The sequence below is a fragment of the Nicotiana tomentosiformis genome, chromosome 10 (assembly GCF_000390325.3).
Source record: "Nicotiana tomentosiformis chromosome 10, ASM39032v3, whole genome shotgun sequence".
NCBI lineage: Eukaryota > Viridiplantae > Streptophyta > Magnoliopsida > Solanales > Solanaceae > Nicotiana > Nicotiana tomentosiformis.
In genome coordinates this window covers 69833218-69905306 of record NC_090821.1, presented here as the reverse complement: position 1 = coordinate 69905306, position 72089 = coordinate 69833218, and the positions used below count along the sequence as shown (strand labels likewise).

General features: G+C 36.2%; 2 protein-coding genes and 1 long non-coding RNA gene across 3 annotated transcripts; 1 reads left to right on the top strand and 2 right to left on the bottom strand.

Moving 5' to 3' along the window:
* Nucleotides 1–21276: 21276 nt before the first annotated feature.
* On the bottom strand, nucleotides 21277–21466 carry LOC138900618 (uncharacterized). Its single transcript, XR_011411734.1, has 2 exons — nucleotides 21386–21466; nucleotides 21277–21307 (listed from the first exon to the last, which is right to left on the bottom strand). It is a non-coding gene; the product is annotated as an uncharacterized lncRNA (long non-coding RNA).
* Nucleotides 21467–43343: 21877 nt separating this feature from the next.
* On the top strand, nucleotides 43344–45760 carry LOC104087084 (pectinesterase 4-like). Its single transcript, XM_009591478.4, has 2 exons — nucleotides 43344–44475; nucleotides 44862–45760. Exons 1-2 carry the CDS (start codon nucleotides 43488–43490, stop codon nucleotides 45563–45565), a joined length of 1692 nt encoding a protein of 563 aa, XP_009589773.1. The 5' UTR covers nucleotides 43344–43487; the 3' UTR covers nucleotides 45566–45760.
* A 1187-nt stretch (nucleotides 45761–46947) lies between these two features.
* LOC104087085 (acetylajmalan esterase-like) lies at nucleotides 46948–48406 on the bottom strand. Its single transcript, XM_033653635.2, has one exon. The coding sequence runs from the start codon at nucleotides 48370–48372 to the stop codon at nucleotides 47230–47232; it is 1143 nt and encodes a 380-aa protein (XP_033509526.1). The 5' UTR covers nucleotides 48373–48406; the 3' UTR covers nucleotides 46948–47229.
* Nucleotides 48407–72089: the final 23683 nt, after the last annotated feature.

Genomic DNA, 72089 nt, shown 5'->3' with positions numbered 1-72089 from the left:
GATTCCTTACTTTTGAATACCTTCGTTTGCTCCAATACAATGGGTTCAACTCACCAAATAAATCTATACATAGTTAATTTAAAAATCAATACGAGAAGTTCCAAAATTTTCAAAATATAGAAACCTAGATTTGATTCTTCTCTCCTTCTAGGGTTCATCGTTAATCTACGTTTTGTTGTAGTTTTTAGGAGAAAATATCAACCATAAACCTCTCTAACAATTATTGTTGAAAGTGGTTACGAAACTTACCTTGAATCGTGAAACCCTAGGTTAGTGGAGAGACTTTTTCTTGAGTTCTTGTTGAGAATCTAGCGATTTTGAGATGAAATATTGTTAGAATTGATGTTTGGAAGTAGTATTCTAATACTAATCGCATTGAAAACTCACCTTAGGTAGTATGAGAACCCTCGGATGACTTGAGGATGGGGGGAGGGGTGTTAATCTTTAAAGAAGAGGCTATTTTCTCTCTTCCCGTTCCTTTTATTTCAATTTCATGCTTTCGGTGTCACAGTCCGCGCCCAGCGCCACCTAAAACACCCCAAAAATTTTACTTTTGACTTTACCGTTTTGATTCGCTCCTGGCGCCTCCCTGGGCACCCAAAACGCGGCCCATTTGTTTGACATGATAGTCGTCATTAAAACGCCTATAACTTTTTATAGAAATATCGAAATGATAAATATTTTGAAGTGTTAGAAACTAGACTTCAAGGGCTTTCTTTTAATATATAGCTCAAAGCTCAAATTCATTATATATTGATAGATATGATCATTTAAACTTCGGTCATGTGCGGCTAAGGTCATTTTCATCCCTTAAACAACTCCAAATGGATTCCAATTTACTGTTCACCTCTTATAACCATCCATTCAACCTTCTAAATATAAGATTTATGTATTTTATGCCTTCATAACTTTCCTCACATCTTTGTGTCCCACTTAGAGCTTGAGCGAGAACATAATACTTAGCAAAAGTTTTTTTTTGGGGGGGGGGGGGGGAGGGGGGCTTTACAATATCATATCCACCTCAAGTAAATTAATGCCATATCATTATTTGTTACAAAATATTATTATTTTTAGAAAAATTCCAAATCCATCCCCTTTTTTCCAAAAAATAAAATCCCAAACAATCCTCTCTCTTCCACTATTACATTTCTCAATATTCTACCCACCATCACCGGACATCACTACCCCTTTCTCCTTTGTCTGCAAATACATAGCCAAACCTACGTTTGATTACAATTTTCAATCAGTCTCGTTATCCCCACTGTGTCACTGTTACCGGTGAATCTCTCCAAAACCATCAGTACACTCCTCTTCATTTCACATTTACTACCACTTCTCAAAATCCAAGTTGTCCCTTTGTCTACCCCCTGTTTAGTAGAATACTACAAAAAGTACAATGCTTAGCCACCACAATTTAAAATATCTCATAAAGAATTGGAAAAGTCAAAGAAAAATAAAGAAAAGCAAATGAAAATTATTAGATTCTTTTACCAGCAGTAGCACTTTCTCTGACATCATTGTCGAAATCAAAATTTAGAAGGAGAACTAAAACTGAAGCAACATGTTTCATGATTTAAGACATAAATTTTAATTGATTATTTTGAGTTCACTTATCAGCAAAAAGTAAACATGGAAGTGATTATTCATTCTAACCTAGGAAATCCATGAGTTCAAGCCTTCTCATTAGAAATTGAAAAAAAGAAAAAACTCAAAATTAAATCAAATCATAGGGAAAAAGGTTTTTGATAGCAGAAACAACCTCTTTTAGTAATAGATTTCTTTGTTTTTTTTTGTTGTGGGGGAGGTTGGAGGTTGGGGTTTGGGGAGAAGAAACGAACAGGGAGAAAAGAGAAGGCAACAAGATGGGGTGGAGTGCTGGGAAGAACGATAAGTCTCCTGTTTTGCTTTTGTTCATTATTTTTTTTTCTTTTACTTTTTTGACTTTATTTTTTTATTTGTTTTTTCTTCTTATTTTAATAATTTATTGTTCAAAATGTTCATATTCACGCTCATTGCCCGTTGTGAATTACACCCATTCAAAATGTTCATATTCACGCTCATTGCCCCGCGTGAATTATACCTATTTTGTCCAGCTCAATATTTTGTTACCACATGTGCTCGGTCAATGGTCAGAGGTATTTAAAAATTATGTTTTGCATGAGTTTAAGTGTACGGTTAAAACTTTATTGAGTAAAGGGACCGGAATGAAAAAACCATACTAGTACAAATGTCTACTAGGTTATTCTGTCAAATAAATATAGTAAAAATCTGCTTCATTTTTTAAATCAACATATACATGATTAGGATCAAAATAGGCAATCTTCACGGTACCTTTTAGAGGAACATGGCTATTGAAATATTTTCTCACCTCATCCATGGTGGGTTTTCCTTTCAAGAATTTCCAACAATAGTAAGACGACAATCCTCAACAAGGTTGACGAAATAGTCCTGAGAAGAAAAATACACAGCTGGCTTACCCATATAAGTTCTGTGAGTCATATCCACGGGTTGTTTTTCTTTTAGGCTGAGGGCGAGATTTGTTGAAACTGTGGAGGCAAATGAAGGTTTGGAAATGCTGTTAGGAGGTCCATTGGAAGCTTTAGAACTATTAATTGGATTGGTACCTGGGAAATTGGGAGGTTGGGGCTGGGATTGAGAGATATTTTTTTCCATTTGCAGCTGGTTCTGGGTTGAGCTAGTTGTGGCAACAGGAGCTCCATTATTTTCCTTCGTTTCTCGATTTGATCGATTGTATCTATCAAAGTTAGAGGAGACTTTCGAAAATTGGGGATTAAGGCTGGGAGTATCGTTATACAAAAGAGATGGTTGCATGGGATGTACGGGTAGTGTTGTATTTTGTTGATTTAGAGTTATTAGTGATGTAGACGATGGTTGATTTTGGGTGGAGGCATCAATTTAAGTGGTGGCATTAGTAGAAGGTGGTGGTTGAGCGATGGAGTGTTGTGTAACGGTAATATTTTGGCTGCTTGAGAGATTTTGATTGGTTAGATTGTTTTGTGGGTCAGGTGGGGCTGGTAGGGGAAGAGGTGGGGGATGATGGTCCAAAAAGTTCAACTAGCAACATTTAGTGAGAAGGCAGAGAAAAATGAGTGAGTGTTGAGAGAGATAGTTTTCAACGTTGGGAGAATGGACCTCTAAGGTGTTAAAGCAAATTAGAAGTGGGCGTTCGGTATTTCGGTACAGTATTTATGAATTACGGTTCGGTACCTCGATATTCGGTATATCAATTGTATATACCCGATACCGTACCAAAGTAGTTCGGTATTTTCTTATTTGGTTTAGTACGATTTCGGTATTACACCGTCCCTATCTAACGTGACAAGCAGTGACCAGCGGTGATTCAGTGAAGGAATGGAGTAAATCAAACCAACAAGTAAAAGATCTTTTTAAAAAGAATGAAGTGTACCAGGAAGCAACAGATTGTAGTTCAACCAAGACATAACAATATATAATAAAGATAATTTATGTTACTTGCATTAAGATACATATTATTATGTTAAAACTATGCCCGTCAAACGGACCGGCCCGGACCGGTAGTTAGGGGGCCGGGTGGGCTGAGTCTGGGGGTTAGGGTGGTTGCTCCGTTTATAAAATAAAATCTGGGTAACCGGATCGGTCAAATCCGGTCAACGAAAATTACTGTTGAACCGGTTAACCGGCCCGGACCGGACCAGTTCAACGACTATAATTCTGTTTTTTTTTTAAAAAAAAAAAATGAAATGACCGTTGACAACGGTCAACTTCAATTTGGTCGTTGCCCAATAGTTGGATTGCAAAAATAGCCTTTTTTGGGGCAATTTTATTAAAAAACACTTCTAGTAATTACTAATTTAGCCCCTTTTTGCATTCTTTTATTCAAACACTCTTTTTATAAGATTATTTTTTTGTTTTATATTTTTACTTTATATTAATATAAATTACGCTAGTTATACAAAATACAAAAAAAAATAAAAAAATAACACTAACCCGGCCCAGCCCCTTGGACCCGTAACCCTTCCGGTTCATTTTTTTACCCGGATGAACCCGGACCCGTTAAGCCCGATATTGAAAAACCCATAACCGGCCCGAATTAGAAACCTGCCAGTCACCTTTTTTTCAACCCGGCCCGGCCCGCCCCACCCGTTAAACACCCTTAGTTAAAACTAGCATAGCTAAAGGGCAATTTGCATACATGCCTCTTCAAAATAAGTACAGCATCTACCTGACTATAAGCTGATAAAATTTATACAAGAACTTCAAAATATCTAGAAAATTTCAGAAGAAAATTAAGAAATCAAAAAAATTTCAGCAGAAACTAAATTAGAGAAAGGAGAAAGAACTAAGGGAAAAGGGAATTAGGGAAGGAGAACAATCGTTTGGGGCTTGGGTGTTGGGTAGTGGGTGTTGAGCTTACTTTATTGGGCTGGAAAATATAATTATAGAGATGAGCTGCCGGCTGGTCAGTGTTGGACTAGGTCTAGGTCTAGGACCGGAAAACTATAGGAAATATTTCGGTATTTCGGTATATCGAAAATTCAATATCGAGTGCCGTATCAAAATATCGAAATATCAAAAAATACCGAAATACCGAATAAACAGATACCGAAATACCAAACTACTTCGGTCTGGTTCAGAATTCGATTTTTTCGGATTTTATGCCCACCCGAAGGCAAATGGGATTATATCATGATTTAGAGGTAAAGAGGTGGAGATTAATTGAAATATTGGGGCTTGCGGAAGATGGTAAGATTATTGGTATCTATAGTTATGAGGATTGCTTCTATTAATTAGGACAAAATTGGTATTTACTTTCTTAAATTTTCTATTAAATTGGAGGAGAATGGAAACAAGGACAATGGGAATTAAACTCACTAGTACAACATGACTACAAGTGTACGAAGCTTGAACTGTTGTACAACAATAGTAGTGGGAAAATAAAATATGAGCATACACACGAATTGGTTTGATGATTCGTGTGCTAGACACTAAACTAAGAATATATTTTTACAATGTGAAATATTTTTTCAAAATTAAACAAGCTTTCTAAAATTAAATAGGACTTTTTACACAAATAGCCGGTGAAATTTAATGTTTACTTTTCTTAATTGTTATACATGAATTATACATGATTATATACATATTATATATTGATTATATGTATATTATACATATGTAGGCTATTTTTAGTTTAAATGGTTGGATGAGCCAGCGGCTATTTGGCTTAATTCTTCAATTAAACAATAAACAAGGAAGTCTGGAAATAGAAGATATAATATCAGTAAAAGAAGGTGACAAGTAAAAGAAAATTTGAACGAAAGAGGGATGCAGAAGAAAGCAAAGAGATGTGTTAGGTTTCGAACCAAATAAGAAGATGTACAAGATTTTGATGATTACAAAGTCACAGTCTCAGTATGTACGCACACGGCACACGATCCTGGGTTTTCAGTCTAGGCACAAGGAAATGATGGAGAGAGATTGAAAGTGTACCCTATTCGTTAATTCTGTTGTCAATTAATGGTTAATCATATGTCATGTAAATTTCCTGAAGCATATAAAACAGTAAAGAAGCGAACCTTAATTAATTATGTTAACGTTTTTATTGTTAGTTGAAACATATCACCAAAAGAATACACGCTCACGTGGTAGAAGAAGAGACTTGCTAGATTCTTAGGGGTGATGGATAGAAGTAAAATTCATTGGCCACTTTTTGGAGGCGGAGCCAGGGATTTAAGTGTGTGGGTTCTAAATTTTAAAATAAAACATTGCTTCCAAGGGGAATCAAACCCTCATCTTTTCCAGCGAACCCACAACCCTTATCATTGAACCAAGACCCCTTTTGTTACTGGGTTCGACAGTATATATTTATATAGATTTAGTAAATATTTCAATACAAATACAGGGTTCCGGAAAAAGTCATTGGGTTCGCCCGAATCCGCACCCACTACTGTAGCTCCGCCCTCGGGGATATATACATATTTGCCTTTGAGATATGCTCATTCTGGCCTTGAGATCATAGCACCTACTACCTCCTGGTGAGAGCGTTGGAGGTGCTGTGAGATGATCTCATGTCGTGGGCATATGGATGTCACAGGGGCGGAGCTAGTATAGAGTTTGCGGGTTCGGCCGAACCTAATAACTTTGGTCCAAACCATGTATTTGTCTTAAAACTTCATTGAATATGTATAAATTATTAATTTAGAACTCAGTAACATAAATAAATTAGAATCTCGAACCCACAAGTTTTAAATTCTAGCTCCGCCTTCGATGTTGCCATCAATGTTCTTCTTCTTGAATTAGTTTTTGACTTTATTTTAATTTATGATTGCCAAATTTGATTTGATGGTATGAAGTAACGACATTATATTTTGTTTTATTTTATAAAGCCACTATAGATACTTAGCCTAGTGGTCTTTGCTTAAAAAAAGATTTCACAAGTAAAACTCCGTGCCATAATTATTTTTCAATTATAGGGGCTGGGAAGTGGCTATTTGTGAATTTTACTCGATCAATTGAAATCCTGGGGCTTGCGGAAAATGCTAAGACTAGTGGTATCTATAGTTATAAGGATTACATTATATTCATTAGGAGAAAATTTTCAATTATATTGGGAGATCAAATAAGGGACAAAGGAATAGGAGACAATGAAAATTGAACTCACATCTATCTGATTAGAATCACATAAGCTAGAGTGAGAGGCTTTGATCTCTCTCTAAAACCCAAACTTCTCAATGTTTTACTTTAAACAAAATATAAAATAACAATAAAATTAACATAAAAGACAAACATGTCCATTTTAATGTTACAAAATAATTTTTCTAATCCAAATATTAAAGAAGGAAAGATTTTGCAATATTTTAAATCAGAAAAAAGGTATGCGTTAGAAGCTAAAACCTGAAGGATGACATGTGAAAATTTCCGAGTTCGTGTAGGAAAAGGTTATCCCAATAGCTACGTCATTAACCCTAATCTATATGCTTCAGACGCTTTCCTCATGTAGAAGAAGAAGATGAAGACTGCTCAAAGAAATTCTTCAATACCTGACGAAATTTTCTTTCATATATTCTCTTGGCTTCCTGTCAAGTCCTTAACACGTTTTAGATGCGTGTCCAAATTTTGTAACTCTCTTTTCTCGGATTCACACTTTATAAATATTTGTTGCGTAAGATCGTGGGTTAATTAGCACACAATCACACACAAAACAAATAGAGAAGAAAAATCAACACAAGGATTTAACGAGGTTCGGCTAAGCCTAATTCTCGGGATAAAAGCAGAGAGAGTTTTTTATTATGAATGAGAAGAAAATCACAGTACAATCTATAGAATCCCCAACTACAACCTCTATATATAGATCCCAAAAGGTCTCAAACCTATAAGAGAAAGATTTTTCAATTTGACAAGGACAATAGCTTTTCCTTTTCCAAATCTATTAGGACAATGGATTTTCCTAAACTTATAGGGATTATGGGTTTCCTAAAAATACAAAGAAATAATTCAAGCCACAAAATAAAAAAATCTTCCCCTTGGCTTGAATTCTCTTTATCAACAGAAACAACGTCTCTCTACCTTGCCCTCAGCCCTCGCAAGGGCTCTACCCATTGCCGTACACATCAACCAAGTCTAGGCAACGCTTAAACTTGTTAAGAGACTCAATCTCTTCAGCCATAGCACTAATCCGTCGATTTGGTTCTGTACCCGGAATAGCTTTTGGATAGCTATAACACTGAAATGCATCAACGGTCTCTGCAATTGCCAAAGTAAATCCCATAGGATTCGTATGTCCAAGAAGATTCCCATCAACTACGTTTGCAAACCTTTGCGGTCGGTTGATCACTCTCTTCTCTCTGCCTTTTGCAATGTTATATGGTTATTGTTGCGAAGGTGCATCAACATTATCATCTGGATCAATATTTTGCACCTCCTCCACTTCCTCTACTCTAGAACTACTGGACTGAGCTAGTGGAGATTCAATTTCTAGCTCTATGCGGTCACTGACACCACAATCTGTTTCTGCTATTGCCTTCTCCCTCTGACTGTCCAGTGAGGCAGATTCATTGAATGTTACATCCCTACTGATAATTAGCCCTGGAGTCTTTTGATCTGTGCACCACAACATATAACCTTTCACTCCAGTTGCATACCCTATAAATATAAACTTCTTTTCCCTCGGCTTAAGTTTTTCATCCCTCACATGAGCATAAGCAGGACAACCAAATATCCTTAAATTTAAATAATCAGCAGGCGAAGCAGACCATACCTCAAAAGGAGTTTTGAACTCAATAGTTGTGGATGGAGATATGTTGATCAAATAACAAGCTGTATTGATTGCTTTAGCCCAAAAATCCTTGCTAACACATAAGTGTGAAAGCATGCTTCGTGCCGTATCACAAAGCATTCTGTTCATACGTTCTGCAACACCATTTTATTGTGGTGTTCTGACACAAGTGCGGTGTCTCATTATGTCCTCTCTGCTGTAGAAACTATCGAACTCGGAATTGCAAAATTCAAACCCATTGTCAGTTCGAAGATGCTTAACTTTTCTTTACGTCTGCCTCTCAACCATCGTCTTCCATTTAATAAATGACGGAAATGCCTCATCTTTTGTTTTCAGAAAATACACCCACACCATCCTTGAGTAATCATCAATCAAAGTCATAAAATACCTAGCACCACTCTTGGAGGGAACTCTATTTGGACCCCACAAGTCTGAATGTATATAATCTAACTTGTCTCTAGTTTTGTGCTCGGCCTTCTTGCTGAACTTTACCCTTGTCTGTTTACCAAACACACAATGCTCTCAAAAATTCAAAACTTGATTTTTGTACCCATTCAGCAAATTCTGCTTACTCAACAAAGACAATCCATTATCACTCAAATGGCCAAGTCGCAAGTGCCACAACTGAGACTGATTCAGATCACTTTTCCCAGAAGCTACAGCAGTTTCCCCTTCAACTACATTGGCCTGAAGATGATACAATTTAGAATGCAGTTTTCCCTTCATGAGTACTATGGAGCCTTTACACACCTTAAGTATTCCATTCTCGGAGTGAAATTTATACCCTTGATCATCCAAAGTCGAAAGAGAAATCAAATTTCTCTTTATCCGAGGAACATGCCAACACTCAATGTTTCTGATAATTCCATCGAACATTCTCAATTTGATGTTACCAATCCCCTCTACTGGTAATGGATTATCATCTCCCATATAGACAGTCCCACTCATTTGCTTGTAAGTTGCAAACCAATTCTTGTATGGACACATGAAAGTAGCACCAAAATCAAGAACCCAAGAATTCTGCCCATGACTAGAACTAACAGCACAGACTTTTCCTACATAGTCACTATCATCAGAATTATTGCTAGTGTCAACAATATTTACCGAATTATATATTTTCTGCTTCCCTCTTTTCTCCTTCACCTTAGGAAAATCTCCCTTGTAGTGACCTTGCTCCCCGCACTCATAACAGTTTTGTTTCCTTGCTCTAGACTTTGATTTGGCGGTTGACTTTTTCCTGTTAAAGTCCTTTTGTTATGCTCTTCCTCTAATCACAAGACCTTCGCCCTCAATTCTGCTGTCTGGAAAGCTCTTTTTCAACTCTTTAGATTTTAGTGCATTACTAATATCTTCCAGTGAAATGTTGTCTTTCCCATACAATAGTGTATCGGCAAAAGTATCATAAGACGGTAGTAAAGAACGTAACACAATCAAGGCTTGATCCTCACTCTCAATTTTGATATCCACATTCTTCAGGTCTATTATAATTGAATTAAACTCATCAATGTGAGTTTTAACAGGTGTACCTTTGTTCATACGGAGATTGTATAACCTCTTTTTCAGGTAGAGGCGGTTTGTCAGCGATTTCTTAGAATACAGATCTTCCAGCTTCTTCCATGCCATTGCTCCAAAAGTTTCTTCAGCAATTTCCCGAAGAACGCTATCTGTAACGCTCATGAAATTCGTACTCAAAGCTCTCTCCTTCAGGTCTGCCTTCTATGTCTCTTTCATCTCTTCAGGAAAATCCTCATCAATTGCCTTCCATAACCCTTGTAACACCAGGGACGATTTCATCCTAACCTTCCGTAGACTGAAACTAGAACCCCCGTCAAATTTCTCTACTTCGTACTTTGTTGAAGATGATGAAGACATCTTAACCCTAGATTATATGTAGAAACCCGAACCTTACTCTGATACCAATTATTGCGGAAGATTGTTGGTTAACTAGAACACAATCACATACAAAGCAAATAGAGAAGAAAAATCAACACAAGGATTTAACGAGGTTTGACTAAACCTAATCCTCAGGGCAAAAGCAGAGAGAGTTTTCCACTATGGATGAAAAGAAAAATACAGTACAATTTATAGAATCCCTAACTATTACCCCTATATATAGACCTCAAAAGGACCCAAACCTATAAGAGAAAGGTTTCCCAATTTGACAAGGAAGATTTTTGTTTCCCAAATCTATTAGGACAATGGGTTTTCCTAAACCTATAGAGATTATGAGCTTCCTAAAAATACCTTAAATAATTCAAGCCACAAAATAACAATATCTATCAACGCCGCTCTATATATCGTCCTCACAAAACCAAATTCCTCGCACGCTTAAGAGATCAAGAATATTTTTACACAATAGACCTGAAGGCGAAGCAGGGAAAAGCCTACGTTTTTGGTATTGAAGAATTGGATAGCTTTATAAATTATCCTAGATTTGATTATGTTAAAGGTTTGTTGTGTTTATGGAGTAGAAGTGTGCATCCCCCTGTTATTTATAATCCAAGTACACGAAATGTAAGGTCTCTTCCTTGCCTAAATTTCCTTGACAATGAAACCTTTTATTACTATTCATTAGGTTTCGAACCAGATAAGAAAAAGTATAAAATTTTGATGATTACGTATTCTGTTTGTATACCTTTAAGATATTGGGTTTTCACTCTAGGAACTGAAAGTAGTGAAGAATGGGTGAAGAATACTATTGCCTTTTCCCATACCCATTATTCTTGCTTAAAGACTTATTTTGTGTCATGTTTGGAATATTTGAGGACTTGGTTTTGTAGTAGATCGTATTGATCACTAACTCCAAGCTCAAGCCAAATTGGATTGCCTTCTATGATTTGAAGAAGAAGAGTTGGAGAGAAATTGAAATTACTGAACTTGCAAAAAAAGTTGAGATTGTTGGTATCTGTGGTTATGTAGATAGCCTCTTATCCTTAGGATAATATGATGTTAGTTTTGTACTTTGAGATTCTGAGGCATTTGGAATTGATTATTTTTGGAGTATAACTATATAGGACTCGTTTGGTACGAGGGATAAAGGATAAATAATTCCGGGATTAAATTTGAGATGAGTTTATACCATGTTTGGTTGGGATAAAATTACGGTATAACTAATCCCAAGATTAGTTATTCCGGGATTGTAGTATTTTTTATCCCTATGAAAGGGTGAAATAACTAATTCCGGAATAATTAGTCTTGAGATAACCTATTTCCAACCAAACGAGCACATACTATTCTGTTTTATTTGGAACCTAATATATAGTTGGACTCATCTCGGTTTTGTTTATTTCAATTCAACCATAACCTGCATATTTAAAGATTTTATTAATTTGATCAGACAACTTGACTTCAACCTCTAATTCTTCAACCATATCAATCCATTGAGTAGGTTGCTCCTTATTCATAACCAACAGGTTTGATGAAAATTGGATTAGACTATTTTGCGAAAAAATAGTCTACTTCTTCCTAACCTTGTCATTGGGCTGGATCAGCCCGAGACCAGATCGAAGTTAAAATAGCACGGGCTAGTTAGTTTTCAGACTGGTCATTCAAAAATAGCCGGCGTTTGCCAAGTCATTGAAAAATAGTCACTATTTTGCTGTAATAGAGACCGGTCCAGCATAATATACTAGAGTTCGGTGCACCTATGTATGAACTTCCAGTATATTATGTTGGACCGGTATACTTTGCTGGCTCCAGTATAATATACTGGAGTTCCAGTATACTTTGCTGGAACTCCAGTATATTATACTAGAGTTCCAGTATATTATGCTGGAGTATTTTCCAGATTTTGAACAGTGTTTTCGTTCAGATTTATCTTTACATGAAAAGTGGCTAAATTTCGATGATTTTTGAAATTGTGATTATTTTTGAATGACCACTTGTAAATCTGGCTATTTTTGAATTTCTTACCGGATCGAACCAGATTGGCCCGGTAAAAAACTTGACCGGATTGGCCCAATAAAACCACCCCATCTTCCCAAAAGCAAAATTAAAAGGAAGCTCAATATACCCTTCAAGATTTATACTACATAACAATATATTAAAGAATATTGAGCGCCATAAACATTATAAATAAACACTAATTATCTTGTTAAATTATAGATAAAAACAAACTAACCAAGAGAATATCACAAATTAATAACACTTAATAAAATTCTTAACATAAAGATAATAAATATTAAAAGTAATTAGCTGAAGTGAAAATGGTAAATGAATTGCAACGCAAGACCTGGAGGTACGGAAGTTACAGTCAATTAATTTGGTACAAGAAATTTGATCGACTATCTTCTTCATATGACAATAAAGGAAAATTAATACACTAAACAACAAATAATTAAAAGAGTTCTGACTTCAACGTTACTTTCTGTCTTTTTATTTTCTTTTTCTCACTAATTTGGTAGGAACATTTGATCCTTAAGGAACAACTATGATTTTTGGTCTAAGAAACATGAATCTTGGGATTGTAGTTGTAAGCACGTAATTTTTGATCCGGCACGTTTTTGAGCTATTTTAGTGTTTAAAATATTTATTTAACTTAACTTTAATTTTTATAGAGTTTCAATCAGTTTTTACTTCAAATTACAATTTTAAAATAAAAAAAAAAAAACCCAAAAATATTTTCATTTTTAGTTTAAGGTCAGTTAGTATATTTATGTTTATAGTATTTTAATTTTACCATGACTTTAGCCTATTTTCTCTATTTTTACTTTATTATAACATTTAAAAATATAAAAATATAGTTTTACTTTTAATATTTAATTTTATTTTAGTAGTTTATTAGGAGTGATTTTTATAAATACATTATATTATTTTAGTCTTCTTAGCCCAAAATTAAAACCCAAAAAGACATGGACCCAACCCAATTTCCTAAATCCAAGCCCAATCCCTTAACCCTAAGCCCCTTCTCCCTACCTAAAGATAAATACACACCTCACCCAAAATAAAAACAAGAAAAAAAGCGGCCGCTCTTCTCCTCTCTAAAATTTACTCTTTGCCTATTAGTTATCTCCTAAAGAAAAAGCTTTAACTTCAACACCTCTACTGTTTCTATTTGGTATTTACCATGGCAGAAATTTAGTTATCCTTTATTATCTTAGTGGAGTCTGCTTTTGTCCGAGGGAAAATAGTAGAGTCGAGGTCGAAGTTCGATAGCGCATCTAAGACCCGCCTCAGCTCGCTGCCCTACAAAAGCTCTTTGAGTTTCGGTTTTCTCTGGGTCGAGTAGAGTTCGAGTTCGTCCGCGAGATTCGAGTGTTTTCCGGCATGGTCTTTGGTTAACGGGTCTGGTATTATCGGCTCGATCTTCTTTGTAAACCAGCTGAGAAGTATGTTTTTTTTTATATTTCGAAAGTTATAAAAAGGTCCGTTTTCGGCATTTCCTTAGTTCTGCTCGTTTTCTTTTGCTTATTATAGTTTGGTGTTTATTTTTGATTAGCTTATGCCTATTTCGTGTCAGCATTGTTTTAGTTGTTGCTTTGTTTGGTCTTGTTCATTTTCATAATATTCTGTTGGTTTATTCCTTTGAGTTGTGAGGGTTAAAATCGTTGGTGAAATCTATTAAGCAGTTTGGTGGATGTTTAAGTCGTTCTTGCGTGATAACATACATTTATCTTGTTAATTTGACTAGTTTGTTCATTTTTTTCTTAATATTAATTGTCTTGTTCTCTGAATTATGATAATAGATTTGATATAATGGAATTTGGATTTAGTATGTTGGGTCATTAATCTGTTGGGGCTATAGAGTATTGGTACATGTTGGCCTATTTATTCCGTTAACTAATTTACTTCATTCTTCCACAAATAATTTCATAATTCTTGACCTTACAATAATCTAAAATTAGCTTTAGGAAATTAATTAATGAACATCGTAGTTTTCTTTAAGCACGATTAATAATGAATCATCGTGGTCATGGGTACGGTTTCCGTGGCATGGTCACGATACGTAAATTCCAATTCGGGTGTGCATTTCATGTGACTCAACCATAACTTCAAACAATAATAAAATAAGCATGTCGTAAATCGCGGGTGCGTTTTACGTGACGCGATTTGCAATATGTACAAAAACAAACGAGTGCACGACATCGCGACTTGTTCAAATAAATTCCATAAATATTAAAAGCGGTCAAAAAGATAAAATACGCAATAGGCTTCAAACATGTAATAAATCAGATAATTAGGCCAATTAATAATAGTTGAGCGACCGTGCTAAAACCACGGAATCCGGGAGTGCCTTACACCTTCTCTCGGGTTAACAAAATTCCTTACCCGGTCTTCTGTGTTCGCAGACCATAAATAGAGTCAAATTTTCTCGATTTGGAATTTAAAATAAACCGGTGACTTGGGACACCATAAATTATTCCAAGTGGCGACTCTGATCAAATAAATAATCCCATTTCGAATATTGTCACTTTAATTGGAAAAACTCCCTTATCCCCTGTCCCCGCGGGAAAAAGGAGGTGTGACAGCTCTGGCGACTCTGCTGGGGAACGAACCCAGAATCTCTGGTTCAGGGTTCAGAATTCGAGCTTAGATGACTGTTATACTTGGCTTTTACTTATTATCCTGATTTTTTTACGTGTTTGAGCCTAATGTGCTAAATGCCTATTTTTACTGCTTTGATATTGTTTTGACTGTATATAAACTGTCACGAAACCATTCTCCTCTCTGAGTCTTCTAAATCTTCTGGGAAGTGCATGCTGGCGTGACTTCTTTCCTGTTAGTGTCATATCCTAATTTAGAACGAGGATCGGATCAGTTACAAAGTCGGATGGCCTTTTGGTTACCGGTACGTTGCCCCCCCCCTCCCCGGCTCGAGTTGTCCGCTCGGGTAAGCCAGGTCTAGAACAATGCACCCAGGATTTAAACTTAGAATAACATAGCCTCATGCCGGATCCCTAGTAGGTACGTTTGCTTGCATCACGTGCGTTTGACTTAGGGGACTCAACACAGGGGTTGGGTCCGTCTAGGACAGGTGTACTCAAAATTAAAGGACCATCCTGATGCATTCTTTACGTGCTACTTGCGCATTAATTTGCTTGGCTTGTATGTTGACCGGCTTCGTGACTAAAAATAAAAAAAAGGAAAAAAAAAATCCAAAAAAAAAAAGAAGAAGAGAAAAACCAAGAGTGAGGTAAGATAGAAAAACACCTGGTTTTGATAATTTCGGTATTCAAAAATCCCGTTACTCTGTCGAAATTTCAAAAACAAAGAGAGAATTATTCCAAAACAAATCATATTTTTCTGTGCATCAAAATGACAGAACTACGCGGGTCTGATTTTCACCGGATGTGGGATACGTAGGCAAACCTCATCGGTTCCGGCCCACAATTTTCAAAAAATTCAAAAATATTTTCTTTACCTCCTCTTTAGGAAGTCTTTCTTTTAGACCACAATTTTTAAAAAATCTAAAAATATTTTCCTTTATTTCCTTGTTTAGAAAGTCTTTCTTTGAGACCCCATTTTTAAAAATCCAAAAATATTTTCTTTAATTCCTTCTTTTAGGAGTCTTTTTTTTTAAGAAAATCCCAAACAAATAAAAGATTAAAAAATAACTTTAGACCAAAAAAAAAAAAAATTATTTGTAGGAGTCTTTCATTAGAAAAAGAAAACAAATGAAATTAAAATCCAAAAAATATTTTCTACCTTTTTTTTAGAAAGTCTTTCTCCCAAATAATCCAAAAAAAAACAAAAACATCAAAAGCCAAAAAATATTTGTATTTCTTATATAGAAGTCCTATCGGAAAAAAATTAGAAAAAATAATCAAATTTCAAAAATATTTTTTTTTTTATATATAAGTCTTTCTTTCGGAAATTAAAAAGAAAAAAAAATCAAAATCCAAAAAGAGTTAGTTTATTTACCTTATTTCTGATCCTCTCGAACTACGCACGATCTGATTCATGTTCCCACATGATACGTAGACAACCCACATCAGGTCCGATCGACCAAAAAAAATAAATAAATGAAAAAATAAAATAAAAATGATGATGATAATAAGGACCGACTGAGTCCATTCTAATGTGTCTCTTATTTTGAATCATAGAAAAAGTTTGAGGTGGTCGGTTTGTGGTAAGTTGGCAACACAATATTCAAGAAAAAAATGCCATTGACAACTGGCATCAAAGCTGTTACAAGTGCTCAAGAGACTCAGGGTCAGAGGGTTCTACATGAGTCTACTGTGGTTGAGAAAAATAGAGTACTGAAGCAACAAATGACTGAAATGTGTCAAGCATGGGCCAATGGCCAAGGACCGCCTTTTTCTATTCATGGTTTCCCAGAGTTCACATCCATTTCGACTACTACCATTCCGGTCTCATTGCCCGATCAATCCTATCCACCTGGGTTCAGTCTTTTTCCTAACTGTATGACTACAACTGAAACTTCTGTTGCGCGCTCCCAAAGTGTGCCATTGACAACCAATCAGACAACCACTACTGTTATACCCGTCTTCACCATCCCACAACTGACGGTGGTGCAAAAGAAAACTCACGAGTCACAATTTGCTACCCAACAAGAACAATACCATTCTCCTGAGTACCACTCGTACCTATTCGATCTTCCTGCAAAGATTGAGAATCCTGCCCGTAAGATGGCACAGGAAGAAATGACCCAAAGAATGAAAAGCTTAGAACAGCAGTTGAAAAATATGCAATGGTTGGCAGGTAAGAAGAGTGTTGCCTTCAAGGATCTATGTATGTTCCCCGATGTTCGTTTGCCACTTGGTTTCAAGATCCCCAAATTTGAAAAGTATGATGGACACGGCGACCCCATAGCTCACTTGAAAAGGTATTGCAATCAGCTAAGAGGTGCGGGAAGAAATGAAGAATTGCTACTGGCTTATTTTGGGGAAAGCTTGACAGGGGTGGCCTCTGAATGGTTTATTGATCAAGACACCTCTCACTGGCATGTCTGGGATGACATGGCCCGGGCCTTCGTCAGACAATTCCAGTACAATATCGACATCGCCCCAGACCGCAATTCCCTTTCTAACTTGAAGAAGAAATCGACTGAAAGCTTCAGGAAATATGCCATTAAATGGAGAGAGCAAGCAGCTAGAGTTAAGCCACCCATGGATGACCACGAGCTAATCACTGTCTTCCTTCAGGCTCAAGAGCCAGATTATTTTCAAAACATGATGTCCGCAGTTGGCAAATCCTTCTTGGAAGCAATCAAAATTGGGAAAATGGTTGAGAATGGCCTTAAGACAGGCAAAATTATAAGTCAAGCAGTTCTCAAAGCTGCAACTCAGGCTGTAAAGATTGAATCTGATAATTTTAGTGACACGAATGAGAAGGATGAAGAAACCATGATGACAATAAGGTCGAGAAGAGGTCCTATGAGAACATCTCGAAGGTATGAGCAGCCTCATCAGGTTTCCGATGATTCCCCTGAGCACTACTATCCACCTCAGAACCCACAATACTCTATTGCTCCACTTCAGTATGTTGTCCAGCCACCAAGACACCCCAGAAGGCGAGCACCAGCACCACAAAATTTCCACCAGCTTCCACAAAATTTTCAAGTACCCTATAACCCACATCCAAGCTAGGGGTATAAAGGGGAACAAAGGTTGAAAGATAATTTCACACCAATAGGAGATTCCTATGCAAGTATGTTTGAGAAATTAAAGCATTATGACATGATTGCTCCTATTCCTCCAAATCATATGGACCCACGTGCAAGAAACTTTAACCCTTCTAAAAGGTGTGAATACCATTCCAATGCTCAGGGGCACAATGTTGAAAGTTGTCGGGATTTGAAAAGAGAAATAGAAAGGATGATCCAGGAAAAACTAATAGTGATCCAAGATAATGACACCCAGAATATCATGCAGAATCCTTTATATGCACATGATGATGCACACTTTGTGGGGATGATGTGTGGTGACATGGAGTATGAGAATCCTCTCGGGAACTTGCCGACTGAAATTGGAGAAGACCATGGTGATTCTGATGAGCAAATTTGTGGCTAAATGTCAAGCTTAGCAATTGAAAATTCATTCCCTCCTCACTAGGAAGGAATCTTGGTAGCTTTTTTTTTGATGTTTTTTCTATTATTTGGGTTATTCCAGGGTGTGATCCAGATTTTATTTGTTTTATTGAGTCAAACCCTTCTATCCCTCTATTTTGTTTGTGTGAGTCTTGTCTGTTCGTTTTGTTGCTATTTTCATTAGCCGGGTTATTTTAGGGTTGTAACTCGGATTTCAGTTTGTTTGTCTTATTGTCAAATCCTTCTATCCGTTATTCAATGAAATACAGTTTGTCTTTGTTTCATTCTATGCTTAGTTCTTTCGCCGTTAGTTCTAGTGACATGACATGCATACGGAACTTTTGGCCAGATCTTAGAATATTGATTTAATCTTGAATTGGATAACCGAAAAAAAGAAAGAGACACTTTTGAAGATGAATAGAGACATGAAACATTTGAAAAATAAGCATGAACCAAGTTTACATGGAACAAAAGCAGTCATGCTCATAATAGTTAAGGATCTCTATCTTTTGAATTATTGAGGAGATCGGGCTTAAGGATTATCGGACGGGTTGAAGTTTGTTTAGCACTAAGAGATAGAAAGTATTTTTCAAAATAAGGTGTATCCCAGTCAACTTGAAATGGATCAGTTTATTGGCAAAATGCATCTTCTACAAAGAAAAGTCACCCAAATGGTCATTAACTACGCGGAATGTATTGCTCATACAGCTTTACACTGAAAAAGACCCAAAAAGCAACATGTTCATCAATGAGGTGATCACAAAAGGATACTATGTTTGGCGTTCTCGAGGCTGGGAGGCCCTTTTTCTGCTATCCAAACACTTTATGCCCTTCGTTACCCCTTTCGAGCCTGTGTTATTTTCTTTGACCACCCTCTTTTGGAATCAAGTTTAGAGTCAAAAGTCTAAGAAAATAAAAAGAAAAAAAAAGAGAAAAAATGAAAAAAAAAGTCTGTGTCCCAAGAGTACAAATTAGGGCGACTCTTAGAAAGTTCAAGTGAAAAAAAAGAATAAGAAAAGAACAGTCAAAATCCATGCCCCCAGAAAAAAAAAGTTGGGACAACTTGTTTTGAAAAAAAAAAGATGAAAAAAAATAATATCAGGTCAGGTGTTTGAACTACGTTAGACCTGATTCCTTTTTTTTTTTAAAAAGGATACGTAGGCAACCTTACACGGTTCGGTCCAACCAAATAAGAATTCAAAAAAAAAATCCAAAAATCCCAGTATCAGAAACTAGGAAAAATTTTATTCCACTTCTGAAAGAGTCGATTCCAAGAGTTGTAAGTCTATAACCCCTCATTTTGAGTGTACTTTGAGCCTTATGCCGTCATTTCTTTCTAACCCTATCCAAAAACCTTCCGAATAAAGACCTCCCAATATGTTTTCAAGAATGCCAAGAGAAGCATGCAATGAGCAAAAGTTGTCATGCGACATAGAACATTGTCAAGTTGCTCACACAAGAAAGCAAAATAAAAAAAATAAAAGAAAAATGAGAGAGTCTTACTAGTAAAAACCCTCACGGGCACTGTAAGACGACGATAAGCAGAGATGAATAAATGAGAGAGACTTGTTGGTGAAAAACCCCTCGGGGCACCATTAGTCGATAGTGAGTCGTGAAGCTGATGCAAAGGATTGGCACGAACAAGCCCGACTTCAAAGGTCATAAGAATGGTAAAAGGGAAGATTGGATCAGTTTGATAGATCAGGCCGTTAAGTCCAAAATGCATGTCATGATCATTAAGGCTAGTTACCGCAAAATAAAAAAAATAAAAAATAAAAAAACTCTTCCTTTTGTCCTTCCTACAGGGGCATTTCTTGTTAATACTTGTTTCTTTGCATCATTGTGTCCTTCACTCTAAGTTAGTCCTTGTCAAAACAAGCAAGAAAAGATTTCAAAATCTGCTACTAGCTTTTCAGTTGCACAAAGTTAATTTGGCCAGCACAATCAGGTGTCATAGTCAACATGCTTTGAGGATTTATGCAAAGGCTCCCCCCCAAAATACCCTTGTCAGCCTACTTGGCTAAAGCAAGCAAAGATAACCTCGAGTTTAATCAGGGGCTCGGGCTCTCTGTAGTACTGAACAAGAACTATGAAGTGTGCACATCATGCAAAAGACACTTACCAGTTGTGATTCTCTCTGACAGACAAATTGCTCAAAAAGCAGAAAGACATTCAAGACATAGAAAAGGTCACCTAAGCAAAGATCTCCAGTTGGGATAAGGCTGATTGAGCCACAAATACAAAGGGTACTGGGTGTGAAACGATCAGGATTGATGCAGAGCAAAAAGTCTCTTGAAAATGACTCAAGCTGATTGAGTGAAAGCCAAGCCGCCTAAGACTCAAGGCCACAAACCGACCACCACTTTTAAAACTGACAAAATTTTCTTTGTTTGAAACAGGAACAAAGCAGTGCAAGGAAGTTGGTTCAAAAACAAAAAGAAAAAAAGAAAAGAAAGAACAAAAAGAAGAAGAGAAGAGCCAACAAAGGGAAGTTTCTCAAATCTTTGCCTTTATCTGTCTTGCTAGTGTGCATAAAATGTTGCCATTTCTCTTCTCATCTTTCTCCTAAGATAGAAAACCTAGTCTGATGAAGTTTCTCCTAGGATAAACGTCTTAGTCTGATGAATCTTTCTCCTAAGATAATAAAAAAAGACCTAGTCTGATGAATTTTCTCCTAGGATCGAAATCTTAGTCTGATGAATCTTTCTCCTAAGATAGAAAATCTTAGTCTGATGAATCTTTCTCCTAAGATAGAAAACCTAGTCTGATGAAGTTTCTCCTAGGATAAACGTCTTAGTCTGATGAATCTTTCTCCTAAGATAATAAAAAAAGACCTAGTCTGATGAACTTTCTCCTAGGATCGAAGTCTTAGTCTGATGAATCATTCTCCTAAGATAGAAAACCTAGTCTGATAAATTTTCTCCTAGGATAAACGTCTTAGTCTGATGAATCTTTCTCCTAAGATAACAAAAAAGGACCTAGTCTGATGAACTTTCTCCTAGGATCAAAATCTTAGTCTGATGAATCTTTCTCCTAAGATAGAAAACCTAGTCTGATGAATTTTCTCCTAGGATAAAAATATCTTAGTCTGATGAATCTTTCTCCTAAGATAACAATAAGAAAACCTAGTCTGATGAACTTTCTCCTAGGATAGAAATCTTAGTCTGATGAATCTTTCTCCTAAGATACCAAAAAAAAAAAAAAAACCTAGTCTGATGAATTTTCTCCTAGGATAATAAGTTTTAAAAAAAAGGAAGTCTGGAAAAAAAACAAAGGTCAATTTTTAGTTTTCTTAAGTTATCAATCTTTAGTTTTCTTGAAATCAGGGGTCCCGCCTGGAGAATAGGGTCAGTTTTTAGTTTAGTCAAGCTTAGTTTATAGTTTTCTGCAAGCTCAATCTCAAATTTAGGAGATGCACTTCCTAGTTTGGGTTTTTCAAATTTTTATTTCTTTAGAAGACGCACATCCTAGTCGAGTCTTCAATTTTGTTCTCATCATTGCATCATTCATCAATAACATAGGTAATTTATAGTTCTGCTAATAACTCACAAATCTTCCTAGTGTAAACTGGGGCAGAAAAAGTTTCTTTTGTTGTTTTCATTTTGATGTAGTAGCAGGCGCCCACCTGGAAAACGAGGGAATTCATTTCAAGTTTTAAGTCAACATCAGGCGTCCACCTGGAGAACGAGGGAATTCATTTCAGTTTTAAGTAATCAGGCGCCCACCTGGAAAACGAGGGAATTCATTTCAAGTTTTAAGTCATCAGGCGCCCACCTGGAGAATGAGGGAATTTATTTCAAGTTTTAAGTCATCAGGCGCCCACCTGGAGAACTAGGGAATTTATTTCAAGTTTTAAGTCATCAGGCGCCCACCTGAAGAACGAGGAAATTCATTTTAGTTTTAAGTCATCAGGCGCCCACCTGGAGAACGAGGGAATTTATTTCAAGTTTTAAGTCATCAGGCGCCCACCTGGAAAATGAGGGAATTTATTTCAAGTTTTGAGTCAGCATCAGGCGCCCACCTGGAGAACGAGGAAATTTATTTCAAGTGTTAAGTCAACATCAGGCGCCCACCTGAAAAATGAGGGAATTCATTTCAAGTTTTTAAGTCAGCAGGCGCCCACCTGGAGAATGAGGGAATTTATTTCAAGTTTTAAGTCAGCATCAGGCGCCCACCTGGAGAATGAGGGAATTTATTTCAAGTTTTAAGTCAGCATCAGGCGCCCACCTGGAGAATGAGGGAATTTATTTCAAGTTTTAAGTCATCAGGCGCCCACCTGGAGAATGAGGGAATTTATTTTATGTTTTTAAGTCATCAGGCGCCCACCTGGAGAATGAGGGAATTTATTTCGAGTTTTTAAGTCATCAGGCGCCCACCTGGAGAATGAGGGAATTTATTTCAAGTTTCTAAGTCATCAGGCGCCCACCTGGAGAATGAGGGAATTTATTTCAAAGTATTTAAGTCATCAGGCGCCCACCTGAAGAATGAGGGAATATATTTTAAGTTTTTAGGTCATCAGGCGCCCACCTGGAGAACGAGGGAATTCATTTCAGTTTAAAGTCATCAGGCGCCCACCTGGAGAACGAGGGAAGTCACTTAAGAATTTAATTCAAGTTAGAAGTAGCAAAAGTTCGCCTCGAGAATGCAAGCTGACAGTCCGAGATAACCAAAGGAAGAAGTCTCAATCCAGAATAAAAGAAAAAAAAAGGTGAATCCAAAATGCAGAAGCCGATGAAAGATGTGAACTGCTCAAGACATGACTGAAGTCACAAGTTTTGCATGTCCCGTCTTGATCCGAAAAGCTGAAGAAGAAAGAACTAGCACCTGCAGCTAGCAAGCATCAAGGTTCAAATCAAAAGTCTGCATGAAGAACCATTCAAGACTCAAGATCAAGCTTCAGAAGACTTATAGATAGGAATCTTGTAACACATAGCTGATAGGGTTGTTTAGTTCCTTTAGATTTTGATTTTTATGTAATAACAGGACCACGGACCGGAGCCTCGACGGAACGGTATCTCACTCGACTCTGTCATCCTCTCCACACACTCCATTACTTCATTCACCCCTGAACTACACGTGACCTGATTCCTTTAAAGCCAAGGATATGTAGGCAGCTCAGATACCAGGGCTCGGTCATAATCTTTTGTCCGTCTTTGTTTCGCTTTGAATAAGCGTCAGGTCATAAATCAATTACGTTGCTTATTGTTCTTTGCTCCGAAAACTCTTCGTGTTTCCAAGCAAAGAGGGGCAGCTGGGAGTTTTTTCAATTAAAGTGATAATATTCGAAATGGGATTATTTATTTGATCAGAGTCGCCACTTGGAATAATTTATGGTGTCCCAAGTCACCGGTTTATTTTAAATTCCAAATCGAAAAAATTTGACTCTATTTATGGTCTGCGAACACAGAAGACCGGGTAAGGAATTCTGTTAACCCGAGAGAAGGTGTGAGGCACTCCCGGATTTCGTGATTTTAGCACGGTCGCTCAACTATTATTAATTGGCCTAATTATCTGATTTATTATATGTTTGAAGCCTATTGCGCATTTTATCTTTTTGACCGCTTTTAATATTTATGGAATTTATTTGAACAAGTCGCGATGTCGTGCACTCGTTTGTTTTTGTACATATTGCGAATCGCGTCACGTGAAACGCACCCGCGATTTACGACATGCTTATTTTATTGTTGTTTGAAGTTATGGTTGTGTCACATGAAATACACACCCGAATTGAAATTTACGTATCGTGACCATACCACGGAAACCGTACCATGACCACGATGATTCATTATTAATCGCGCTTAAAGAAAACTACGATGTTCATTAATTAATTTTCTAAAGCTAATTTTAGATTATTGTAAGGTCAAGAATTATGAAATTATTTGTGGAAGAATGAAGTAAATTAGTTAACGGAATAAATAGGCCAACATGTACCAATACTCTATAGCCCCAACAGATTAATGACCCAACATACTAAATCCAAATTCCATTATATCAAATCTATTATCATAATTCAGAGAACAAGACAATTAATATTAAGAAAAAAATGAACAAACTAGTCAAATTAACAAGATAAATGTATGTTATCACGCAAGAACGACTTAAACATCCACCAAACTGCTTAATAGATTTCACCAACGATTTTAACCCTCACAACTCAAAGGAATAAACCAACAGAATATTATGAAAATGAACAAGACCAAACAAAGCAACAACTAAAACAATGCTGACACGAAATAGGCATAAGCTAATCAAAAATAAACACCAAACTATAATAAGCAAAAGAAAACAAGCAGAACTAAGGAAATCTCTTTGTCTGTCTACTTGAATCGGATATTTGGAATACCAGCCGAAAACGGACCTTTTTATAACTTTCGAAATATCAAAAAAAATATACTTCTCAGCTGGTTTACAAAGAAGATCGAGCCGATAATACTAGACCCGTTAACCAAAGACCATGCCGGAAAACACTCGAATCTCGCGGACGAACTCGAACTCTACTCGACCCAGAGAAAATCGAAACTCAAAGAGCTTTTGTAGGGCAGCGAGCTGAGGCGGGTCTTAGATGCGCTATCGAACTTCGACCTCGACTCTACTATTTTCCCTCGGATAAAAGCAGACTCCACTAAAATAATAAAGGATAACTAAATTTCTGCTATGGTAAATACCAAATAGAAACAGTAGAGGTATTGAAGTTAAAGCTTTTTCTTTAGGAGATAACTAATAGGCAAAGATTAAATTTTAGAGAGGAGAAGAGCGGCCGCTTTTTTTCTTGTTTTTATTTTGGGTGAGGTGTGTATTTATCTTTAGGTAGGGAGAAGGGGCTTAGGGTTAAGGGATTGGGCTTGGATTTAGGAAATTGGGTTGGGTCCATGTCTTGTTGGGTTTTAATTTTGGGCTAAGAAGACTAAAATAATGTAATGTATTTATAAAAATCACTCCTAATAAACTACTAAAATAAAATTAAATATTAAAAGTAAAACTATATTTTTATATTTTTAAATGTTATAATAAAGTAAAAATAGAGAAAATAGGCTAAAGTCATGGTAAAATTAAAATACTATAAACATAAATATACTAACTGACCTTAAACTAAAAATGAAAATATTTTTGGTTTTTTTTTTTTTTTTTTTAAAATTGTAATTTGAAGTAAAAACTGATTGAAACTCTATAAAAATTAAAGTTAAATTAAATAAATATTTTAAACACTAAAATAGCTCAAAAATGTGCCGGATCAAAAATTACGTGCTTACAGTAACATAAATGGAATTTAAAGTTCTTCCATATTTGCAAAATAAAATAATTGATTCTGCCAAATGTTAACTGAAAGCACTGAATTTTTCATATATAGGACTGTTAAACAGTGGCGGACAAAAAGAAGAATTTTAGGTTTGGCCAGTGGGACAAAGAAAAGGAGATGAGAGGAAGACGTTATAAACTACTGTAAAGAATGAGGAGTTTTACCTAGGAAGGGAAAAGAGGAGTGGGAGGAGTCGTAATTAATGGGATTTGAAAAGTGACGTTTCGGAAAAATTTGAAAGTGACGGTTGATATTTTCTTGATGTGGGAAATAAATGGAAAAAATGAGTAAAAAGTCAAAAATTTAAGAAAAAAGATAAATATGAATGGTGAAGGAAGAGAAGTGTCATGTCAGCATATATATATATATATATATATATAGTCGTAATTAATGGGATTTGAAAAGTGACGTTTCGGAAAAATTTAAAAGTGACGGTTGATATTTTCTTGATGTGGGAAATAAATGGAAAAAATGAGTAAAAAGTCAAAAATTTAAGAAAAAAGATAAATATGAATGGTGAAGGAAGAGAAGTGTCATGTGCACATATATATATATATATATATATATATATATATATATATATATATATACTAATGAATCTATCCGTCCGATTTTAAAGTCATATTTTAATTATATGTGTATTTCATATCATCTAAATTTCTAAAAATATTCAACCCCCATACAAAATGATATATAAAAAATTTAAATATACAAAAGTTTATATGATCGCATGTCTCTAAGACCTCCAATTGGTGATGCCGAGGTGGTATTCTTTGACCAACTTTCTGCTAAGCTTTGAAATAAATAATTTCTCAAGATTGATTGTTCTTTCTCAAATATTTAAGTCTCAGTTTCTAGATTTTAATGTATAATATCTAGTACAAAATCTTCATAATCATATAATACACCCGTACGTAATATGCATTTCTTATGCTTTTCTAAAGACATGTCCAAATGCCTAGTAGTATAATTAATTTATTTCCAATATCGTTCTCAAAATCTTATTTTAACAATTACTGTTGGTCCTTTGTGTTAGCACATATATCGGGGCCTAAGATGAATTAGTTAATTTTCTTTCCAAGAATATCAATTGTAAAATAGTGTAAAACATAGTAATTACCAAAATAAAATGAGTATAAGTTCCTGAAAGAATGAAAGAAATTAGACTTGGGCCACCTTATGGGCCAACCCAGTCCATGTTTAATAAGTAAATATATTTATATATGTATAATATCTAATTAAAATAAAAGAAGAGACACAACGGTTAGGACTCCCTAAACCGTTGTGTCGTATCTGTTCAATAAAAGGAGAAGCCTTCTTCAACAGAAAAATATTTCTTTCTTGTCTCACAAAATTCTAAAGAGTTCCGGTGAAGGTCTTGTGAAGATTTCTTCTGCGAAACACTTGAAACGAATCTCTGTAACAAGGTACGATCATAGACTGTGAACTTTATAGTTTAATTCGTGTGTTAACATTTGATTGAACTATTTAATTAGTGAAACGAATACAATAATCCTGCAAACTATGTGTTTGATTTAAATCTTCATTGGTATCAAGAGCCTATGTTATTTGTTTTCTAGTCAGTTTCATAATCGTATATTCTGTTTTTTTTACAATGTGAAAATTGGAAGCGACAGTTTGTCCTCTTGTTGAAGAAACGCACAGTAAATAGTTTTTTTCCAAAACTTGTTGATGCGTCACTACGATGAAATTTGTTTTTCATCTTAATTGAAGTGAAACCCATAAAGATTATAATGGGTTTCTGTTTGGTAATCCTGACAATGAAGGTTGTAGCCGAAATGTTCTGTTATTTTAGAACTTTGTATTTTTTTTGTTTTCTTTCTTTTTGTGAAGATAGATTTACATTATAATGTAAATTGGTTATAAAGTTAAGTGTTGTTGTTTTTTTCAATAAAGAACACATAAGTGTAGTGTGACATTAGTTTATTATAAATGGATTGAAGATTTGCCATCTGTTGGCAATACGTAACCAATTTTCTTGGTTATCTATCAATTCAAATTTCACACTGTGAAGAATTTTGTTTCTAGTACAGTACTTTGGTTTAAGTATAAGGGTTTAAACGTGTGACTTACAGATTTTTATGTCACACGTTTGTAATTTAAACTTTAATAGTAGTTATCTGGCAAGTAATTACAGACTATTTTTTTTGTTAAATAACAGTCAAGCAAAGACGTTTTTTTTCCTGTCATTTGCTTGCTCTTTAGATATGGTAGACTATGTGTCTATTTATTAACAGTGGTTTAAAATTTAACATAACAAGTAACTTAAACGAATACATGTATTAATAAACTATCGCCAGTCACCATTTTAATGTATGCATTTGTGCATATATATAATATATAAAGACATATACATGTGTGTATATGTATATTTATGGTGATTCTAATATTTTCTGTACGTGTAACAGAAAATTATGGTGATAATAAGGACACCCAAACGAGTTTTCACAAAGGACCAAAGAAGAAGGGTAAAGGCTATGATTCAAGTTTTGTGAAACATATTACTAGAATTAATAAGTTAATTCAAGAAGTTGTTTGGGCTGGTGGTCTATTAAGTGATGAATAGAAATATAGGGCTTTATGGTCTGCATTACCATATAATTATAACTTCCATAAAGAATTGCTTGATAAATCATGGCAAGAAGTTGACCACAAGTTAAAAGGATCTTATAGGAAGACGGTTCAAGAGTTTGTGTATAAGTACATAGATTTGAAGGTTCAGAAGACTATGTGTCGTTCCCTTGGACTGCCTATGAGAAACAGTAATAGAATAAATTTGGTCAAACCAATAGTTCCAAGAGCAAAAATATTACTGCCTGATGACTTGCATAAAAAATTTATTTCATCCATTCCTATTCATAAGCGGCAATTAATGTGATAATATGTATCTAATTTGTATAATAGTTGTCTATATCTGACTAACTTGTATGTATACTTGTATGAATTAACAATTTAATATTTAATTATGTTAGGTTTACAACATATGAGAATTCAGATGATGATTGGGAACTTAGTGAACTTTCGAATTTGAATCTAATGTGAAGTAAATATTAACATGGTTAATGATTATGTGTATGAATTTAGGCTTTTCTTTAAATATAAGTACATAGTTGTCTCATAATAGTTTATGCTTGTTTACATCAGTATGTCAACTGCTGCGAAAACTATCATCGTTGAGCTTAACAAGGGTGATAAGCTAAATGGCGATAATTATGAGATCTGGAGCATGAAAATCCAGTATGTCCTGGAAGAGCTCTTAATGTATCTATGACACCTCCTTAAAGTGGCGACACGCCCCAACATGAGAGAGATCTTGTGGCATATCAAGCTTGGAAAAAGAAGAATTCTCTTGCTCGCATAACATTATTGAGTAGTATGGATGATGATATCATGAGAGAATTTCGCAAATATGACAATGCTAAGGACATGTGGTCTGCATTGAAGGAAAAGTTTGGCCATAGTTCTGTTGCTAAGCTGAGGGCACTTACTATTAAGTTTGACACTTATAAGAAACGTCCTGATCATACCATGCGTAAACATCTCCGCCATATGGTAAATGAACTAAAAAATGTTGGCCATGTATTGACCGAAGAGCAACAAGTCCAAGATGTGATTCGTTCCTTACCACAAAGTTGGGAGAATATGAAGATGCACTTGACTCATAACATTAGCATCAAAACTATGGAAGATGCTAAGCGTCATTTGGAACTCGAGGAAGAGCGCCTCGGAGTGGACAAAGCTACTACAAGTGCATATGTGGCAAGTTCTGATCAAAATTCTGGAAAAGGCAAAAAACGTAAGTTTACTAGTTTTTCCCGAAAGAAGGGGAAGGGACAAGCCTGGATGTAGCCTAAGAATAATCAACAGGGGAAGAATGATATTTCGGTTCCCAAACCAAAGAAGAAACTGAATATGGCAAAGTTGAAATGCCACAACTGTAAGAACAAGGGACATTTTGCTCGTGATTGTCCTGAGCCTAAAAAGGAACATAACCTTATTTCTAATTTACATAGTGATGTAAATGTTTCTTCTTCTGTTTATTTAACTGAATCACATTCTGTGTGGATTGTAGACTCTGGAGCCACCAACCATGTAGCAACAGAAAGAGATGCTTTCGTGGAATTTCGGCAAATTCCAAAAGTAACAAAATGGATTTATGTAGGCAATAACTCCAAAGCGGAGGTTAAAGGGATTGGTACCTGCAAACTTGATATGCGTGGTGGACGAACTCTGTTTCTACATGATGTACTATTTGCTCCATCAATTCGTCGAAATTTGTTTTCAGTTACTGTGTTGATTAGTTTAGGATTTCATTTAGTCTTTCATGAACATGGTCTTGATTTGTATTTGGCCAAGACAAAATATGGCACTGGTTATTTATGTAATGGTTTAATTATAATGGATGTTGTTCCTAGTCTTAATAACAATAATATTAGTTTTTCCTTATTTACGTCAACTTCTATATGTGAAAATGATGTAAATATATGGCATGCTAGGCTTGGCCATATTGGTCACCAAAGAATGAATCGCTTAGCCAAAGAAGGTCTTCTTGGCTCTATAGATAAAGTAGATTTGTCTACTTGCGAGTATTGCCTAACTGAAAAATCTACAAGAAAACCATTTGGAAAAGGTACTAGAGCCGAAACTCCATTGCAGTTAATTCATTCTGATATTTGTGGTCCAATGAATGTAAGGGTAAGGCACGGTGCTATTTATTTTATCACATTTATCGATGATTTTACTCGATATGGTTATGTATATTTAATTTCTCATAAATCTGAAGCTTTGAGTTGCTTCATCAAGTTTATGAACTTGATTGAGAATCAACTAGATAGAAAAATTAAAACTTTAAGAACCGATCGAGGAAGAGAATACTTGTCTGATGAGTTCAAATAATTGTGTGATGAAAAGGGAATTCAAAGGCAACTGACTATTCTCTACACTCCACAATAAAATGGTATTGCGGAACGATGAAATAGAACCTTGTTAGAAATGGTTAGGTCAATGATGGCACAAGCAAAATTGCCTATCACCTATTGGGGTGATGCTTTGCTCACTGCTGCATTTGTACTTAATCGTGTCCCTTCTAAGTCAGTTACATCTACGCCATATGAGTTATGGATTAATCGAAAACCCGATTTGAGTATTTTAAAGCCTTGGGGTTGTGCTGCTTTTATTCATAATCCTTTTTTTTCATATGGAAAATTAGGTCCAAGGGGAAGAAAATGTATCTTTATACGATACTCTGAACATTTGAAGGGTTATGTGTTCATAGGTGAACGAGATAGCGGCAAGGTGACTGAACTTGAATCACGTGATGTTACATTTTTAGAGAATGGTTTTCCTAAGCAGGGCGAGATAGGTCATGACTTGTTTCTTTATGAAACTATGGACCAGATAGCTTCCGTTGTAAACACTCAAATAATTTTGGATGAGAGTCACTCTTATGATAATGGGTATATTCCAATTACTACTAATACACCATCTGAATTGAGTGAATTTGATATTGATGGTCCCAGTGGGAGTAACTTACCAATTGATAGATCAATTTATCAATCTCAATCTCGATGAACGAGTCTTCAACATATTCCCTGTCATCGATTTGAGATCGAAGGGGAAGCATTTATGGTTACTCCACAAGACGAAGAAGAGCCACGAAATGTAAACGAGGCTCTTACATGCCCCGCAAAAGATAAATAGTTAAAAGCAATGGAAGATGAGATGGAGTCAATGAAATCAAACCAAGTGTAGGAATTGGTTGATCTACCTATGGGCCGTAAAGAAATTGGAAACAAGTGGGTTCTTAAAATCAAGTGTAAGGCGGATGGTAGTATCGAAAGATATAAAGCTCGCCTAGTAGCTAAAGGGTATACACAACATGAAGGAATTGATTATGAAAAAATATTTTCACCTGTTGTGAGGTTTACTCCAATAAGGCTAATTTTGTCAATAATGGCTAATTTGGATCTTGAATTGCATCAAATGTATGTAAAAACTACATTTCTTAATGGAGAACTAGAAGAGAAAATCTATATGGAACAACCTCTAGGTTTCGTGAAAAAAGGCAAAGAGCATAAAGTATGCCGACTTCGTAGGTCGATTTACGGCCTTAAGCAATCTTCTAGACGATGGTATTTACATTTTCATAATGCAATCATATCATATGATTTCACTATGGTCCACGAAGACCATTGTGTGTACATTAAAAGATCCAAAGATAAGTTTGTAATCTTATCATTGTATGTAGACGACATACTTATAGCTGCAAGTGACATAGAGTATGTAAAAGATATAAAAGAGTGGTTATCTTCTACTTTTGAGATGAAGGATATGGGTAAAGCATCATACATTCTTGGAGTTAAGATTTCAAGAGAGCGTTCAAAGAGATTGTTGTCTATTTTTCAAGAACCTTACATTAAGAAAGTTCTTGAACGTTTTAATATGCAAGATTGCAAACCCATAAATACTCTTATTTCTAGAGGTGAAACTTTAAGCCGGAGGATGTGCCCTCAGAATCCACAAGAAAAAGAACAAATGAGAAAGATTTCTTATGCCAATGCAATTGGTTGTCTAATGTATGTTATGATGTGTACAAGACCTGATATCTGTTATATTGTTGGATTAGTTAGCAGATATCAATCTGACCCAGGACAACAACATTGGAAAGCAGTTAAAAGAATACTGAGATATCTTAAAGGCGCAATCGACTATTCCTTATATTACCAAGGAACTGATCTGCAACTCAAAGGCTACACTGATGCTGATTGGGGAGGAGATTTAGATGAACGAAAATCTACCTCTGGATACACATTTTTGCTTAACAATGGCGCTGTATCATGGAGTAGCAAGAAACAATCATGCATAGCCCTGTCTACAATGGAAGCTGAATTTGTAGCACTTTCAGCAGCTGTGCAGGAAGCTGTTTGGCTTAAATGTTTTCTGGTCCACTTGGGTGTGTATAAGAATGCTATTGAACTAGTGACCATCAATTGTGATAGTCAAGCTGCAATAGCCTACACAAAGGATCCTAAGTACCATGGGAAGACGAAACATATTGATATTAAGTATAATTTTGTTAGAGACATGGTTGTAAATAAAGAAGTGAGCGTGAAATACATCTCTATGCACCATATGGTAGCAGATCCACTAACGAAACCTATAGCATGTGATGCTTATGAAAGACATGTGAAGTCATTGGGTTTGCGTAGATGCTAGTATATTTATATTTTTTTTTAAGTTTTTCCCAAACATGTTCATGTATAACTACATTGTTACAGTTAATGTTAGTGATGCCTTATTATTCATTCTTGTTTGTTCATATACATATAATATTTTTATGTTTGAGTACATACATTTTAAGGATAAAAAGTATGTCGGACAGACAAACTGATTTGCCTATTCACACAGGAAATCGCCTCTGTTGTCAAGTGACTAATAGAGATGAGACAATTATAAACTTATTATTATCATAAGCGATAATAATAGAGAGCTTGATGTTTATAATATGAATGTCATTTTTGAATTTATAGTTAATCATGTGTGATTATATTTAACAGTCTGCCTTAATACCAGATGTGAGTTATGATAGATTGATAAAATAAAGAGTAGATTTATGAACTCAAAGTTAGACATGAGTTGTCTGAACTATCATCTGCACAGTATTGAATTTGTAAAAGACATACGCTCTATGGAAAATGAGTCAATACTGTGATACGTGATTCATGTCACGTATGTATAGAATGACATATAAGGAAGGTACAAGTTTTAATCTCTGCTTGCTATCGCGTGAAGTCCTAAAAATTATTAGTAATTTTCACTTCGTACACTCATGACTCTGAGCTTTATAGTTTAGTTCGTGTGTTAACATGTGATTGAACTATTTGACTAGTGAAATGAATACAATGATCCTGCAAACTATGTATTTGATTTAAATCTTCAGTTCCGTTAAAACATAGCCAATACAAAAGTTTAACTCAATAAATTCATAATGAAAGAATTGAAAAAGCGTTATGAATGGCTAGGGGATAAGGGAAGGAACTTGCAGATAGAGTCATTGCAACTGTAAGAATTTGTTATTCTTTATAAATATGGATTATGATGAAAGGTTATAACGGTCCAAAAATACGGATTATGAAAGGTTGAAACCATAACAACCATTCTATTTACGTTTATAGATAATCAACTAAAACAACAAATTTTTTATATATGATATTTACATATAAATAATCAGCTAAAGAATTTTAAAGAAATGTGAATTCTTTAGTTTCACTACTTTTCACTAAAATAGTCATTTACAAAACTTCAGATACCTATTGCACTGGATAGAAAAAGCAAAGAAGCACATGTAATTACGTTTTTACGTTACTACATAATTACAAAATCTTTTTTGCTTCTCCCTTCCCATGGAGAAATAAATTCAAAAGGAATTATCGAATTATTTACCAAAAACTATAAAGTCAATTACTTGATGCTGAGCCCGATAGGTCAACATCCATCCCTGAATGTCACCGGTACTGTTAACTTCTCCACCATTCTTGTAACTATCTGTTCCAATTATCCTCTAAAGATTATACATTGACAAAATTTTCATCCAAGCAATCTGCAGATCATATCAATGTTCAATCATGTAGTGATTTTCTTACAGTATAACAATCAAAAGCAAATCAAATAAAGAAAGATAAAAATAAAGTGTTGTTGAAACTCTTAATTCTTTCAATAAACTTCAAGGATTATATGAAGAAAAAAACTTGTGAGAAGAAAATCAAAAATCAGAGTAGAAAAATGGTAAAGAAGTCGATTTATTGGTGCATCGTTATGACTCTTGAACGAGTCCTTGAAACTGACAAATTTTTAAAAATAAATGGTGACATACCTGGCATTCTTCTACCAATTTCTGGCTAGCCATAGTCACTAGTTCTCCATTTTCATTTTCACTCACGGGGAGGGCAGTAAAACAAAGAAGCCTGGAGCTACTACTTCCAAATTCAAATTCAATTGAGGAAATCAAACATGAATAAAAACGTTGCACAAACTATAATCTCATCAAATAAAGCAAACAAAGTTACAAAATAATATAGGATTAGAATTGGATATCTGGAGAGCAAAATATTTCTATTGGAACACTCCTCGGGCAATGGAATTATTTTTGAGTTATGAAAAAAAAAAAAAAACGAATGCATACAAAGAAAACAGAGAGATTTAAAGAAAAGAAATAAATAGCAATAATGATGATGTTTAAGTGGATGAAAAATTGTAACGGAAGAAAACGTTTTAGGAAAAGAGATGAATAGTATATTAATGATGATAGAAATAAATAAGGCATGCTTAATTGTTAACAAAATTTAAATGCAAAAATACGGAAAAAGATATAAAATATAAGAAAAAAGATAAATGTGATCTTTGGCCGAAGAAACATGCCACATCATATATATAATAAAGCTGCAAAAATAAAAGATGATGTGGCATGTTTCTTGGCCAAAGATCACATTTATCTTTTTTCTTAGATTTTACACCTTTATATATATATATATATATATATATATAGATATGACTCGATCGAGTGTCATAATTATTTGTCAAACTGACAGTTCGATGATACATCAAGGAGCCTTTTGTTATAATTCTGTACTGCTGTAATAAACAATTAAACTTTCTGAAATAATAAAACAGAAAATTAGTAATGCTTGTTTAACGAAATAAATTCTGGAAAAAATAGTGTATGAATAAATCGAGCCCACTGAATACACAGTGTGTCCTTAAGGAAATTATTCCCCTCAAATACCCGAGGTACTGGAATATATCCTCCCAAGATAGAACGATTTAACCCACCGGAGTATTGGTACCAAAACGCCGGTGAACAGCGAGCCACTCGAAGGCTGTAAAACACACTGGAATTTATTGTGCAGAAGAAGAAGAAGAAGCTCAGAAAATTTCATAAGGAAAGATTCTGGGATTCAAACTCTATTTATAGAGTTGCTGGCATTGTTTCTGAACAGGTTTGCAACCTTTCAGAGAAACAACCATGGCTGTTGGAAAAGGGTTGTTTGAAATATTGCGAAAAAAATTTATTTAAAATAATTCGGGAAAGAAAACGGGCCTGACCGAACCGGGTCGCGGGTTATTCCGGATTGAATTTTTCGTTAATTAGCCGAAGCCGAAGCCGAAGTCGAGCCAAGCGAGCGAGCGACGACGACGGCGCGAGGCTTGCCTTCTTCTTAACTCTTTAAGAGTTAGAAGAAGAGCAATTATATATATATACCCATCAAAAGTCTTTTCTTCTCCGATATGGGACAATGTCCCTTTGCCAAGGAAAACTCAAATATTTTATTTTCCCTCCATTTCTTATTCACCCTCTTTAAGCTACACAAGCTTAAAATCCCAACAATCCCCCACATGAATGGGGAATGGCTATAAAATAAAGGAATGCACGGACACGTGTGTGTTTTACATACAAGAATTAATTGCATCTGGATAAGTAGGTTTCCCTTTGAACTTTCCGTAGTGAACTTATATCGGATATACTCGGTCAATCGGTAGATTTGATATCTTTGAACCGTCGAGCTTTGTTGTATACCTAGACAACATAAGTCACACAATCAATCCTTAACCATCTATGGTTCTCACGGTTGTGTTCGTTTCAGCCATGAACACTGTCTGGTTTCATGAGTGCTTAGAGAATGGGACTTTACTTTCATTCCCCTTGAAGCGGCTTACACTTCACACTCACATAGGTGATTTCTAAACGTGTAATCTTATAGACACACTATCTGGTCATATCCTGCCAGACTTAGCAAATTATTAAAAAACCTTTAAGCTTTGTTGACTCATCAAAAAGCCTTAATGCTTTACCTCGATTTCTGAACATTATCTTCATCACGAGAATGGGTTGAGTTATTTGACAATGTTGAACCGTCATTCATAACTTTGTTTGATCTCGTTGAACCTAGCTCGTGGGATCTCCAGTCTGCTAGGTAGAGTTACCGTCATGATGACTTGTCCTAGACCTTAACCCCATTTCCTTTGATGATCTTTCAACTGCCTCTCTAGATAGGCCTTTTGTAAGTGAATCCGACACGTTATCTCTTGACTTTATATAGTCAATTGTGATAACACCACTAGAGAGTAGTTGTCTAACGGTATTGTGTCTCCGTCGTATATGACGAGATTTTTTGTTATACATAACGCTCCCTGCCCTGCCTATTGCTGCTTGACTATCACAATGTATACAAATAGGTACCAAAGGTTTGGGCCAAAATGAAATATCTTCCAAGAAATTCCGGAGCCATTCAGCTTCTTCACCGGCCTTATCTAAAGCTACAAATTCAGATTCCATTGTAGAACGGGCGATGCACGTTTGTTTGGATCATTTCCAAGACACTGCTCCACCCCCAATTGTGAAAATATATCCACTCGTGGATTTAACTTCAGATGATCCAGTGATCCAATTTGCATCACTATATCCCTCGATCACGGAGGGATATTTATTATAATGCAAAGCGTAATTTTGGGTATGTTTGAGATACCCCAAAACTCGTTTCATTGCCATCCAATGTATGTAATTGGGATTACTTCTAAACCGACTCAGTTTACTAATAGCACATGCTATATCTGGTCGTGTACAATTCATAATATACATCAAACTTCCCAATACTCTTGCATAATCCAGTTGTGAGTTACTTTCACCTTCATTCTTTTGAAGTGCATAACTCACGTCAATTGGAGTCTTGGCAATTTTGAAATCCAAATACTTGAACTTGTCAAGTACATTTTCAATGTAGTGAGACTGTGATAATGCTAGACCTTGTGGAGTCTTGTGAATTCTGATTCCTAAGATCACATCAGCAACTCCTAAGTCTTTCATATCAAATTTGCTAGCCAACATGTGCTTAGTAGCATTTATATCTGCCATGTTTTTGCTCATTATCAACATGTCATCAACATATAAACAAATAATGATTTCATGACCTGGAGTGTTTTTAATGTAAATACATTTGTCGCACTCGTTGATTTTAAACCCACTTGCCAACATTGTTTGGTCAAATTTGGCATGCCATTGTTTGGGTGCTTGTTTAAGTCCATAAAGTGACTTAACAAGTTTACACACTTTCTTTTCTTTACCAATTATCACAAAACCCTCAGGTTGTTCCATGTAAATCTCTTCCTCTAATTCTCCATTTAAGAAAGCTGTTTTAATATCCATTTGATAGATTTCAAGACCATACACGGCCGCTAGTGCCACTAACACCCTAATAGATGTTATCCTCGTTACTGGCGAGTAAGTGTCAAAGTAATCAAGGCCTTCCTTTTGTCTATAACCTTTGACAACAAGTCTTGCCTTATATTTGTCAATAGTGCCATCAGCTTTCACTTTCCGTTTAAAGATCCATTTCGAACCTAAAGGCTTATTTCCTGGAGGAAGATCTACCAATTCCCATGTATGGTTATCCAAAATTGATTGAATCTCACTATTGACTGCCTCTTTCCAAAACGCTGAATCAGAAGATGACATAGTTGCTTTAAAAGTTTGAGGCTCATTTTCAAGCAAGAATGTCACAAAATCTGGTCCAAAGGAAGTAGATGTTCTTTGACGTTTGCTATGCCTTGGATCTTCTATACTTGGAGTATTTTCCTTTGGTTCTTCCCGAGGTCGTTTAGGTCTTTCACTTAACGACTCACATTCAGTTTTATACGGATAGATGCTTTCAAAGAATTCAGCATTATCTGATTCCATTACCGTATTAACGTGAATTTCGGGATTATCGAATTTATGAACCAAAAATTGACATGCTTTACTGTTTGTAGCATATCTAATGAAAATGCAATCAACAGTTTTTGGTTCGATTTTAACCCTTTTAGGTAAAGGAACTTGTACCTTTGCTAGACACCTCCACACTTTCAAATATTTCAAGTTGGGTTTTTTTCCTTTCCATTTTTCATATGGAATAGATTGCGTTTTGTTGTGGGGTACTCTGTTGAGTATTCAGTTAGCTGTAAGGATAGCTTCGCCCCACAAACTCTGCAGTAATTCGGAACTTATTAATAAAGAATTCATCATTTCCTTTAATGTCCGATTTTTTCTTTTCGCAATTCCATTGGATTGAGGTGTGTAAGGTGTAGTAGTTTGATGGATAATTCCATATTCCGAACATATTTCTGCAAATGGAAATTCATATTCTCCACCCCTATCACTTCTAATCATTTTGATCTTTTTATTCAATTGATTCACCACTTTATTCTTGTATTGCTTAAATGCTTTAATTGCTTCATCCTTACTATTAAGCAAATAAACATAACAATATCGAGTGCAGTCGTCAATAAAAGTAATAAAATACTTTTTCCCACCTCGAGATGGTATCGACTTCATATCACAAATGTCAGTATGAATTAAGTCTAAAGGATTTGAATTCCTTTCAATAGACTTATAAGGATATTTTACAAACATAGACTCAACACATATTTGACATTTTGATTTATTACACTCGAATTTAGGCAACACTTCTAAATTAATTAACTTCCGCAAGGTTTTGTAATTGACATGTCCTAAACGAATATGCCATAAATCATTTGACTCCAATAAATAAGAAGAAACTGCAATTTTATTCATACTGTCGACAACCATTACATTTAGTTTGAAGAGGCCCTCTGTGAGGTAGCCCTTTCCAACATACATTTCATTCTTGCTTACAATAACTTTATCAGAAATAAATACACATTTGAATCCATTCTTAACAAGCAAAGAAGTGGAAACTAAATTCTTCCTAATAGAAGGAACATGAAGAACGTTGTTGAGCATTAACACCTTGCCGGAAGTCATCTTCAGGAATATCTTCCCATAACCTTTAATCTTGGCTATTGCAGTATTTCCCATGGAAAGCTCTTCTTCGGGACCAGCAGTAGAGTAAGTCGTAAATGCTTTCTTGACAGCACAAACATGTCGAGTGGCTCCAGAGTCAATCCACCACTCCTTCGGATTTCCAACTAGGTTGCATTCCAAAAGTATTGCACACAGATCATCAATGTCATCATTCTTCTCCACTATGTTGGCTTGTCCCTTCTTCTTATACTTTTTCGGGAGATAACAATCAGGGGCTTTGTGACCGATTTTTCCACAATTGTAGCAGCTGCCCTTGAATTTCTTTTTGTTCTGCTCCTTAGTCTGTCCAGAAGACCTCTTTCTCTTCTTACTTTTTGGAGCAATCTCCTCAACGATATTAGCTCCCATGATCGTTGAATTTCCACGAGACTTCTTCTCGGCTGTTTTGTTGTCTTCCTCAATCTTGAGACGAATCACAAGATCTTCCAACTTCATTTCTTTGCGCTTGTGCTTAAGATAGTTCTTGAAATCTCTCCATGAAGAAGGCAATTTTTCAATCATTGCAGCCACTTGAAATGCTTCATTCAAAACCATACCTTCAGCAATAAGGTCATGAAAAATAATTTGAAGCTCCTGAACTTGGGTTCCAACAGTTTTACTGTCTATCATTTTATAGTCTAGAAACTTGGCAACCACGAACTTCTTCAAGCATGCATCTTCAGTCTTGTACTTCTTCTCAAGTGCGTCCCATAATTCTTTCGAAGTATTCATTGCACTGTACACATTGTACAAGTCATCCTCTAAAGCGCTTAAGATATAGCCTTTGCAAAGAAAATCTGCCTGCTTCCACGCCTCAACAATCATGAATTTTTCGTTGTCTGGCATGTCCGTAGCAGGCACTGGAGGTTCTTCACTAGTGAATTTCTGCATACCAAGTGTGGTAAGCCAGAAGAACACCCTTTGCTGCCATCCTTTGAAGTTGGCTCCGGAAAATTTCTCCGGTTTCTCTGCCGGTGGAACATCAATCCGGCTTGACGAGGCTATCGTCGTTGCCGCAATAGTCACAGAAGAATTTTCGCTATCAATATCATTTCTCACTGTAAACAACAGAAGAGTTCAATTAATGGCAAAATCAGAACAGTAAACAATACTGTTATTAACAACAAACAGTATGTATAATAAATAAAACCGAAGTTTTTATATACTGTTTCACAGAAAAACGATGAAGTTTTTATGTTCTTCAAATCGTTTTATGAATTTCAATACTCTGATGAAGTTTTTTATATCTTCAAATCTGAATAGTAAAATTTAGAAGGAGTAGAAAACCACACAGGTTTTAATCTCCACAAACAAAATACAGAATATAATAAAATAATTTTCTTAAGAATGTTATAATTCTGTACTGCTGTAATAAACAATTAAACTTTCTGAAAAAATAAAACAGAAAGTTAGTAATACTTGTTTAACGAAATAAATTCTGGAAAAAATAGTGTAGGAATAAATCGAGCCCACTGAATACACAGTGTGTTCTTAAGAAAATTATTCCCCTCAAGTACCCGAGGTGCTGGAATATATCCTCCCAAGATAGAACGATTTAACTTACCGAAGTGTTGCTACCAAAACGCCGGTGAACAGCGAGCCACTCGAAGGCTGTAAAACACACTGGAATTTATTGTGCAGAAGAAGAAGAAGAAGCTCAAAAAATTTCGTAAGGAAAGATTCTAGGATTCAAACTCTATTTATAGAGTTGCTGGCATTGTTTCTGAAAAGGTTTGCAACCTTTCAGAGAAACAGCCATGGCTGTTGGAAAAGTGTTACTTGAAATATTGCGGAAAAAATGTATTTAAAATAATCCGGGAAAGAAAACGCGCCTGACTCGGTCGCGGGTCATGCCGAAGCCGAGCCGAGCGAACGACGACGACGACGACGACGGCGGCGCGATGTTTGCCTTCTTCTTAACTCTTTAAGAGCTAGAAGAAGAGCAATTATATATATACCCACACTACTAGAAATTCGGCAAAAATCGACCAAGGTCGACCGACCAACTTTGGTCGGTCAAAAAACCGACCAAAGTTGGTCGATTTTTCAAAAAATATTTTTTTTTTTTACGAAACCGACCAACTTTGGTCAGTTTTCTTTGGCGCAAAAATGCGAAAAACTATTTTTGAGTCCCGCGAAATCTATGTTTCAAGAAACCGACCAACTTTGGTCGGTTTTTTAATTAAAATAAATAAAAATTAATATTAAAAAAACCGACCAAATTTGGTCGGTTAATTTGGCGGGTCATTTAAAAAAACCGACCAACTTTGGTCGGTAATTTTACTTTTTAATAAAACCGACCAACTTTGGTCGGTTATTTTCGTGCGAAAATACAATTAAAGAGTATAAATCAAATAAAAGACAGTCTTAAAACAAAATGTACCAATGGTCTAGTGGTAGAATAGTATCCTGCCACAGTATAGACTCCGGTTCGATTCCCAGATGGTAAATCTTTTTATTACATAATTAAAATACTGACCAACTTTGGTCGGAAAAAACCGACCAACTTTGGTCGGTTTTTTTTTTTGCAATATTTTTTTTTTTTTTTGAATTTAATTGACCGACCAAAGTTAGTCGGTAATTTCCGACCAACTTTGGTCGGTATTCCTTTCCGACCACAAAAATACCGTCCACAGGTAAATGGTCGCGTTTTGGTCGGTTTTTGGCCATTACCGACCAACGTTGGTCGGTTTTTTTGATCGGTTTTTACCGGATTTCTAGTAGTGCCATCAAAAGCCTTTTCTTCCTCCGATATGGGACAATGTCCCTTTGCCAGGGAAAACTCAAATATTTCATTTTCCTTCCATTTCTCATTCACCCTTTTTAAGTTACACAAGCTTGAAATCCCAACACCTTTCTCATGGTGTGCTTCAGCGAATGAGGGTTGTGATAATATAGGGGAGCAAATGGACGTAGAAACGCACCTAAAATGCAACAGAGACTTGACTAAAACGACACTTATGAGCATATCAAAGACAATCTCGAGGGGAATACATGAATTACTACCAGCAACATTCTTGATTCTTCTTCATGTATAATTTGGTTGTTGCAATATGATAATATTTTTCTAATTTTGTTTGAGGAAATTGAGCGCAGAGAATATACAAAAAAAAAAAAAAAAAAAAACAGTAAGGTGCCTTTTGTTCGCACTGTTGTTATTGCCTTATTGGTAAGGGCATTTTGGTTAATTTAAATTGAAAACGATTAAGATTAAATATTTCTTTTTTCCTTAATTTGATCCTTAACAATGTTTTTCAGAGTATAAGGTAAACTGTTACTCTGTGCATGCAAGGGTAATTATTTCCCTTCTCCCCTATAATTCAATTTTCTCCCTATCTTATAAAATTATAATCAATACATACCTATTCTCCTCTAAGTATTTTCCTTGTCCCCTCTAATTAGAGTTCTCCATCTTTAGCCACAAGTATCAGGTTCGAGCACTAAAAATGATTTTTTTTTAGTAGATAGTTCTTTACATTTTAATGAACCTTACAAATCACGTATCTGGATTAGTTGATTTGTACAGCTATTTGGACAAAAATCAAAACCAACAACAAGACCATCTCACCACTACATTAATGTAATAAGAGCCTATACAAATAAAAAATAAGGTTACCGTGATTTTTGAAGTCTTTCATATTTAAGTAAACAATCAAATTCTAGAGCCATTAAATTTTACATGTAATCAAACTAACGTCAAACAACACACACATTCATTATTGGCCACAACCACATTAGAGGTATATCTTAAGTTATGCCTCAAACATCTCTAGCTCAATCGTCGACTTGAGATGCAAAATTAAAGTCAACAACAATGTTTAACCCTCTCTCCCCTTAGCACTATAAAAACCTCCTTATAACATGTTAATTCATTCATCTATATCCTCTCTTTGGTTCCAGTGTTATATTTATAAACACCAACGAGAGGAGTAACCTTGTGATTTCACTATCATCTTTAGCTTTCCCTTTTTCCTTTAAGAAATTTATCGGAAAAGGGGCCAAAAAAAACAAACTTCAGATTTCCAAACAAAAAAAAAGAAGAAAGAAGTAAGCAAAGATGGTGGGGAAAATAGTGGTTTCATTGGTATCTTTGATTCTTTTAGTAGGTGTAATTGTAGGAGTTGTAGTTGTTGTACACAAAAATGGAGATAACGATGATGATAAAAGCACCAAAGTTCAAATGAAAAAAGTTGATGAATTTTGTCAACCTACATCATTTAAGGATGCATGTGTACAAAGTCTTGATAAAGTTGCATCTAACGATTCTGCTACAATTAAAGACTATATTATGGCTGCTTTTGAATACACCGTACAAGAGATCAAGAAATCTTTACATGAAACTGGAAAAACTAATGTTAATAAAGAAAATGATCCTTATAATCACATGGCAATAGAAGATTGCAAAGTACTATTGGAAGATGCAATTGAAGAACTCGAATCCACACTTAAAGTGGTTAACGAGAACCAAATAAAGTCCCTTAATGACAAAGTCTACGATATTCTGAATTACGTCAGTGCTGTCTACTCTTATCAGAGCGAGTGTATAGATTCCATTAACAAGCCTGAGTACAAATCCGCCATTGAAAAATACCTCGTCAACTCCACACAATTGACTAACAATGCCATTGACATTGTAGCTCAGATTTCATCTGCTCTCCAATCTTCGGACTTTCAAATTCCTGATGGTCTTTTAAACAGAAAACTTCTTGAATCAAATTACCAAATTGGTCATGACAATTACCCTACGTGGTTTCCTGTTGCTGACCGTAAGCTTTTGGCTAACACCCCGACTCCTCATGCAGTAGTTGCAAAAGATGGCAGTGGAAAATTTAAAACAGTTTCCGATGCTATTAAAGCATACCCTCAAAAACATCAAGGAAAATACATAGTATATGTCAAGGCTGGTGTTTATAACGAACAGGTCCTTGTCGATAAGAAGCAACCGAACGTGTTTATCTTTGGAGATGGCGCGGGGAAAACAATCATAACTTCAGACAAAAATGTCGGAATCTTGAAATACACCACCATGAATTCTGCTACTCTCGGTAAGTATGCTCTCTGCTTCAATTTATATGACATATTTGACTGTGCATGTAATTTAAGGAAGAATGAAATTTTTTGAAATGACATGACATTAATGTGTTTATAAATGCATATCATAAAAGACGACATTCTTTTTTAATAGACTAAAAAAAATAGTACGTGACACGAAAAAATGGAACAGAGGGGGAATACTACAATAATGGAAACCATCCATGCATGGATACAATTATGCATATGGAATACGTTATATATATACACCGGAGAATGCAAAGGGTTTTTACACCATTAGTGTTGTTTAACTTGTGATATTACGTTAATTAGTTAGTATTTTTCCTTATTATTGCATGTACGTTATAAGTGATCTGATTGTACAAATATCTTTTTGTAGGTGTTAACGCACCAGGGTTTGTTGCCAAAGGAATTACATTCCGAAACACAGCTGGTCCAAAAGGACAACAAGCCGTGGCACTCAGAATACAAGGTGATCAATCTGCAGTTTTCGACTGCAACATTGAAGGTTACCAAGACACCTTATACTATCAAAACAAACGTCAATTCTATCGCAATTGTGTCATATCAGGCACGATCGATTTCATCTTTGGTAGAGGGACGGCTGTAATCCAAGATTCCACCATCATTTTGAGAAAGCCAGGGGAAGGCCAAAAATGGAACACAATCACAGCAGACGGTAGAGAAGTGCAGTCACAACCAACAGGAGTGGCATTGCAAAATTGCAAAATCGTCGCAGAAAAAGAACTCATCGGTGATAAAATCGTCGAGAATTTCTTGGGACGTCCATGGAAGGCGTTATCGACGAATGTAGTAATGGAGAGTGAAATTGGTAGTTTTATTAAACCAGAAGGATGGATGATATGGGATAAAGAACATTACCATGAGACATGTGAATGTTATGAATATGCTAACAAAGGACCTGGTGCTGCTACTAATGCAAGGAACAAAGTTTTCAAGAAATTTAAGGTACTTAACCAACAACAAGCAACTAAATATACTGCTGGTGCTGTTTGGTTTCAAGGAAAAGAATGGTTGCCTGCTACTGGTGCACCTTTTTACCTTGGTCTAGGTCGAAAATAATTACTAAAAGAATTTTAGTTCTAGCATCTTCCTACTACACCAACTAATTAATTTTCAATCTATGTGTACATATGCATATGATTCATTTTTATTGGAGAAGAATCTTTAAATGTTTTTGGACAAAATATTTCATTTTTTGTGAATGTAATGCATATAAAGACATTAATTTAAATGTGATTTTGTTGTTCTCCTTCATCTAGTAATCTTCTTGGCAAGCCAGAGTCTTGAGAATCTCATAGGATTTTTCTCTTATGACAAGGAATAGTGAGAATAAGAACAAGATTTGTAAATTAAAAAACTTGTGAAGCGCTCACCTCAATCACTCTGCCTGTTGCCTGTGTGAATTGAAGGAACTTTAAAGTATAACCAGCTTAATCTCGCTACTCTACAGATTGAAAAAGGAGTGGCAGTAGAGCCGGCCTTTTCAGTAGGCCCTTCTCTTTCCAATTGAAAGTAAATCCCATTAATACATGCAGATAAACAATCGAATATGTGATAGTTTTGATATCTTAGGCCTTTAAAATGAGTGTTGCTATTCTTTATAGAAGTGAAGGAGCCAAAAAATTTAATAAGTGAGTTCAAAATATAAAAAAGTGAATACATGAAAATACTAAGGAGATTCAACATCTACTATATATACATAAAAATAAATTAATCTTATATATACAATATAGTTTTTTGGCGAAAGGGTTTTGAACATCCCACACCCCTGGCTAAGTCCTGTTCCGTACACAAAAAGAGTGATAAAAAATAATATTCCCCCCATTTCGATTTAGATAATGTAGTTTGACTTGACACCAAATTTAAGGGGAAAAAAGACTTTCGAAATATGTGGTGCTAAAAGGTTTAGGGGCAACAACTTATTGGGTCCATGATATTTATGTGACTATAAAAACTTTCTATTAAGGGTAATTAAATTTAGTAGACTGAAAAGTTTAAAGTTAAATTGTTTCTAAATATAAAAATATGTAATTTTTTTGGAACGAACTCATAAAAAAAATATATTATCTAATTTGAAACAGTTCACTATGGATAGAGGCAGAGAAGAGGAATAATTAAGTCCCTCAATAAGAAGTGATAACTTCTTGTTCATGTGTGATAACAATCAAAATTCACGGTTTTGGATTTGATTCTTCAACCCCAAGATTCTCCAAAGTTGGGAAATTCAAGATTCAATGCAATAAAAAATAGTTTTGTGACTTTCTACGATTATAGTAGGTAAATTACTTTAACATAATTTTGTGACTTCACTAATGGTGATAAAGTTTATTTTGCAATTTTTTCAAGCAATTTATACCTAGTTAATGTAACAAAAAAATTAATAATTTATGGATAAACTTTACTATTACAGTGAACAAAGCTCAATGTACGTTAGAATTAACTCGAATAACAAGGGTTTAACTTTTTTTTGGGGCAACAACAATCATTCATTTATTTAATTTCTTTTCCACCTATCGGTGAAAAAGAAAAGATACATCTCATCATAATCAAAACAACCAAATGCAACAACAACATCAACAACACAACAAACCCACCTAATCCCACAAAATAGGGTCCGGGAAGTAGTAGAGTGTACGCAGATCTTACACTTACCTTGTGAAGGTGGAAAAGTTATTTCCGATCGACCACGAAGATAAAAGTAAAAGAAAAAAAAACTTTGAAACTCAATAACTAGACATGAGTACACCTGCATCTTCAACGTTATTATACACGAACTTTGGAAGTATGTCATTGACGATAATGTTTGCCATACGATGATGAGCTGCATCTGTCAAATGAATACCATCCCAATTGACGTATCGAGAGGGATTAGGACAAGTTGTAGCACCATCTGATCCACATGGTTTCCCATAATTGTATAATCCGCCGCCACCTCCACAGCACGTAGTGAGCAATGTGTTCTGATTAAATCCAAATCTAGTAGCCCGACGAAGAACAGTCATAAGCGCTCCGTAGTAATCCCCGTAAACGATTCTAACATTTGGGAATTCGCACTGTAAACTTTTTAGAGCTATTTTCAGCTCAGTATTGTGGTATGAAGAGAAAGCATTCAAATTTCTCAAGCAACCCAATGGATTGTAAGCAGTTGCATTAGGCACAGCAAAACTTGCCAAGTAAACAGGTAAACATCCGAAAGGGTAAACTCCTGGAACCAAAATTCGAGTTGCTCCTAGTTTAATCACATCTCTTATTCCTCTCGTAATTTCAGCAATAACAATTGGAACGTATCTCCGGATCTCAGGTTCTTGCTTGTTTGAGAAAAAACAGTTGAAGTAGTCAACTCCGCCGAATTCTCCCAATATAACGAGAGAATTCTTGAGATTTTGTCTACAATTGGAGCCACAGGTGGACTGCAGATGAGATTTGAACCAATCTAATTGAACATCGAGATACTTGTTCCAGGGACGCAAATTAACATTCTGAGCAGCCCAGAAAGTGTTATTTAACGCCGTGGCACCAGAGACAGCGAAGTTAGCACCTTGGCGGAAAGAAGTACCGTTGTTCAAATAAGCATTTAGGAAAGGAAGATTGAGAGTAGAGACAATGAAATCATTAATGATACGGCCGTCTGAGGCGCGGCCTGTAGGTTTGTTAAAAAAGGTTTCGCCATAAGGAAGTTTGCCAGTGCTTAATAGCAGGGAGACATCCGGGATACGAATGGCATTTCCAGCATCAGCGAGAGAGTCGCCGAATTGGTAAACAGAAGTTATGCCGCATTTCCTTTTGGCAGCAGAAGGAGAAGAATGGAAAGCTAAGATTATTACTAAAAGAAAGAAAGATACTTTAGTTAGAGATAGAGAAGCCATTGAAGAATGATTTGCTTGAAAACTTGAAGTGCGTAGTCTACTATATATAGAGATGCTTGGAAATGGGAAGCCCTGTGTGGGGGCGGAAGTAAGAGTATTACCTCCCAACAAATGCATCTTTTGTTTAGATTCTCTATTTGTATTAAAATCTTACAGTTTGCTTGGATTAATGTTGTTACTAATAGCATCTTATTGTATTGTACTATATTATTTGATAAATATAATATTTGGATAGATAGTTTCGTTTACTGTCATTTTATAATGTCACACACCAACAATACGAAAAATAAACTTACAACATTATTAAAAAATAATAAGATACACAGTAGAGTTATTATATAAAAAAAATAGGGTAAAAGATAAAATATAATTATTTAATAGTAAGAAAGGACAAGATGAGCAGGAAAAAAGCTAACAACGCCACCACACCAAATCCGTTATTTCATACAATACAATAAAATTTTAGTAACAATCAAAACAAATATTGTATCTAAATTAACAATAAAACACTGTACAGTAAGTAACAACCATCGAAACAAGTTGTTAGTAGTTTAATTGGTAGGCTATTTAAACATTTATCTAATCCATAAGGGTTTGATTCCTCATATTCAATAATGTACATGAACTATGAGTTTATTGATAAGTTAAGAAATCATAAATTTCAAAATATTATGTTCGGCCATTGTGATCCAGATTGAGGACACAATTGGAATCTTTATCATAATTTTATGTAGTGCATGTGATAGTTTGATTAGTTTTTCGGCTGGTGGAAGTACAAAGAGGGAAGTCATGGAGTTTCTAGGACAAACAAACTCAATTATTTTCTCTGCAGTCATATTTTATTCTTGTGAGTTAGTTGAAATTAGTCAAATTAAACTAGCCATCACACACACATGTGCGCGTGCGCGTAGGCGCGTGATAGTGTATAATCTATGTATATTGTTTAGAAAAAATAAAAAGTGAATCAGTTAATCAATGGATATACAATATATGTATAATCCATATACAATATATGTAAAATCATGTATAATTTTATGTATACGTATAATTAGGTATAATATATGTATATCGACTAAAATTAAAGCAAACGGTGAATCTGGCAGACTATTTGCGTAAAGATCCCAAGAAAATAAGAAAAAAAAGAATAGTTTTATCTTTAAAATATAGAAGAAGATGGAAATCTTGAAATAGTCATTTGAAAATCTAGTGAACGGACAAAATGGTCGTACTTTTTTCCTTTGAACTATCTCATGCATCAATAGTTCAAATTATAGCTAAGAATTACATAAAAGAAAATGTGGCGAATTTTCACCTAGTTTGAAAAATACAACAACAAAAAATAGTATATCTCACATTATGGGGTCTGAGTAGAGTAGTATGTATGCAGCCTTATCTCTACCTTGTTGAGATGGAGATGTTGTTTTTAATAGATCATTGGCTCAGGGAAGCACAAGTATCGCATTAATGAAGAGAAAAATAAGATGCGCAACAAAGAAGAGCAATGTTGTTGGCCCAAGTGAAGCATGTTTTGATGATTGACAAAGGAACTAAAGCATGAACCAGGTCCATATACAGTGTACACAGACACGAGCAGATTCAAGCACAAGGCATGCACGTGAAAGAGATAAACTTAAGTGGTTATATCTGATATCTCCTGAACGAAAAGGATGCATAAATGATAAGGAGAAGGACACCTTATTCGAAGAGAATTCTATATTAGATGAGGGAAGAGTTAGAAGTTGAAGATAACTAGAACTCTTCCGCCAAGGAAGAGTATAGCATTAGAACTCTAGTTATTCCTATTCTACTAACTCTATAAATTACAAGATGTTCTCATTTTACAGGACGTACAAACGCTGAAGTTAAACTTGAGTTGAAAGAAAAATATATAGCAAGGCATTTTGCAAACAATTCTTGTGTGAGTCAAGTGTGCGAACCTAAAGCTACATAAACCAGATCGAAGAACCAGATCCAAGTGTCTGTCTTTTATTCTAGTTCAATTATAGTAGGGCTTTTCAAATTGTACCTTTCAGCTTTACTTAGAGGCAATTGTATTAGGTACTCTGAGTATTCAAGTTAGAGTTAACTTGAAATTGTCGCAACAATTAGAGGTTGGTTTCCACAATGGGATTAGAGGTAATTCTTAGGTTTACAAAGTATTTCACTACTAGAAATTCGCTAAAAACCAACCAAAAATACCGACCAACGTATGTCGGTTATGGCAAATTACCGACCAAAACGCGACCATTACGGTGTGGACGGTGTTTTGATGGTCGGAATGGCTTACCGACCAAAGTTGGTCGGAAATTACCGACCAACTTTGGTCGGTATATTAAAACGACCATCTGACAAGTTTAATTACTTACCGACCAACTTTGGTCGGAAACATATTTTATTAATTTAATTTTACTGACCAAAGTTGGTCGGTTTAACTAAATTATGTATTTTTTTATTAATTATTAAAATTAAAAAAAACCGACCAACTTTGGTCGGTAATTGAAAATATATATTTTTTAAAACTAATGAAAATTAAACATTACCGACCAACTATGGTCGGTAATCTCAACAATGCAAGCAAAATACCGACCAAAGTTGGACGGTAGTCTTGAATTCTGGGAATTCAACGTTCATTAACCGACCAACTTTGGTCGGTATTTTGGAATAATTTCTTTTTATTTATTAAAAACCGACCAACGTTGGTTCGGTTTTTCTGGGATTAATTTTGGCATAAAATGCCTATTTTGGCAGCTAAACCACCTGCCAGCATACCAATACAACAACACAACAACAACAACACAACAACAACAACAACAACAACACAACAACAATAACACAACAACAACAACAACAACAACACAACAACAACAACCAAAACATTCAATAAATACTTTAAAACTAACAAATTAAAGTTCAATTGAACATAAAAATCCAAAACCAAGTTAAAACTAATTACAACTAGTTCAAAACTGGTTCTATTTGTCTAGTTCAAAGTATATAAAAGTCAAGGGGTATTTTGTACAACATCATCATCATCGTCTAATGAACTTTCATCTACAAGACGATATAGAGAACGGTCTTGTGGAGGACGGGAAGCACGATCACGGGGAGGACGGGAGGAACGATCACGAGCAGGGCGGGAGGAACGATCACGTGGAGGTCGACCCTCTGGAGATGACTCACGAGATCGGGGCAACGGAAAAGCTCCACTAGATAGGAGAGTTCTGATCTAAGCTTGCATGCCAAGGAATTGAGCATCTCTAAGCCTTTCTCTTTCCTTGGCCGCTTCTAGCTATGATGTGAGCTTTGTCACTATCTCCCGCATAGCGGAGAGGCTCTCCCTATTAAGTTGCTCACCATGCGGGGAAGTCCCTATTCCTCGCATTTCACACTTATAGCGATGGAAGTTTTTAGTAGGAAGCCCGTATACCTTCCCCCATTTTGGACCGCCACCAGACTCCAACCATATTCTTTCAGCATCCTCGTCCGAAGGTTGGGTTGGCTTACCCGATTCACCAGCTGGATGACTACGGATGAATTCCTCCATGTTACTTTGGTAGCGACCCTTTATTATTTTAAATTAAATCAGTATTTCAAGTTGCTTATAAAAGTAAATTATAATACTTAAATAAAATTGAAAGCTTACATATGCAGTCGAGGCCCGGTCCTCGACCCACCTATCTTGATCCCCCTCTTTCTTCTTCTTTACAACATGTGTCTCCTTGAATAGCTCATCATGACTCATTGGACACCCATACTTCTTTTCCTGAAAACAAATTAATTTAGTTAATTACGTACCAATCTTCTTTTTATTGTCCCTAGGCTGATCGCACCTCCAGTGTGCAAGGAGCCTCCCTTCTCGGATGCGCGAGCTTTCTTTCCTTTTTCGCTCCTCTCTAAGAACTCTGCGGTAAGCCATTGCCTTTGCAAATCATTCCACAAATTCTCAAGTAACCAGCCAGGCCTCTTGTTCTTCTTTCTAGCATCCGAGAAAGCATCCGCCAATCTCTTGCGAGCTTTATGATGAAAATTTGTAGCCACTTCCGCGCTATAGCGGTCTTCCCATACACACTTGCTCTGTATTTCAAAAGTTAAATATTAGATGGAAACATCATAAATATAAATTATTAAACTGTTTAAAAGAATATTTTTACCTTAAATTGATTGAAAATTTGCTCCTTCAGTGAGAATGTGCAATCAGTCCAAGTCGTATAAGGGCCATCATAAAGCTTTCTGATGGCATTGGTGATATCCTCGTAGTTTTATTACCCGGCCTGAACCTGCAATTTAACAATAAAAACACATTAATATCTTAGTAAAAATGTTACAAATCAATAGACGCAAAAATAATGAATAACACTTACCCATCACCCTCAGGGACTATGATGATCCTGCCATATCGATCATAATGCACTACCTCGTCATCACCATCCGAAGCATGTGTATCAGATGCATATGAAGACGGTGTAGGCGGATCAGAGCTAATGCCTCCCAGGCGAAGGCCTGCAATAGATGGAGTCGATGATGAAGATGATTGCGATCCCTGTGACTGCGACATAGCTGGATGCGACCCAAGTGGATGTGATACCGATGGCTGTGACCCGAGTGGATGTGACCCGAGTGGCTATGACATGGGTGGATGCGATCCATGTGGCTGTGATATGTAGGGATGTGATGTAGATGGTTGTGAGGCAGCTGGACTGTATGTCGGACGTATAGTCCTGTGGCCCTGTGATAGAAGACTGGGTGTCTGAATGAAGGTGTACGGCTCGTGATGCTGTGGCAGCTCAGTATAGCCGTGTGGTGGAGGATAAGACATAGGCATCTCTGAAAAAGGTTGACAAGAAGGAGTATTATTTTCTACCCTCCTCTTTCCCTTCCTACCCTTTTCTCGACCCCGAGAACTAGTAGGGTCATTGTTACCTTGACCCTTGCCTGCCATCTGCATAATATAATACACATTTAGATTGAAACATATAAGAAACTAGCTATAAAACGAGAGTGGTTTAAAAAACCAACTTTTTAATCCTCATCGACGTATTGTTCCTCGTCCGAGAATTCTTCGTCCTCACTTGTTTGAGCTTCATCAGTTGATTCCTCGTCCTCATTTTCTATAATTGTTACTTCATTTATATCAACTTCTTCCAATATGCGTTCAGGATGTTCCAAATCATTTTCTAACTGATCGTCCACTATTTGGTGAATATTGGAGATATCGTTTTGATATGCAACATCTAACACATTCTTGACTTCGACCCTACCTACATGCTTAACCCACCAATCAGACTTATTCCGCCGCAATGGATAAGGAGCATAATACACTTGCCTAACGTTATGTGTAATTATGAAAGGATCATAGCGATCATACTCCCTCGTATGATTAACCTCAATTATGTTGTATTGGTTGTGTACTCTTGTACCTCTTGTTGGATATGGGTCAAACCACTTGCATCTAAAGAGTATCAATTTCTTATATGGCCAACCTGTATATTCTAGTTGTAATATTTCTTTGACCACACCATAATAATCAATATCTCCAACTTGGTTGCCATCACCACCTAGAACCCACACCCCGTTGTTGTTGCTATTTTTATTTTTAGAGAAATCCGTTGTATGAAACTTATAACCATTCACTACGCAATTAGACATTGTTGTGACCTGAAGCCCAGGTCCCCAAGATATATCTTTCAAAAATTGATTTACACCATTATTTGGATTATTTACCTACATAGAGTTTAAAAAATTCATAAGTTAGCACAACTTATGAATCAATTTTTATACATTCACTACATATGTATATATATATATACACTTACAAACTGTTTGAACCACGTATCAAATCTCGTATATACAGCATCATAGCCAAATTGACCCACGAAGTGACTGTGACATATCAAATATTTTTAGTAGTTGCATCAATATGTAGTCACAGTAAATTTTACATTATGATAACTAATAAATCAATACTTACTTGAGAAATGGTACAACTTCGGGACAATTTAGCAACACATGAAGTGTAGCTGACTTGTACTCCATATCACTCAAACTTCTCTTTCTAACATCCTTAGAACATCGGCCTGGTTGATTGAATATGGACATTGGTGGATATAATGGATCATTCACACATTCGACCGTGTGCCTATTGGGCCTATTCCTAGAACATGGCACATTACTCTCAAAATAATAAGAACAAAAATGTCCAGTTTCCTTTGCAAGATAGGCTTCGCATATAGATCCTTCAATCTTATTCCTCTGCTTAACAAATTGTTTGCATTTGCCAATTGTCCTACATAATCTCATGTTAGCCAATAACATTCAAATAAAATAGAATAGTGCATCAAACTTATAATATTACCCCTCAAAGGGATACATCCATCTGCATTGAACATGCCCTCGAAGTCGTGCCTCGTGTACAAGGTGTATTGGAAGGTGTTCCATCACATCAAAGAAACCACATGGGAATATTTTTTCCATCTTACTAGAAATTACAGGGATGTTCTGGTCCATCCGAAGTAGGTTTTCTTCTCTTAATGTGATAGAACACAAGTCTTTGAAAAACAAACTAATCTCTGTGATGGGTTTCCAGATTCTTTCAGGCAAACCACAAAATGCAATAGGCACTAAGGTCTCCATGAAAACATGGCAGTCACGACTTTTCAAATGGCTCAACTTCCCTACCTCCATATCTACTTTTTTTCCAAGATTCGACGCATAACCCTCAGGCATCTTTAATTTTGTAACCCAATCACAAATTTGTCGTCTTTCCTCCAAAGTGAATGTGTAACTTGCTTTGGGCTTGAACACCTTACCATTGTTTGCTGTCTGCAAGTATAATTCAGGCCGCCTGCAATATTCTTGTAAGTCCATTCTAGCCTTCGGGTTATCTTTTGTCTTACCTTTAACATCCATCACTGTGTTGAACAAATTATCAAAATAATTCTTCTCAATATGCATGACATCAAGGTTGTGTCGGAGAAGATTATCCTTCCAATAAGGCAACTCCCAAAATATACTCTGTTTCGTCCAATTATGATTAACACCATATCCGGGGAATCTATAAGGTGGAGCCTCAGTAACTTTACTGAAGTTCTGGACCCTCTCCCAAATTTCCTCACCTGAAAGTATCGGAGGTGGAGAATCATATTCCACTTTATTCTTTTTGAATGCATTTTTCATCCTTCTAAACTCATGATCATCAGGCAAGAATTGACGGTGACAATCAAACCATGATTGCTTTCGGCCATGTTTCAAAGTGAACGCTTTACTATTTTCCATGCAGTAAGGACAAGCTAGCTTCCCAGCAAGTCATCCACCCAGACAACATTCCATACGCAGGAAAATCATTAATAGTCCACATTAAATTAGCACGCATATTAAAATTCTGCTTGGTTGATATGTCATATGTTTCAACACCATCATACCACAATTGTTTTAGCTCATCAATCAAAGGTTGCAAATATACATCAATCAAACTTTTCGGATTACGTGGACCAGGGATAATACAATTTAAGAATATATATGGACTAGTCATACACAACTCAGGTGGTAGATTATAAGGTGTAAGAAAGACAGGCCAACATGAATATGGTGTCGTAGATATAGAAAAAGGCGTGAAGCCATCGGCACCCAGACCTAACCGAATGTTCCTTGGTTCACTAGCAAAATCTGGATATGTCCTATCAAAGTGCTTCCAAGCTTCTCCATCTGAAGGATGACACATAACACCAGGTGCTCTTCTATTTTCAAAATGCCATCTCATATGAGGAGCATAACTCATCGACGCATATAACCTCTTTAACCTAGGTATAAGAGGTAAATAATGCATTGCCTTGACAACGACCATATTCCCGCTGGAAAGCCTCTTGAAACGAGGCTTTTCGCAAAATTTACAACTGTCTAAAGTTGCATCATCTTTATAATATAACATGCAACCATCTTCACAACAATCAATTCTCATTGACGAAAGTCCTAACTTAGAAACCAATCTCTTCGCCTTATAGAAATCACCAGGTAAGTTGATATTAGGGTCAACTAGTTCACTCATAAGGTCAATGAAACAGTCCATGGCTGCTTGAGAAATATTCCAATTAGATTTGATACTTAGTAATCTAACTGCAACAGACAGCTCAGAGTGCGGACTTCCTTCACGTAGTGGACGACTAGCTTCCTCTAACTATTCATAAAAATATTTTGCATCATCATTAGGAGTTTGTTCAACATTTTCATTGGGCTCACCCCCAAAAGCATCTGCAACCATATCCTGAATTCTAGAATCTAGATTTGTATTCTCTACCGACCTACTACTTTCACCAACAACCATGTTATGAAATATCCCATGGTTACCATCGATCTCTCCATGATTAGTCCACACAAAGTAATTCTCTATAAACCCCTTCCTATAAAGATGAAGCTTAACTTCCTCTGATTTTTTAAACTTCATACAATCGCACCTGACACAAGGGCACCTAATTACTCCTTCACTTTGGTATGGTGGAAGTGACATTGCATGTCTAATAAAGTCATCAACCCCTTCTACAAAATCCTCCCGCAATCCCCGCCGATTAGGATAATTTCTATTGTACATCCAAGTACGATGTTCCATCTATACAAATAAAACAAGAATAAATTAATTTATTCTACAATTATAAATTAATTATATCTTTTTTAGTTAATTCAAGATAATTATTTTTTCCTAATTACACCAATTTATATCCTAAAAGTTCAATTCATATCCAAAAGGTCCAATTCATATCTTAAAAGTTCAAATCATATCCTAAAAGTTCAATTCACAAGAACAAATCCTAAAAACTAAAATTTCAATTCATATCCTACGAGTTTAAACATAAACTAACTAAACTAAAGAAATTCAACCCATACCCTAAAAGTTCGATTCACAAGAACAAATTAATTTATTCTATAATTATAAATTAATTATATATTTTTTAGTTAATTCAAGATAAATTTTTTTTTAATTACACCAATTTATATCCCAAAAGTTCAATTCATATCCAAAAGGTCCAATTCATATCTTAAAAGTTCAAATCATATCCTAAAAGTTCAATTCACAAGAACAAATCCTAAAAACTAAAATTTCAATTCATATCCTACGAGTTTAAACATAAACTAACTAAACTAAATAAATTCAACCCATACCCTAAAAGTTCTATTCACAAGAACAAATTAATTTATTCTACAATTATAAATTAATTATATCTTTTTTAGTTAATTCAAGATAATTATTTTTTTCTAATTACACCAATTTATTCCTAAAAGTTCAATTCATATCCAAAAGGTCCAATTCATATCTTAAAAGTTCAAATCATATCCTAAAAGTTTAATTCACAAGAACAAATCCTAAAAACTAAATTTCAATTCATATCCTACGAGTTTAAACATAAACTAACTAAACTAATGAAATTCAACCCATACCCTAAACTAAACTAATTCATAAATAATTGACTAATTAACAAAACTAATTAGTTAATAAAAATAATTAAAACAAGACCTAAACCCTAATCCTCAATAAAATGCAATGTTCAAATAATTAAAACACTAATCAATTGAAACTAATTCATAACTAATTAACAAAACCTGGAAATAATAAATAAATAGGTTGTAATTCAAACCTAGAATTTGTAGGAGATGGAGAAGGAGATCGAGGGGCGGCAGTGGCAGTGGCAGAGGCGACGGCGAGGGTGAGGGCTGGACGGCGAGGGGAGGCCTGGACGGTGAGGGGGAGGGGCTGGGAGAAGGAGAGAAGGGAATGAAGAAGAGGGAAATTTTTTAGAGAAATGGGGGTTTCCCCCGTTTTTCACTTCTTTGATTTTAGAATTACCGACCAAAGTTGATCGGTAATTTTGGTCGGTACATTAAGTGCTGACCGTTTGGCCAAAAACCGACCAACTTTGGTCGGTTTATTTTTAAAAAAAAATTAAAATCTTTAACCGACCAACGTTGGTCGGTAATTTTAAATATAAATTCTTAAATATTATAAAATATTTAAGAATAATAAAATAATTATTAAAATTTAAAAAATTGGATCCAAATTACCGACCAACATTGGTCGATAATCCAAAATTTTCTTGTCTGACCAGCTATTGACCAATTTACCGACCAACGTTGGTCGGTAATTTGTTTAAAAAAAATGTAAATGTTTTTTTTCCCAGTTTGCGTCCAACCTGGACGGTTTTTGGTCGCATTTTTTGACCGATCAACGTTGGTCGGAAATAGTTGGTCGGTTTTTAGCAGATTTTTTGTAGTGTTTTGTAAATGATGTTTTGGCTAAGTGATTTAGTGAAGTGTTGGAAAAAATCCTACTGAGTATTAGGTCATGGTTTTTTCACCTTTTGAGCTGGGTACTTTTCACGTAAACATACTCGTGTTCTTTACTTTTCGGATTTACTATTTTCGCAACAGTATTATAAGGAGCACATAGAAGAACAAGGTCATTCTATAATCAGTGCATGCGAAAATTGGATAGCACACAAATCACAACTCCCTTTTGTGTGGCATTGAAATATAAAACATCAATTGGTATCAGAGCGTGTTCTCCTTGAAGAGGCTTACACCTTATGAGATGAACATGAGTGCACCACCTAGAAACCGGGAAAGGCAATCCACTGCTAGGCCACCACTCTATAATGGCCAGTACTACTCTTGATGAAAAAACAGGATGAGAGATCACATTATAGGAGAGGACTATGAGTTGTGGGACATTATCACCGATGGTCCACTGGCTACCTTGAAGATAAATGCTGAAGGAGTAGAGGTTCCAAAGACAAGAGCAGATTGCACTGTTGAGGACTTAAAGAAATGGGAGAAGAATGCTTAAGCCAAGAAATGGCTTGTTTTTGGACTTGGTCCAGATGAGTACAACAGAATCTAAAGTTGTACCACTGCTAAGAAAATTTGGGACATAATTGCAAGTGGCTCATGAAGGAACACCTCAGGTGAACAGATCCAGATGAACTCTATTGTATTCTCAATATGAGAACTTTGCTATGAAGGAAGGAGAAACCATTCAAGAGATGTACACAGGGTTCACTAAACTGACAAATGAACTAAAGTCTATTGGAAGGATTATCCCTGAAGAAGATAAAGTCGAGAAGATACTAACTAGTGTTTTGCCTATCACTTGGGAGAGCAAAATCACTACCATTCAGGAATCAAAGAAAATTTCCACTTTCCCACTGGATAAATTAATTGGAAATCTCACTTCCTATGAATTTAGGAGACAAACCATGAAAATGGATGTACCTAAGAAGGAAAGGATCTTGGCACTCAGAATCACTGAAGGTTCTGATCTAGAAGATGATGAAATGGCTACGATCACCACGGAATTCAAAAAGTACCTGAGGAGAGGAAAAAGGCACTTCAAGAAGTGGAAACTATAGCAAGTCAAAATCTCTTAAGAAGTAAACCAATGATAGATGCTACAAGTGTGGAAAGACTGATCACTACAACAAGAATTGTCCTTTATGGAAAATTGGATGGAAGAAGAAAAGAGATGAGCGAAGGAACAGGAAGAAGGAATAGGTTCAACTTAAGAAAAGCAACAACAAAGGATCAACGAAAGCTATGGTCGCTGCTTGGGGAGAAAGCTCATATGAAAGCTCAGATGATGATGAGGAGGATGAACAAGCACTTATGGCTATTATAGAATCTAATGAAGAAACTAAGGTAAGTGTAATTCATCTCAAAGACAAAATTAGCTTGTTGTCTAAAGAAATGTTATATGAGTTACTTCTAGAATTAATTTATGAATATGAGGATGTAAACAATGAAAAGGAACAATTATCTAAAAAATGTGTGATTTTTAAAGTTAAGCGCAAAAACCTGGAACTTAGGGATAATAAAATTATAAGTGAAAATACTGTGTTGAAAAAGCAGGTTCATGCACTTAACTCAATTGTCCTAGAGCTTAGATTTGTAAATCTAAAACTGAAATTAGGAACAGGTAAAAAGACAGCCAATCACACACAACTCACTCTAAAAGAAAATATAGAAAAAATGAAAGATGAGTTGTATAAAAGGGATGAGAAGGTAAGAATCCTAAAGGTGGATCTAAGCAAGGTCAAGCATGAGCTAGACAGAACTTGTAAATGGAACAGGTTATCCGATGCACTTTCATGGCTACACAAACACCATAGTAGCAACATAATAGGACATGACTTTGGGAACCTGGAACCTAAGTGGGATCCCAAAAACAAGTACCTCACACTTCCTGAGAACAAGATTTGCACACACTGTGGTAAGACATGTCACTATAAAAGTGAATGCACTGCAAAATAAAAAGGCAAGTCAAAAGAACAAAGAATTTGTTCAAGAGAAGAATAGGCTACCGAGTTGGGCTAAAAAGAATTTGATTCATACTTTTGCCTATAGAAAGGGACCCAAACTAGTTTGGGTTCCTAAGACTAACCCCTGATTTCCTTTTGCAGGTCCAAGTGAAGGAGAGAAACCAAATATGGTACATGGATAGTGGTTGCTCAAAGCACATGACAAGGAACAAGAACCAGTTCCTTTTACTTGAGGACCTTAAATGAGGCAATGTCTCCTTTGGAAATGGGAAGAAATGTGAGATCATTGGGGTTGTAAAGGTAGGTAAGACTGATTCTTACTCTATTGAGAACGTCTACTTGATAGATGGACTGAAATACAGTCTAATAAGTGTATCACAAATGTGTGATAGAGGTAACATGGTAGCATCCACCTCTACAAAATGCTTTATGATTAATCTTACCACTGACAAGATAGTTTTGCAGGGAAAAAGAGTGAACAACATATATGTTGTAGATCTGTCCACACTTTCAGATAATGAACTCACTTGCTTACATTTGTTAGATAATGATCCCCTCCTTTGACACAAGAGACTTAGACACGCTAGTCTAAGTCAACTCAACAAATTAGTCTCCAAGGACTTGGTGATATGGATGCCTAACATTAAGTTCAAGGAAGATAAATTTGTGAGGCTTGTGCTAGGGGGAAGCAAGTAAGATCCTCTTTCAAAGGCAAGAAAGTGGTAAGCACCACCAGGATGATGGAACTGGTCCATATGGATCTTTGAGGACCAATGAGAGAATTGAGCAGAGGTGGTAAGAGATATGTAATGGTGCATGTTGATGATTACTCTAGGTGTACTTGGACATTATTTTTAACATCTAAAGATGAAGCATTTGACATGTTTACTTCTTTTGTTAGAATGCTAAATTTGAGAATGCTAGGTAAAACAACTTGCACCAATTAGGTATGATCATGGTACTAAATTTGAGAATGCTAAATTTGTTGAATTTCGTAATGAGCATGGCATAAATCAGAATTTTTCCGCTCCTAGGACTGCACAACAAAATGGAGTAGTTGAAAGAAAGAATAGGACATCGGAAGAAATGACTAGGACTCTACTTCTTTCTAGTAAACTGCCCCATAGTTTCTGGGTAGAAGCTGTGAACACTGCATGTTACATCATAAATAGGTGCAAGAGTAGACATTTTGTTAAGAAGACTCCCTATGAGTTACTTAAAGAGAGAAAGCCAAGCATATCCTATCTTAGGGCATTTGGATGCAAGTGCTTTGTGCACAATAATGGTAAAGAGTCCCTAGGTAAGTTTGATCCCATAAGTGATGAGGGGGTATTCTTGGGATATTCTTCACATAGTAAAGCTTATAAGATTTATAAGAAAAGAACTATGTGTATAGAAAAAAGTGTAAATATAGTTTTTGATGAAACTAACATTCTTTCTTAGAGGCAGGAACATGATGATGAAGCAATTGGGTTGGTAAGAAACTCAAATGAAACCACAGCCTAGACTGAAACTGCACCAGAGAAAGGAACAGGGGATGGAACAGGTCCTTCCACCCAGGGCAACTTGGTAGGGGGAACTGAACAAAGAGGAACTGATCCTCAAACCTCAAAGGAACATGTCCATGAACATGTTCCGCAGCAACAAAACATTAAAGGAACGTCTAGGGGAAATCATATGGTTGTGAAACCTTAAAAGTATCAAAGTTCTCCTCCCATTGAGAAAATAATTACTAATCCAACCTCTTGAATCAAAACCAGATCTTCTTTGAAGAATTTTTGTGTTTTTGATGTTTTTATATCTCTTATTGAACCTAAAAATGTTGCTCATGCTTTGCAGGATGCACACTGGGTGAATGCAATGCAAGATGAACTCAACCAATTTGAGAGAAGTCAAGTTTGGCATCTGGTACCAAGATCCAAGGACAGATCAGTAATTGACACAAAATGGGTCTTTAGAAACAAACTACGAAGATAGAACAGTTACAAAAAATAAGAAAGATTTGTGGTTCAAGGATATAGTCAAGAGGAGGGCATAGACTGTGATGAGACTTTTGCTCCAGTTGCAAGATTTGAGGCAATTAGACTTCTTATAGCCTTTGGTGCTTATATGGAATTCACTCTCCATTAGATGGATGTCAAGAGTGTCTTCCTCAATGGCTATCTAAAGGAAGAAGTATTTGTCAAGCAACCTATGGGCTTTGAAAGCAAGGAATATCCTGATCATATGTACAAGCTTGACAAGGCACTTTATGGGCTCAAGTAGGCTCTAAGAGCATGGTATGCAAGATTTTCAAAATTCTTGCTTGAGCATGGCTACACGAGAGGTAAAATTGACAATACTTTATTCTTGAAAGAAAAAGGTAAAGATCTCTTGGTAGTTCAGATATATGTTGATGATATAATCTTTGGAGTAAATACTGATAAGTTGAATAAAGAATTTGCTAAACTAATGGGGAGTGAATTTGAAATGAGTATGATGGGTGAGATTAATTTCTTTTTAGGCTTACAAATTAAATAAAATTCAAATGGAACTATGATCTATCAACAGAAGTATGTGAAAGAGTTTCTTAAAAGGTTTAAAATGGAAGATTTCAAAGAAAGTGACACTCCTATACCAACAACCACAAAATTGGATGTAGATGAACCTGGTCCATCTGTTGATCAGAAGTTGTATAGGGGAATGATTGGCTCTTTGTTATATCTCACTGCTAGCCGACCTTGCATTATTTTCAGTGTAGGCCTTTGTGCTAGATTTCAGGAAAATCCAAAGGAGTTTCACTTGACTGTTGTCAAGAGGATCTTGAGATACCTAAAAGGCACCACTGACCTTTGTCTATGGTATCCTAAAGGTAGTAATTTCAACTTAGTTGGATATATTGATGTTGATTATGCAGGTTTTCTTGTGGATAGAAAGAGTACGTCAGGTATGGCACACTTTCTTAGCTCATGTATTATGTGTTGTCTATGGCCTTATCTACTGCTGACGTTGAGTATGTTGTTGTTGCCGCATTTTGTGTTCAATTATTGTGGATCAAACAATAATTAATGGAATTTTGAATTTATGTAGGTTGTATCCCCATTTTTTGTGATAACACCAATGAAATTAGTATGACCATGAACTCGGTTCATCACGAAAGAACTAAACACATAGATGTGTGGCATCACTTTTTGAGGGACAACTATGAAAAAGGTTTGAGCACTGTAGAATTGTGTGCCACTGATAAACAAATAGCTGACATCTTCATCAAAGGTCTAAGTAGAGATCATTTTGAAAGGAACATGTTAGAATTAGGGATGATTAAGATCACCTAAAATGAACCAGTTCTAACTTAAAAATTGGTTAGAAAATCTGTGAATTTTTGTACATAATTAGATTAGATTTTGCCCAGTCTTATACTTTCAGCACTATAATCTTGTGCCATTTTCTAAAAAATCTCATTAATATCTAATGATATTATCTTTATTTTCTTGGAAAATTCAGACTTACACAAGAGATCTATTAGTGAAGAACTTGGTTCATCAAGATTACATGATACGTACTCTCCACTTTACATATTTTGAAATAAATATATTTTGATTATGATCAAATGGAGAGTCCCATTTAATCCTAACCTCCTTGAACTTATCTGTTACAAAATGAACCAGCTTCATTCAAACGAGTCCCAAAAATGCAATAAGTGCCTAGATTCTAGAAAGAGTCATAAACGTCTCTTCAAACTGACTTCCAGTTTGATTAGACCTCTGAACTTCTAAAAAAGCAGTTGTTACCCAATTAAACTCTTCTTCGTTATATTGTTTAGGCCTTAGTTGTTTCTTCACTTCAAATTTCTAAGCCGTCAAACAATTCTCTCTATCTTCTCTCATCTTCCAAACACACACATACTCATCTTCTCTCATACCCAAACACAACAATGGAAAACACTTTTGAGAATCCCTCATCACCACCCAAAGAATCCATACCCACTCATTCAACCACACCATCAACTACACATATCTGCAAGAAAGGAATATTCAAGATACTTGCTCGCAAAGTAGTCATAGGAGGAGAACAAATTAAGAAAATCAATGAGCAACTAAAGGCAAGTCCAAGTCTAAAGATTCTTTCAAGTCTGCAACTGAGGGGGAAGAAATTATTTTTTCTGAAACAAAGCAGGTAACATATGGCCCTAAAATTATATCTAAAGTAATCTCTAAGGTTGCTGTAAATCTGGAAAATAGATTTGTTCTGGTACGAACTGTGGTCGGGGTAGAGACTACTGAGTCTAGGAAAATTGGTGGTAAAAATAAAAAGGAAAAGGAGAGTGATGGTGCTCAAGGCGATGTGAGGGGAATGAGAAAAGGAGTGGCTGAATCTTCACCCACTCCTACTGGTTAGACTTAGGAAACTGGAGCTATGGTAGTATGGAGTGAGGAAATCTACTGGAGAAGAAGAACGTGTGAGAGAAAAGGTGGGGAAATGGGTCTGGAGAAGATGCTGAGGGGTTGGTTAGGTTGAGGAAGAGGTTACAAGAACTTGTTCCATCTGTGCAGGAACCCCTAGAAGACCTATTGAGAAGAGTGTCTGACAACTATAATCCTAAAAAGAAAAGGAGTTCACCCGTTAAAATTCCTGGAACTGCGAGGGCAAACAAGAAAAGAAAGGCTACATTTTATATCCTTGTAGAGACTCCTCCTACAATAGGAATAACTACAAGGAGTCAAAAGAAGCAGAGTGAGGCTGAACTAGAAAAGGCCTTAGAAGAAAGTTAGAGAAAAATTGCTGCTAAGGGAAAGAATAAGGTGGTTAAGCCCATTGAGGCAGTTGAAATTTAGGAGATTGGCCTGGTTTTTCACGATGAAGAGGAGGCATAAGAAATGGATGTTGTGAATCCAAAGGAAAAGAAGATCAAGACATCCACAAAGAAGTCCGTTTCAAAGACCAAGCCTGCAGGGCACTCGAGAAGAAGAAGAAGAAGAAGAAGAAGAAGAAGAAGAAGAAGAAGAAGAAGAAGAAAAAGAAGAAGAAGAAGAATCTGATGCAGAGAAGGGCAAGATGGTTAAGTTTGGAAAAAGAGCCATCTTAAAAGGTAGACTCCTCATGAACTTGGAGGAGGAAGGCATGGTGATGCTATTGGAAAAATTAAACTTGTATGTTTGGAAGGACATGGTCCTTCATATGGATGGAAAGCTTGCCAGAACTGAGATTCTGGAGCTCATGGCAAACTGTAAGATCAAACATGGCAGAGTCACCAGTGTGGTGAAAGGGGTAACAGTGAGTTTTGATGACAATGAATTGGGAGAGATATTAGGTGTACCTGCTGCAGGGTACAATGATTACAAGAAACTCAAATGGTCAAGTCTAGAGAATCTTTCTATCGCCCTTGCCATTACAAGGAAGTTTGGTGACAATGAAGAAGATCTTGAGACCAAGACTATATACAAAAGTGAGATGAAGCGTCCCCACAAAGTGTTGTTCAAATTTGTTAACAAAGTTGTGTTGCCTAGGCAGGAAATGAGGCACATTGCTACATTCATGGACCTAGTCCTTATGGAATGTCTGGACAGTGGAAGGAAAATAAATTGGCCTAGATTTATCATCCAGCTTCTTGAAAGGTTTTGACTGGCACCAAAACTCATGCCATACCTTATCGGTTCATTCTCATAGTTGTACTTGCAAACTTTAAGGTACCCATCAAGAAATGAAAAGTTGGTACAATAAAGGATCACTTTGGGGCAAACACTTTGATTGCTTGTGACTATGAAGTCCACACCACTCCCAAAGAACCTGGTTCATCCAAGAAGGTACCTGTGAATAGCAAAGTGCGAGCCTTGGTGCAAGAAAGTGGGGCTAAGGAGGCTGAAATTGAGAGGCTAAAGAAGGGGTTGACAGAAGTAAAAACTGAGAGAGATGCTCTCAGAGCTGAGCTTGCAAAGGAAAAGGATAAGAATGATGGCATTCTTCATGATATGCTGAAACTGCTTCAAGCCAAGAACCAAAAACCTCGTCCTTCCCAGCCTTAAGACCTTCCTAGCCTAGTTAGACAAACTAGTGACCCGTATGGAATTTCTTTTTGTTATTTTTGCTCATGATCCAATATTTTTATTTCCCTTTATGCTTTGTGGATGACTAGTGTCAATGATAATCAACTGTTTTTGTGCTCTAACTGTTTGTTGATGCTTCTTAGATGGCTAATATCATTGGATTGATAAATAATGCTTGACTCCATGATTGCATTTGAAGTAGCCCCAGTGGCCATGAGTAATTTCTATTAAAATATGGTTATCTAACATATTTAAGTAGCTTTTTGATGATGCCAAAAGGGGAAGATAGGTTGTGCCTTTTACTTTTGACAATGATGTTTATAACCTAATGAACCTGATCCTTCCTGATTTGTGACTTTAAAATGGAAAAGTGTTTTAACATTGTATTGATGTTGAGCTAAGTTGACACAGGGCCTATGCTTATGAAAAGCATAGAGTTTGTCATCATCAAAAGGGGGAATTTGTTGGGACAAGTGAAGCTTGTTTTGATGATTGACAAAGGAACTCAAGCATGAACCAGGTCCATTCACAGTGTATATAGATACGGGCAGATTCAAGCACAATACATGCATATGAATGAGATAAGCTTAAGTGGTTATATCTGATATCTCCTGAACGAAAAGGTTGCATAAATGATAAGGAGAAGGACTCCTTACTCGAAGAGAACTCTATCCTAGATAAGGGATGAGTTAGAAGTTGAAGATAAATAGAATTCTTCCACCAAGGAAGAGTATAGCATTAGAACTCTATTTATTCCTATTCTACTAACTCTATAAATTACATGATGTTCTCATTTTAAAGGAAGAACAAACGCTAAAGTTAAATTTGAGTTGAGAGCAAAATAGCAAGGCATTTTCAAACAATTCTTGTGTGAGTCAAGTGTGCGAACCTGAAGCTACATGAACCAGATAGAAGAACCAATTCCAAGTGTATGTCTTTTATTCTAGTTCAATTGTAGTAGGGCTTTTCAAATTGTACATTTTAGTTTTATCTAGAGGCAATTATATTAGGTACTCTCAGTATTCAAGTTAGAGTTAACTTGAAGTTTTCGCAACAGTTAAGAGGTTGGTTGCCACAACGGGATTAGAGGTAATCCTTAGGTTTACAAAGTATTTTGTAAATGCTATTTTGGATCAGTGATTTAGTGAAGTGTTTGGAGAAATCCTACTGAGTAGTAGGTCGTGATATTTTCACCTTTTGAGCCGGGTATTTTTCACGATAAATACTTGTGTTCTTTACTTTTCGTATTTACTATTTTCGTAACAGTAATATAAGGAACACATAGAAGAACCGTGTCCTTCTATAATCTGTGCAGGTGAAAATTGGACACCGCACAAATCACCCCCTCTTCTGTGGCATTAAAGTATAAAACATCAAATATAAAAGTTGCATAAAGTAATTTGAAAAGATAAAAGCATAATTTAAAAGATGTCGTTCATATAATATTTAATAACATAGTCATCTTTGTAATGACCCGGCAGGTCGTTGTGAGTGTATTAACCCCGATCCCCTAATTACTGCTTCCCTGTATCTTTTTCTGCTTATGAGACTTGCCAGGAGGTTTTGTTGTGGTTTCGGAGCGATTTGGGACACTTAGTCCCTAAAACTGAAGCTTAAGTCTTAAAATTTTGACCGTATTCGGAATTGTATGAAGACGACTATGGAATGGAGTTACATCAGTTCTGTTAGCTCTGTTGGGTGATATGGACTTGGGAGTGTGTCCGTACTGTGAATTGAAAGTCTGTAGCTGATTTTGGCTTGAATTGGCGAAAGTCGAATTTTTGAAGATTTTGACCTGTAGAGGACTTTTTGATATCGGGGTCGGATTCCGATTCTGGAAGTTAAGGTAGGTCCATAATGTTGAATATGACCTTTGTGCAAAATTTGAGGTCAATTAGACGTGGGTTGATAGGTTTCGGGATCGTTTGTAAACATTTGAAGCTTCAAGTTCAATAAGTTTGAATTGGAGGGTGATTCGTGTTTTAGCGTTGTTTGATGTGATTTGAGGGCTCGACTAAGTTCGTATGGTGTTTTAGAACATGTTGGTATGTTTGTTTGAGGTCCCGGGGGTCTCAGGTGTGTTTCAGTTGCTTAACAAATTGAATTCGGATTTATGCAATTGCTGAAGTTTTATGGTTTATGGTGTTTTCGCACCTGCAGTGGGGAGACCGTAGGTGCGGACTCGACCATGAGGAATAAGGAGCGCATATGCGGATTTGGGTAGCCCAGGATGGGTCGCAAGTGAGAGGAAAATGTTGCATCTGCGATACCCATAGATACGCTAGAGGAATTGCTGGCGCGAAGGAAGACCGTAGAAGCGGACCATTGTCCGCAGGTGCGACCACCTGATCGTAGAAGCGGTCTCAGTCACCTTAAGCCATTTCCGCACCTACGAGGGAAATTCCGCAGGTGTGGTGATGTAGGTGCGGTAGTAGGTCCGCAGATGCAGAATAACTGGGCAGAAAATAGGATTTCGAGGGTTTGATTCCCATTTCGATTTTGGGACTTTGAGAACTCGGTGTGAGGCGATATTTCGAGGGTTCTTCAAGAAGATTATTGGGTAAGTGATTCTAACTCAGATTGGACTATATTACATGAATCTATTGTTATTTTTATCATCTAATTAGGGATTTGAGTTTGAAATTTTGGAAAAATGGTAGAAACTTCATAGACTAAAGTTCGAGTTTTCGAAGGTGATTTGAGGTTGGATCCGAGTAATTCTTGTATGGTTAGACTCGTGAGTGAATGGGTGTTCATATTTTTTTACTTTTACCCGATTACAAGATGTGGGCCTAGGGAGACTTTTGGGGGTGATTTTCTAATTTCTTGCTTTAGCTTTGATTTCATTAATTAAATTAGTTTCTTATAGTTGTATTTATGGTATGTAATTAATTTTGGCAAGATTTAGGCCATTCAGAGTCGGATATTTGTGGAAAAGGCATTGTTACCGATTGATTGAGCTTGGTTCGAGGTAAGTGTCTTACATAACCTTATGTGGGAGAAATCCTCTTAGGATTTGGTACTGTTGTGATATGTGAGCACCGTGTACGTGAGGTGAAGAGTACATACACGGGCTATTTGTTGTAAAACCCGATTAATTTTACTGAGTAGTAATCTGTTTTTTCTTTAATTTGAGTTATACCGTTTAATGAGTATTAGTCTGTTTTCATTCTTAATTGAGCTATTCCACTATGTGTAGCTATCCTGTTTAGTCTAATATCACATGTCTACGTGCTTTAATTGCTTATTTGAACTCTGTGAAGCATGCCTAGTTGATTTCCTGCTTTTCCTTGTTCTTTATTAGTATTATTGTAGAAAACTTACTGTTAACTATTGTATTTATCAGTTTGAGCTGTGTGTTTACTTTTGAGACTACGAGATGGTTCCTCCGGAGTTTTCCCTGTATATTTACTTTTGAGACTACGAGACGATTCCTCGTGAGTTATCCTTGCATATTTACTTTTGAGACTACGAGGCGGTTCTTTGGGAGTTCTCCCTGCACATTTACGTTTGAGACTGCAAGGCGGTACTTCGGGAGTTCTCCGTGTACACTTACTTTTGATACTATGAGGTGGTACCTCGGGATATCTCCTCGCATATTTACTTTTGGGACTACGAGATGGTATCTCGGGAGATCCCATGTTGAGTATTTACTTTTGGGACTATGAGACGGTATCTCGGGAGCGCCCCTGTTGTTATCACATTGTTTGTGTGTTGTTATTTCTCTATGAATTCCTTCTATTAAATTCTCTATTTTAATTCATTTTATTATATCATCTGTCTTGTTATTATATCCCAGTAGGGCTCGGACCTGACCTCGTCATTACTCTACCGAGGTTAGGCTTGGCACTTACTAGGTACCGTTGTGGTGTACGCATGCTACTCTTATGCACATGTTATGTGTGCAGATCCAGGTACTTCTTATCAGCTCCGCTATTATCTGAGAGTGTTTGCTGCTGTGCGGAGACTTCAAGGTACATCTTCCACGTCCGCAAACCTAGGAGTCCCCATTTATTTTCCCCTATGTCAAACACTTCCTGTATTCCTTTTATTAGACTCTGGTATATAAAGATGCTATTTTCCTTATGTAGCTTGTGATTTACGTTGTTCCAGGTTTTGGGAAGACTGTGTATTTATAAAGTATTGGTTATTGTACATTTCGAGCGACATTATTACTAGTTATTCAGTTATCCACTACTGTTAGTTGCCAAGTTTTACTTTCGTTTTTGTTATTTTCCGCAATTGGTTAGGCTTACCTAGTCGTAGAGACTAGGTGTCGTAACGACATTATTCAAAGGGAGTTTAGGTAGTGAAAAGTTGGTATCAAAGCTCTAGGTTCATAGGTGTCGTGAGTCATAAGTTAGTTTATTAGAGTCTCGCGGATAGGTACGGAGACGTCTGTACTTTTCTTCGGGAGGCTATGGAACTGTTAGGAAAAATTATACTTCTTTGATTCCTTAACGTGCGAAATTTGTTAACATAAAATATTATAAACTTCTGTATTCTATTCTTTCTCATAGATGGTGAGGACCCGTACAGGAGGATCTGATGACCAGGCACCCGCGCCCCCATGCTAGAGCCGCGAGAGGCTAAGTTCGAGTCTGGGGCAGGGGTAGAGGCCGAGGACAACCACGCGGTGCAACCAAAGCACCCGAGCGCGCAGCCACAGAGGAGCCCCCAGTAGCTCCAGCTGGAGGGCAGACACCTAAGGTGCCTATTGCTCCACCAGCTCTCCAGAAGACCCTAGCCCAGTTTCTGAGCATGTTCAACACCTTAACTCAGGCTGGATTGATTCCACTTGCTCCTGTCACATCTCAGGCCGGGGGAGGGGCACAGACTCCCGCAGCCCGTACTCCTGAGTAGAGGGTCCAGGTTAACCAAGCCCAAGAGTTCATCCCTATGTAGCCAATAGCTCCGGTTCAGCACGAGACTAGGATAACCGCTTCCGAGGCGGAGCAAATTAGAATTGAGAGGTACAAAAAGCACCACCCATCTACCTTCAGCAGATTGGCTGCAAATGATGCTCAGGATTTTCTGGAGGAGTGTCATCGTATTCTCAGTAATATGGGCGTAGTAGAGACGAGTGGGGTTTCTTTTACCACCTTCCAACTTAGAAGAGCAGCCTATCAGTGGTGACGTGCTTATGAGTTGAGTAGTCTGGATGAGGCAGCTTCACTTACATGGACTCAATTCTCGGACATGTTTTTGAGATAGTATGTCCCTCAGAGCCTCAAGGAGTCATGGCGCGCAGAGTTTGGCCCAACATGCACCAGCCTTGGTTGCCACAGTTCGAGAGAGGGTTCGACGGTTTATTGAGGGACTCCACCCCAGTATCCAGATTAGTATGGCAGGGAGTTGGAGATAGATATTTCTTATCAGCAGGTTGTGAGTATTGCCA

Excerpts from the sequence above, each read along its gene's own strand:
- LOC104087084 (XM_009591478.4), top strand. The coding sequence starts at position 43,488 with ATGGTGGGGAAAATAGTGGTTTCATTGGTATCTTTGATTCTTTTAGTA. Across the intron at positions 44,476-44,861 it reads CATGAATTCTGCTACTCTCG|GTGTTAACGCACCAGGGTTT; the intron begins GTAAGTATGCTC and ends ATCTTTTTGTAG.
- LOC104087085 (XM_033653635.2), bottom strand. The coding sequence starts at position 48,372 with ATGGCTTCTCTATCTCTAACTAAAGTATCTTTCTTTCTTTTAGTAATA.